This window comes from Barbus barbus (genome assembly GCF_936440315.1).
Source record: "Barbus barbus genome assembly, chromosome: 4".
NCBI lineage: Eukaryota > Metazoa > Chordata > Actinopteri > Cypriniformes > Cyprinidae > Barbus > Barbus barbus.
In genome coordinates this window covers 40,670,254-40,742,342 of record NC_136732.1, presented here as the reverse complement: position 1 = coordinate 40,742,342, position 72,089 = coordinate 40,670,254, and the positions used below count along the sequence as shown (strand labels likewise).

The 72,089-nt window shown below is 38.0% G+C and overlaps 1 protein-coding gene across 1 annotated transcript; it reads left to right on the top strand.

Annotated features, from left to right (window-relative positions):
• Positions 1-26,876: 26,876 nt before the first annotated feature.
• Positions 26,877-42,253, top strand: LOC306861382 (butyrophilin subfamily 1 member A1-like; the record flags this gene model as incomplete). The annotated part of the gene is made up of 6 exons (XM_079403608.1): positions 26,877-26,948; positions 27,445-27,795; positions 28,246-28,518; positions 28,747-28,854; positions 40,648-40,710; positions 41,730-42,253. The coding sequence occupies exons 1-6, from the start codon at positions 26,891-26,893 to the stop codon at positions 42,251-42,253; spliced, it is 1,377 nt and encodes a 458-aa protein (XP_079259734.1). The 5' UTR covers positions 26,877-26,890.
• Positions 42,254-72,089: the final 29,836 nt, after the last annotated feature.

The window sequence follows — 72,089 nt, the reverse complement described above, 5'->3', positions numbered from 1 at the left end:
ACATCGGCCGTGTTTTGACATTATTCTGGTGAAGTTTGAAGCAAATCGAGTAAAAATAAGATGCTGAATTCAAATCATTTTGAAAACGACACACTTCCTGCAGCCAGTTGGTGGCGCTATAACTTTCAGTCATAATAGTCACATCTATCCGATCGGCATCATACAACGAACAAACCACTGGAGTTTGATCTACATCATACAATGTATGTGGACGTTATTAGGCATTTCCTGGGTCTCATTTTTCGCCATAACTTCATCGCCTCGCCACGGGCAAACCGTTCGACATATCAAAAATATCTTCGCAATTTAGCGTCCCCAATGTCTTGAGATCATGTTCACCGAGTTTGGTGGTAATCGTATGGAAATCCTCAGAGGAGTATATCAAATTCCAGAGCATGCGCTTTTTAAACAGCCCTGAATAGCCGACTTCCTGTTGGGCGGACCCTAAGACATGCTGTGCGGAAGTTGTTCAGCTCAATGAGTTCTATATGTGTACCGAGTTTCATATGAATACGTGCAAGTATGTGTGAGCTATACATCAAGCTTTCTGACAATTTTCCAGGGGGCGCCGTAGAGCCCCTGTGCCACGCCCGGGTCCCAGCCTCAGCGGCGTCCTAATGGCCGCAGGTTCCAACGTGCGTGCCAATTTTCGAGAGTTTTCGGGCACGTTAAGGCCCCCAAAAGTGCCCGGATGATTGAAATAAAAAAAAAAAAAAAAAAAAAAAAAAAAAAATAATAATCCTTAGAAGAACAATAGGGCCCTGCGCCTTACTGGCTTGGGCCCTAAATATAGCTGCGAGCAGCGATGACGGGCCCAAGCCGTCAGCATACGCCACCCCGGTGGCATCGATAAAACGGTGCCCAGCGAGCACAAGCATCACAGTAACCCTCTGGCAGTTTGGTTTTAAGGGATACGGCAATTAAAGGGTTAATCCAAACCATCAACTCTGTGAAACACACACACACACAGAACATATAAAACTTTAAATTCTGTGAAAATTTATTTTTCATTGGTAGTTGATGTTAGTTAATGCATTTACTAATGCTAACAAATGAGAAATTATTATAGTTACCAAAGGTTTTAATGATTTATAAGCATTTTTTAATGATTTATTTTTCCATTAACTAACATGAATAATTTTTTCTAACACAAATGAATAAAGTAAAAAATATATTGTTAATATTTAATGTTATTTGTGAATTAACCAATGTTAAAAAACAACATTATTTAACTGTTGTTAATTTACATCATTAATAAATATATACCATTTAATGTTGATCAAAATCAATTCCAAAATGTGTTAATATATTATTACATTTTAAAGTTTTATCTTTTGAGCATGACTATTTTTCTAATATTAAAAATATTTTGTTCATTGTTAGCTCGTTGTAAGTTCATACTATCAATGAAGAATTAACATGCTGTAAAAAATATATTTTTCATTGTTAGTTCATGTTAATTAATGCATTCCCTACTGTTAACAAATGAGACTTAATTATAAAGTGTTATCAAAACCTTTAATGCTTTATAAGCATTTTTTAAGGATTTCATTGAGAAGTTTAAACAGACCCTCTCTCTCTCTCTCTTTCTCTCTCTCTCTTTCTCTCCCCCTCCACACTCACTGAACTCACAGTCAGTCACCCACCCAGTCACCCACCGCACACATTAGAAGCAGTGACAGGAGATCTCTGATAGTTTTAATTTTCTGCTCTCCATAGTGTATTGTAAATTCATGAAATTAATCACATATCCTCAGACTGTATTGTTCTGTGTATGTAATTTTTTATGGTGTTTGGAAGCTGCTCTTAAAAGATAAAAAAAAAAAGTTTTCTCTTTTCTGTAACTTTAATAAATTGCCATTAAATCATCGTTCAAGATATCCTAAATCCGTCCGCAATGTAGCATCTTCAGTATTTTGGCATCATAAGAAAAAATGTTTGGTGTGATTTACGTGTTTCTGTTTGGAGGAGTATGAATTTGTTTACAGCCCGTTTTAAAAACAAAACCCACATTAAAATAAATATAGCCGACTTCCTGTTGGTTGTAGCTAATGACTGTAAATTAGAAAGTTGTCCGGATTAATAAGAACAATTTATGTACCAAGTTTGGTGTCTGTAGCTATCATTGTATATACATAATCATTAATAATTATATACCATTTAATGTTGATCAATATTAATTCCAAAATGTGCTTATATATTATTACATTTTAAAGTTTATCTTTTGAACATGATTATTTTTCTAACATTAAAAAGATTAATAAATGCTTTAAAAAAATTGTTCTTTGTTAGTTCATACTATCATGGAAGAATTAACATGCTGTAAAAATATATTTTTCATTGTTAGTTCACGTTAATTAATGCATTTCCTAATGTTAAGAATTGAGACCTTATTATAAAGTGTTATCAAAATCTTTAATGATTTATAAGCATTTTTTAAAAATTTAAAAAAACAGACCCTCTCTCTCTCTCTCTCTCTCTCACCCAGCTCCTCAATCCACACAGTCACTCACACAGTCACTCACACCCCACCCCACCCCCACCCCTCACTCAGCTGCAGTATATCAACTCTCTGATAGTTTTTAAATTTTCTCCTAAGCATAGTGTATTGTAAATTCATGAAATTAATCACATATCCTCAGACTGTATTGTTCTGTGTATGTAATTTTTTATGAAGTGTTTGAAAGCTGCTCTTAAAAGATAAAAAAAAAAAAAAAATCTATTTTTTACTGTAACTTTAATAAATTGCCATTAAATCATCGTTCACGATATCCTAAATCCGTCCGCAATTTAGCATCTTCAGTATTTTGGCATCGTGAGAAAAAATATTTGGTGTGATTTCCGTGTTTCTGATTGGAGGAGTATGAATTTGTTTACAGCACGTTTAAAAAAAAAAAAAACCCACATTAAAATAAATATAGCCGACTTCCTGTTGGTCGTAGCTAATGACTGTAAATTAGAAAGTTGTCCGGATTAATAAGAACAATTTATGTACCGAGTTTGGTGTCTGTAGCTATCATTATATATATATATATATATAAAATCATTAATAATTATATACCATTTAATATTGATCAATATTAATTCCAAAATGTGTTAATATATTATTAAATTTTAAAGTTTATCTTTTGAACATGACTATTTTTCTAACATTAAAAAGATTAATAAATGCTTTAAAAAAAATTGTTCTTTGTTAGTTCATACTATCATGGAAGAATTAACATGCTGTAAAAATATATTTTTCATTGTTAGTTCAGTTAATTAATGCATTTCCTAATGTTAAGAAATGAGACCTTATTATAAAGTGTTATAAAAATCTTTAATGATTTATAAGCATTTTTTTAAGATTTTAAAAAACAGACCCTCTCTCTCTCTTTCTCTCTCTCACCCACTGCCTCAATCCACACAGTCACTGACAGCCCACCCCACCCCCACCCCTCAATCAGAGGCAGACTGGCAGGAGCTCTCACTCAGCAGTTTAATAACTCTCTGATAGTTTTTTAATTTTCTGCTCTCCATAGTGTATTGTAAATTCATGAAATTAATCACATATCCTCAGACTGTATTGTTATGTGCATGTAATTTTTTATGAAGTGTTTGGAAGCTGCTCTTAAAAGATAAAAAAAAAATCTATTTTTTACAGTAACTTTAATAAATTGCCATTAAATCATCGTTCAAGATATCCTAAATCCGTCCGCAATTTAGCATCTTCAGTATTTTGGCATCATGAGAAAAAATGTTTGGTGTGATTTACGTGTTTCTGTTTGGAGGAGTATGAATTTGTTTACAGCCTGTTTTTAAAAAAAACCCACTTTAAAATAAATATAGCCGACTTCCTGTTGGTCGTAGCTAATGACTGTAAATTAGAAAGTTGTCCGGATTAATAAGAACAATTTATGTACCGAGTTTGGTGTCTGTAGCTAAAACTAACCCCCCCATTTTTGACAAAAGGTGGCGCTATAGAGTGCCTCTTCCACGCCCGTTTATGAGCTTTTTCCAGTGTCTAACTATCATTAATACTGATATGTGTGTTGAGTTTCATGACATTCTAAACATGTTATCTGCCTCAAAATCACCAGAAACGAATTTTCAACTTTGACACGTTGCCATGGCAACATAATTTTAGATATCAATATTCCCTTCACAGTTTTACATCGGCCGTGTTTTGACATTATTCTGGTGAAGTTTGAAGCAAATCGAGTAAAAATAAGATGCTGAATTCAAAGCATTTTGAAAATGACACACTTCCTGCAGCCAGTTGGTGGCGCTATAACTTTCAGTCATAATAGTCACATCTATCCGATCGGCATCATACAACGAACAAACCACTGAAGTTTGATCTACATCATACAATGTATGTGGACGTTATTAGGCATTTCCTGGGTCTCATTTTTCGCCATAACTTCATCGCCTCGCCACGGGCAAACCGTTCGACATATCAAAAATATCTTCGCAATTTAGCGTCCCCAATGTCTTGAGATCATGTTCACCGAGTTTGGTGGCAATCGTATGGAAATCCTCAGAGGAGTATATCAAATTCCAGAGCATGCGCTTTTTAAACAGCCCTGAATAGCCGACTTCCTGTTGGGCGGAGCCTAAGACATGCAGCGTGAAAGTTGTTCGGCTCAATGAGTTCTATATGTGTACCGAGTTTCATATGAATACGTGCAAGTATGTGTGAGCTATACATCAAGCTTTCTGACAATCTTCCAGGGGGCGCCGTAGAGCCCCTGTGCCACGCCCGGGTCCCAGCGTCTGTGGCGTCCTAATGGCCGCAGGTTCCAATGTGCGTGCCAATTTTCAAGAGTTTTCGGGCACGTTAAGGCCCCCAAAAGTACCCGGATAGTCGAAATAAAAAATAATAAAAAAAAAAAAAAAAAATATAGCTGCGAGCAGCGATGACGGGCCCAAGCCGTCAGCATACGCCACCCCGGTGGCATCGATAAAACGGTGCCCAGCGAGCACAAGCATCACATTAACCCTCTGGCAGTTTGGTTTTAAGGGATACGGCAATTAAAGGGTTAATCCAAACCATCAACTCTGTGAAACACACACACACACAGAACATATAAAACTTTAAATTCTGTGAAAATTTATTTTTCATTGGTAGTTGATGTTAGTTAATGCATTTACTAATGCTAACAAATGAGAAATTATTATAGTTACCAAAGCTTTTAATGATTTATAAGCATTTTTTAATGATTTATTTTTCCATTAACTAACATGAATAATTTTTTCTAACACAAATTAATAAAGTAAAAAATATATTGTTAATATTTAATGTTATTTGTGAATTAACCAATGTTAAAAAACAACATTATTTAACTGTTGTTAATTTACATCATTAATAAATATATACCATTTAATGTTGATCAAAATCAATTCCAAAATGTGTTAATATATTATTAAATTTTAAAGTTTTATCTTTTGAACATGACTATTTTTCTAATATAAAAAATATTTTGTTCATTGTTAGCTCATTGTAAGTTCATACTATCAATGAAGAATTAACATGCTGTAAAAATATATTTTTCATTGTTAGTTCATGTTAATTAATGCATTCACTACTGTTAACAAATGAGACTTAATTATAAAGTGTTATCAAAACCTTTAATGCTTTATAAGCATTTTTTAAGGATTTTATTGAGATGTTTAAACAGACCCTCTCTCTCTCTCCCTCTCTCTCTCCCCCTCCACACTCACTGAACTCACACAGTCAGTCACCCACCCAGTCACCTACCGCAAACATTAGAAGCACAGAGACAGGAGAACTCTGATAGTTTTTAAATTTTCTCCTCCGCATAGTGTATTGTAAATTCATGAAATTAATCACATCCTCAGACTGTATTGTTCTGTGTATGTAATTTTTTATGAAGTGTTTGGAAGCTGCTCTTAAAAGAAAAAAAGAAAAGAAAAGTTTTCTCTTTTTTACTGTAACTTTAATAAATTGCCATTAAATCATCGTTCAAGATATCCTAAATCCGTCCGCAATTTAGCATCTTCAGTATTTTGGCATCATAAGAAAAAATGTTTGGTGTGATTTACGTGTTTCTGTTTGGAGGAGTATGAATTTGTTTACAGCCTGTTTAAAAACAAAACCCACATTAAAATAAATATAGCCGACTTCCTGTTGGTCGTAGCTAATGACTGTAAATTAGAAAGTTGTCCGGATTAATAAGAACAATTTATGTACCGAGTTTGGTGTCTGTAGCTATCATTATATATATATAAACATTAATAATTATATACCATTTAATGTTGATCAATATTAATTCCAAGATGTGTTAATATATTATTACATTTTAAAGTTTATCTTTTGAACATGACTATTTTTCTAACATTAAAAAGATTAATAAATGCTTTAAAAAAATTGTTCTTTGTTAGTTCATACTATCATGGAAGAATTAACATGCTGTAAAAATATATTTTTCATTGTTAGTTCACGTTAATTAATGCATTTCCTAATGTTAAGAATTGAGACCTTATTTAATGATTTATAAGCATTTTTTAAAGATTTTAAAAAACAGACCCTCTCTCTCTTTCTCTCTCTCACCCAGCTCCTCAATCCACACAGTCACTGACAGCCCACCCCTCACTCAGCTGCAGGCTGGCAGGGAGCTCTCACTCAGCAGTCTAAGAGCTCTCTGATAGTTTTTTAATTTTCTCCTCTGCATAGTGTATTGTAAATTCATGAAATTAATCACATATCCTCAGACTGTATTGTTCTGTGTATGTAATTTTTTATGAAGTGTTTGGAAGCTGCTCTTAAAAGATAAAAAAAAAAAAAATTATCTTTTTTACTGTAACTTTAATAAATTGCCATTAAATCATCGTTCAAGATATCCTAAATCCGTCCGCAATTTAGCATCTTCAGTATTTTGGCATCATGATAAAAAATGTTTGGTGTGATTTCCGTGTTTCTGCTTGGAGGAGTATTAATTTGTTTACAGCCCGTTTTTAAAAAAAACCCACATTAAAATAAATATAGCCGACTTCCTGTTGGTCGTAGCTAATGACTGTAAATTAGAAAGTTGTCCGGATTAATTAGAACAATTTATGTACCGAGTTTGGGGTCTGTAGCTAAAACTAACCCCCTCATTTTTGACAAAAGGTGGCGCTATAGAGTGCCTCTTCCACGCCCGTTTATGAGCTTTTTCCAGTGTCTAACTATCATTAATACTCATATGTGTGTTGAGTTTCATGACATTCTAAACATGTTATCTGCCTCAAAATCACCAGAAACGAATTTTCAACTTTGACACATTGCCATGGCAACATAATTTTAGATATCAATATTCCCTTCACAGTTTTACATCGGCCGTGTTTTGACATTATTCTGGTGAAGTTTGAAGCAAATAGAGTAAAAATAAGATGCTGAATTCAAAGCATTTTGAAAACGACACACTTCCTGCAGCCAGTTGGTGGCGCTATAACTTTCAGTCATAATAGTCACATCTATCCGATCGGCATCATACAACGAACAAATCACTGAAGTTTGATCTACATCATACAATGTATGTGGACGTTATTAGGCATTTCCTGGGTCTCATTTTTCGCCATAACTTCATCGCCTCGCCACGGGCAAACCGTTCGACATATCAAAAATATCTTCGCAATTTAGCGTCCCCAATGTCTTGAGATCATGTTCACCTAGTTTGGTGGCAATCGTATGGAAATCCTCAGAGGAGTATATCAAATTCCAGAGCATGCGCTTTTTAAACAGCCCTGAATAGCCGACTTCCTGTTGGGCGGAGCCTAAGACATGCAGCGTGAAAGTTGTTCAGCTCAATGAGTTCTATATGTGTACCGAGTTTCATATGAATACGTGCAAGTATGTGTGAGCTATACATCAAGTTTTCTGACAATTTTCCAGGGGGCGCCGTAGAGCCCCTGTGCCACGCCCGGGTCCCAGCCTCAGCGGCGTCCTAATGGCCGCAGGTTCCAATGTGCGTGCCGATTTTCGAGAGTTTTCGGGCACGTTAAGGCCCCCAAAAGTGCCCGGATGATTGAAATAAAAAAAAAAAAAAAAAAAAAAAAAAAATAATAATCCTTAGAAGAACAATAGGGCCCTGCGCCTTACTGGCTTGGGCCCTAATAATAGGGTGCACACAGGGTGAACCGCCTTCTTGATCATGGTGTCTCCCCTGCCAGGTAAGTATATCTATAGATGGTGACACCTTCAGGACGAGAGGTGAATATTCATATCCTCTTACGTGAAGCACGCGCATTAAGAATCGATTCGGGGATTTCCCGAATCGATATCGTTGCGTTAAACTGAAGATCGATTAAAATCGGAGAATCTATATTTTTTACCCAGCCCTAGTTTTTTCCTAAATGTGAGCAAGCAGAGTACAAATAATGTCTTCAATTAATGATTAAAAACAGCCAATTCTGAGGAAACAAGAAAAAAAAAACATTGGAAAAAACACAAGAAAACATAAATATGTACAGCTGAGCTGTACAGTAAATATTAATGGTTTCAAGAGTTTTCACAATTTCTCTGCAATGAACCATTTTTTATTTTAAGAAATCTCAATAATCATATTTTTGAGGGACATGGAAAAGTCTTCCATAAGTCTCCTTTTAATTTTTATTTTCCAAAGAAGCAAGAAAAAGAAATACTTGTTTGGGACAATATAAACAACCCTATCCCTTTAACCCTCTGGTACTGTCTGAGTTTGTGGCAAAACCATTTACGGTACTTGTATTATTTTATTCTAAGCTTGGTACTTTTTTTCCACAATAACTTGCATTTGGGAATGCGGACAAAACTTGTGCTGTTGAAATTATTTGTAGCAACTTAAAAACATAGCCAGTGTCGTGGCCCAAAGAGGTGGTCGCCGTCTGGATCTCAGTTGGTGCAATTAGAAAGGCTCAAAACAGCAGAGTTTCAAATGTGAAAGAAAAGACTTTATTATAACAAAATAACAAAGCCGAGAACGCAGCCGCCACATCAACTGCGTCTGAGTTCTCGAGTGTCAGTACAGCAACATATATACTCTTTTTATTGCCCAAATTTGGTAGTTCCTGTTTTTCTTATTGGTTATGTCTGTTTGATTTACCACAATTAATTACTAGTCCACCTGGTCCAATTTTTAATGGTGGCGTCTGTCCATATCCGCCATTTTTTAAAAAGTAAAAAGTTCTTTATTCCATCACTCCCATTGGTTGGCAGTGATCCCAGAAGACATACATCACAGTTGTTTACATGTATCTGTCATATTCATCATATTCTGGAAATCACCCAAAGTTCCTCGGGTTATTCCAAGTTTACTGGTAACACCTGCACTTTTGACCAGTGCATGGCCCTTAAAGACTTATAATCAGTATGGCCAGTAGATGGCACTCCAAGACCCATAATCAGTAGTTAGACATCCAGTATAATAGATATCACACTTTGCATAGACTAGTACATGGATTACATTTTTAAACATGTCTATCATTTTAAATAAGATAAGACTATAGTGAGTAAACAAAATTATACAATACCAGCAACACATGAGAATGCATCAATATATTTATAAATAAATGTTTAAGGTTTCAAAATAAAACTTTAAACTGTTGGCTGTAGTATTTCTATCATAAATATGTGGCCAAACATTACAGAGTAAATGCAATTAAACATTAGATAAACAATTTTTTTTTTTTTTTTTGCTCGTGATGTCAAGTTTAACAACAATCGTCAGGCCGCTGGCGCCGTCTTCTTATAATACATAAAATACGTAAGTTTATTGTTTATACATTTTGATACTTTATTTCAACCAATTATTATTGCCACTTTATTACATGTATTTAATTGGTACTAAACGCTATTGTTCACTTATCTTAATTACCAAAAATATATAAATAAAATCTTCAGCAGATGATTAACAAAATAATCATTACTGATAGCCCTAGTTAAAACAATTGAAAATGAACCTGCATTGTTTTGAAATTTGTGATTAGAATAGTATTTTTGTCATATATTTTGCCATTGTTGATTTCCTGAAAATAATAGGCTATTAAAATGACTTAATCTCCTGAAAAGAATATTGCATATAGTGGTGAGCTAATGTAGGCTATTCACACATTGTATAGTCAGTTGTGTTAATTAAAATTCTTACCACCATCAAAAGTAAAAACTCCGATTGACATATCCCAGAATATTGTTTATAGATTATAATTATTGTGTTTATATTTGAAGTTGTTGTAAATAGTTGTGAACATAACATAGAATTGCGACTTTGATCGTGTAATTTGTCATTAATCTCCAAGAGAATGCAAATGAAGTCTTTTTTATTATTATTATTATTATTATGTTTGTAAAAAGTACAGAGATGACATCAATGACATACAACTTTGTATGCAATACACAATTAGTATCAAGGATATAGTCAATGTCATCAGAACACAGGAAAGTAAAATAAAAAAGTTAATGTTTGATAAAGAAAGTAAGAAAACTTGGGAAAAAAACACATGAGGGTAAGATACTAATTTATTGTGGTGGCAAAGTACTCCTTCTCCGGCGTTGGTGTCACGCGTCTGTGTTGCGACGTACTCCTTCTCACACGTAAAAACTACACAACTGCCTACTTTGGTTGGTAATCCATGGCACGATGTGGGGTGTGTTTTATGCATTTACTTTGCAAACCAAGCAATCAACGTGTCGATCGTCGCATACCTTGCCGTGACCAATGACGTATGATATCGTACGCGTGGATAAACGCCTGGATAAACATCTGGATTAATACTTAGGCAATATTCTATTATCTTTACTATTGTACCTTTTTAATTTTGGATATGATCATAACACACACGTTTTCATGTTTTTGTGGGTTGGGCAACAGTGTAGGCACTATTAGTAATCAGTATAATAATAATTAGTCTAATTATATTTACGCAATATTTAATATAGTAGGACTGCAACAAGTGTTAGCTATATTACTTAAGGCTGCCAGTTAGAAAAAGGTAAATCAGTTAATTAAATCTTGCAGTTGGTATTTGACAGATTTTACTGTAGCCTACAGAAATTTTATAAAACTATAAATTTAGTAAACATGTCTAAATGAAATGCCTAGCTTAAAAAAGGTGTTAAAAATGATCCAGACGCGAACCCAGTGATGTGTTAATATTGCTATATGTTGTTGTGTTAGTATAGTTTTGACCAATAAATTTGTTTACACAAATATCAATCGTTGGATTATTTGGCTAAAATTTTGCATTAACCAGTATGTTATTGTTGTTATTATTATTATAGTCATGTTCAATTTAGAAATTTAGCTAAGTTCAGTGCACTTACAATATTTAGCCTACATTCAATTAGAACCATTTTTTTTTTCAAATGTATTGGTTGCAATTGTTTTAATTTACAAACCAAGCAATGAAGAAACAAGCTGAAGTCAAGTAAATGTAATTAGAAACTCTCATAAGCTGACAGTGTGTTGAGGGAACACCTCCAGGAACAAACAAACACATGACACGGCATAGGGAATGCCCAAAATGTAACGAGGCAAAAGAGCAGGTAGCAGTCTTTAATTGGGCTTGTTAGTGATGTAACAATATGTATTTATTTGTCAATTTATGTAACCTGGAAGGACCCTTTGAGATACTTGGCCTACAAAAGAAACAAGGCACTCACCCCCTACTGCTCCCCAACACAGTTACAAACATGGTTTAACAAGACATCAATGTCCTAAGATAAGGCTCACACAGGTCAATAAAGGCACTCGGCTGGAACAGAAAACACAATCTGCCGCAACCACATAGTCACCAGCTAGCACACAGTATCACAACAATCAAAGAGGCAGAGAGCTCCCTCCAGTGGAGTGCCAGGGAATTTATAGTCCCGGCCTCTTCTCCGGTCCAACCACCAGCAGACTCCCATTATGTCCAGGACCAATCCTAAAAAGGAACGAGACAACAGCAACAACAACAGAACCAGCATATCATGCATTTAGTCACTGACGTAACACCTTAATGGCCAATTCTACCTAAAATGAAGGATATTCAGTTGAGGATTATTAATAATGTGTATCCCGCTGCTGAAGTTTTACGCTAAAGATTCAGTTTTGAGGTAGATCCTTGTGTTTTTTGTTTAGAAGAGCCTGAAACCATTGATCATTTATTTTTTTCTTGTCCAGTAACATTGAAAATCTAGTACTTCGAATCTTTAAAACACGTATCCAAAGACAATCAATCCCTCTGAGAATTGTTTAAATCCATGTATGAGTCTCTTTCCTTTTAAGTTTGGTAAGATTTTACACCTGTATTTAGGCATTTTATTGCTCCCTATTTGGTTTTGTAAATTGTTATTGTTCATTAAAAAAATAAAAATACAATTAAATAAATAAATAAGAAATAAATAAAATAAAGTGAAAGGGAAAAAAAGGGGAATAGTTGAATGCCGACTGCCATTAAAACAACAAAGAAGAATTAGAAAAGGGGGAAGGTAGTTGGTCATTTTGATCCACTCTCCATACCAGTTGGTGGCGGAAATACACCATTTTCTTGTTTGTCAACCACCAATCAATTTCAAGAAGAAGAAAAAGAAAGTGAAAGGAAAAAAAAACCCAGCAGCTGCCATTTCCGTTTATTTTTTCTCACAAAGCTCTCGACAGATTTCATATAAAACGTGATCTATTAAGGTTTTGTGTTCTTTTTGTTTTTCAAGAAGTTTTATGTTGGATTTGTGACCTACACGGAGTTATATTCTTCTGCAGACTCCGGTAAGAGCTGTTGTTTTCAGAGTCAGGAAACCTTTGAATCGTAAACTGAAGGACTATATCCTTAAAAGAGTTCACTTTCTGTCTGATTTAACCCATTAGATTTGTTGGTGTAAATCAACATACGGCAGGTTGCTTCAGTGATATTAAATAATATATGTGACTTGAATATAACCAATTAATGTAGATGTTACATTATTTTCAGTGAAGGAATAGCATGGTAGGCCTACAATTCTGAACTTGAGGCCAAATACAATGATGCAGATTTCTCCAGGTTCCTCATTTTGGGCCAGTTTACAAGAGGAAGGTTTGAGCCTCTGTTACAGAAATACTTGACTCCTGTGTTTTGAAAAGATAAACAGTTAGTCCAGGCGATATGTGCTAAATTTGGGGTGACGTTCACTTTTTCATAAAAGCAAGGAACTTGGTTCAATTGTACAGGCCCTTGTCAAAAAATCCTATTGGGATTTCAGTTTATCCTTTAGGATCTTACTGGGTTCTTAGAATCCTGTGGACATTCTGATTGATTTTAATGGGATTTCACTTTGTCCTATTGGCTTTTATTTGATGCTTAGAATCTTATTGGACATTGTATTTTATTTAATGGGATTTTAATTTTCTTAACTTCTCTATCTTAATACATTTACAAATGAATAAATACCAAGTCAAAGATGTTGCAAATAAATATTTATTAAAAGTGGCAGAAAGACATTGCAAGACTTTTACTGGTAAAACTTAAAATGTCAGTCTTTCAACAGTTAAAATCTTATAAAAATAATCACAGAATAACTACACATACCTGTATATCACAAAAAATAAGCCGTATTCTGAGTAGAACATTAACTTTCTATAAAGATTCAAGTCAAACAACAGAATTTGTATAATTTTGGTTAAAAAAGGGTTAAAATAAAATGTTGCAGTCACCATTATACCACAAATTCTGTTGTTTGAGCTTATGTTCTATTAAATTTAGAATAAAACTGAAAAAGAAAGTTTAATAAATACATACTGAAAGTCCATCAACTTTCTGTGATGAGCACACAAATGAGGGTTGTCCCTTTTCTCTGAGACCTTTCCACTTGTTTTGCCTCTTTGTATCCGTCTTGTATCCAGTGAGTGTTGTGATTCCAACAAAACATCTGCACATAAAAACAAGCAGAAGCTTTAGAATAAAGTTCAGTATTGAATGAAACTAGCTCAATCAAATAAATGCAAAAATGCCACTTATACACTACAATCAGCATTTACCAGCTTAAACTAAATAAGCTGCCTTTTTCACAAATGAAATTACTCATGAAGTACAACATGTTACCTTTGAAATAATTCAAGTGTGCAAAAGATGCCTGCACCTGGGACGCCAGACTGCTGTAATAAGTTGTTATAAGACTGCAAATCTAGCCACAGAGTTGAGGTATGAATTCACAACCATGTGACCCTCGAATAGTCAAGAGCCACTGGGTCCACCTGAGATGAATAAATATAAGCAATAATGTAACTGTTACGAATCTGGTCCATGCTCTCCCGGTTAACCACCACCAGAGGTCACCCGCTCACCACATTGACTTTCACTCACAACACACTGGACTCCATTTCCCACAATGCATTGCACAGATCACAGCTGTCACCATTCACACATCACACACCTGATGCTCATTTCACAATCACCACCACACACCATATAATCCTGGGACTTGCTCTTGCTCAGGGCCGAGTATTGATCTGCGTTTAGCGCTCACCTAGCGCTAGCTGCTTTACTGTGCCATTCCGTGTTTCTGTTTTGTTTCTGTAATTGTTAGCGTTTATCACTTTTCTAGCGATAGCAACTTTACAGAGCCATAGTCATTGTCTTAGCCTTAGTCTTGCCTTGTTTTCCTGCCGTGTTTGACCCTGCTCTTGTTTCCTGGATTTACCCTTTGCCTCTGCCGTTTGGACTCTGTTCGCTCCCTGTTTGGATTATTGCTCTCGTCTCTGGATTATCTCTCTGCCTTGCCCCTTTGGATACTGTTCGCTGATCGTTGACCCTTGCTTGTTCCACTGATTGCTCTGTCTTGCCCTTGCCATACCTGTTTGCCGATGTCTGACCCTGCCTGTTTCTGACCATGTTTTATAATAAAGCCTTGCATATGGATCCGCACGTCTCACGTCTCGTCAGCCCCGTAACAGAATACTCGGCCACACAAGGATCCAGCGGCTTTTCCAGAGGACACTGGCCAGGTATGGACACTGCACGACTGTTGTTAACCCTCGAGCAGGGTTTGAGACCGCTCGAGGAATACATACAGGAGTACTTAGACCTCGCCTATTTTTCTGATCTGCCGGACTATGCACTTATAGATTTTTTTTGTGAGGGCATTAATCAGCCGCTCAAGTCTCAGTTAATCCGCGAGGGTCCCCGTTCATCTCTCAGTAAATTTATGGACTATGCTTTGCTGTGTGTGGGCTCTCCGTTCACTGTGGGTGTCGCGGAGGAACGCGGCACCGCACTCACTCACAAAATGGCGGCAGCAACAGCACCCCTTCACGTCATGCCTGCCAAGCCAGAGTCTGCTCACGTCGTCGCTGTCAAGCCAGAGTCTGCTCACGTCGTCGCTGTCAAGCCAGAGTCTGCTCACGTCGTCGCTGTCAAGCCAGAGTCTGCTCACGTCGTCGCTGTCAAGCCAGAGTCTGCTCACGTCGTCGCTGTCAAGCCAGAGTCTGCTCACGTCGTCGCTGTCAAGCCAGAGTCTGCTCACGTCGTCGCTGTCAAGCCAGAGTCTGCTCACGTCGTCGCTGTCAAGCCAGAGTCTGCTCACGTCGTCGCTGTCAAGCCAGAGTCTGCTCACGTCGTCGCTGTCAAGCCAGAGTCTGCTCACGTCGTCGCTGTCAAGCCAGAGTCTGCTCACGTCGTCGCTGTCAAGCCAGAGTCTGCTCACGTCGTCGCTGTCAAGCCAGAGTCTGCTCACGTCGTCGCTGTCAAGCCAGAGTCTGCTCACGTCGTCGCTGTCAAGCCAGAGTCTGCTCACGTCGTCGCTGTCAAGCCAGAGTCTGCTCACGTCGTCGCTGTCAAGCCAGAGTCTGCTCACGTCGTCGCTGTCAAGCCAGAGTCTGCTCACGTCGTCGCTGTCAAGCCAGAGTCTGCTCACGTCGTCGCTGTCAAGCCAGAGTCTGCTCACGTCGTCGCTGTCAAGCCAGAGTCTGCTCACGTCGTCGCTGTCAAGCCAGAGTCTGCTCACGTCGTCGCTGTCAAGCCAGAGTCTGCTCACGTCGTCGCTGTCAAGCCAGAGTCTGCTCACGTCGTCGCTGTCAAGCCAGAGTCTGCTCACGTCGTCGCTGTCAAGCCAGAGTCTGCTCACGTCGTCGCTGTCAAGCCAGAGTCTGCTCACGTCGTCGCTGTCAAGCCAGAGTCTGCTCACGTCGTCGCTGTCAAGCCAGAGTCTGCTCACGTCGTCGCTGTCAAGCCAGAGTCTGCTCACGTCGTCGCTGTCAAGCCAGAGTCTGCTCACGTCGTCGCTGTCAAGCCAGAGTCTGCTCACGTCGTCGCTGTCAAGCCAGAGTCTGCTCACGTCGTCGCTGTCAAGCCAGAGTCTGCTCACGTCGTCGCTGTCAAGCCAGAGTCTGCTCACGTCGTCGCTGTCAAGCCAGAGTCTGCTCACGTCGTCGCTGTCAAGCCAGAGTCTGCTCACGTCGTCGCTGTCAAGCCAGAGTCTGCTCACGTCGTCGCTGTCAAGCCAGAGTCTGCTCACGTCGTCGCTGTCAAGCCAGAGTCTGCTCACGTCGTCGCTGTCAAGCCAGAGTCTGCTCACGTCGTCGCTGTCAAGCCAGAGTCTGCTCACGTCGTCGCTGTCAAGCCAGAGTCTGCTCACGTCGTCGCTGTCAAGCCAGAGTCTGCTCACGTCGTCGCTGTCAAGCCAGAGTCTGCTCACGTCGTCGCTGTCAAGCCAGAGTCTGCTCACGTCGTCGCTGTCAAGCCAGAGTCTGCTCACGTCGTCGCTGTCAAGCCAGAGTCTGCTCACGTCGTCGCTGTCAAGCCAGAGTCTGCTCACGTCGTCGCTGTCAAGCCAGAGTCTGCTCACGTCGTCGCTGTCAAGCCAGAGTCTGCTCACGTCGTCGCTGTCAAGCCAGAGTCTGCTCACGTCGTCGCTGTCAAGCCAGAGTCTGCTCACGTCGTCGCTGTCAAGCCAGAGTCTGCTCACGTCGTCGCTGTCAAGCCAGAGTCTGCTCACGTCGTCGCTGTCAAGCCAGAGTCTGCTCACGTCGTCGCTGTCAAGCCAGAGTCTGCTCACGTCGTCGCTGTCAAGCCAGAGTCTGCTCACGTCGTCGCTGTCAAGCCAGAGTCACACCACGTCACAGTGCTCCAGCCAGAGTCTGTCACACCCAAGGATTTAAGGTCAGTCCTTCAAGTTCCCTGTCTGATATCCAGTGTGATGGACCCACCACTGATGTCAGTGCGAGTAGCTGGCATTCCCAGGGGCTCAACCCTGTCTGTTACAGAGACTGTTCCCCTGACCTCAGTACTTCCCGTTATGGCGGTTGCCATTTTGAGTGTGTGGGCTGCACACTGTGCTCCTGAGGCCTCTCCTGTCCACGAGTCTGCTCCAGTGCCTCCAGAGGTGGCGGCTTCCGCTGCAGAACCTCCCGAGGTGGTGGCGCCCACTCATGAACTCACTGTCTGCCCTGTCATGGTGACGGAGGCTGTTCCTGAACTCACTGTCTGCCCCGTCACGGCCACGGAGGCCGTCCCTGAACTCACTGTCTGCCCTGTTACGGCCACGGAGGCTGTTCCTGAACTCACGGTCTGCCTTGTCACGGCCACGGAGGCCGTTCCTGACCTCACGGTCTGCCCTGTCACGGCCATGGAGGCCGTTCCTGAACTCCCTGTTTACCCTGTCACGGCCATGGAGGCCGTTCCTGAACTCACTGTCTGCCCTGTCACGGCCATGGAGGCCGTTCCTGAGCTCACGCCCTGTCCTGTCACGGCTAAAGAGGCCGTCTGTGAGCTCTCGCCCTATCCTGTCACGGCTAAAGAGGCCGTCTGTCAGCTCTCGCCCTGTCCTGTCACGGCTAAAGAGGCCGTCTGTGAGCTCACGCCCTGTCCTGTCACAGCCAAGGAGGCCGTCTGTGAACTCACGCCCTGTCCTGTCACGGCCAAAGAGGCCGTCTGTGAGCTCACGCCCTGTCCTGTCACGGCCAAAGATGCCGTCTGTGAGCTCTCGCCCTGTCCTGTCACGGCCAAAGAGGCCGTCTGTGAGCTCTCACCCTGTCCTGTCACGGCAAAAAACGCCGTCTATGAACCCTCGTCCTGCCCTGCCGCGCCCCCTGAGATCATGAATGCTCTCCCTGTATTGTCTGTCTCTGCTCTCCCTGTGTTGTCTGTCTCCGTTTCCCCCAGATCTCAGACTCTGCTATGGTTTCCTGCCCAGTCTGCTTCCTGGCGAGGGTCTTCTGCTCAGGTCTGGTGGTCCTCTGCCCCGCCATGGTGGTCTTCTGCTCGGGTCTGGTGGTCGTCTGCTCCGCCGTGGTGGTCTTCTACTCTGGTCTGGTGGGCTCCTGGTCCGTCTACTCCGCCCTGGTGGGCTCTTGCTCGGGTCTGGTGGTCGTCTGCCCCGCCATGGTGGTCTTCTGCTCGGGTCTGGTGGTCGTCTGCTCCGCCGTGGGGGTCTTCTGCTCGGGTCTGGTGGTCGTCTGCTCCGCCGTGGTGGTCTTCTACTCCGGTCTGGTGGTCATCTACTCCGCCCTGGTGGGCTCCTGGTCCGTCTGCTCTGCCCTGGTGGGCTCTTGCTCTGTCCTGGTCTCCGGTTCCACCGGGGTGTCCTGCTCTGCCGGTTCTGCCTCAGTCCCCGGTCTTCCCACTTCCTCACGGACCTGGCCCTCCGTCCCTCCCCCTGTTCCGCCTCCACTCCACCGCCCTCCTGGAGTATTTAGGAGCGTCTGGAAGCCGCTCCTTGGGGGGGGGGCTATGTCACGAATCTGGTCCATGCTCTCCCGGTTAACCACCACCAGAGGTCACCCGTTCACCACATTGACTTTCACTCACAACACACTGGACTCCATTTCCCACAATGCATTGCACAGATCACAGCTGTCACCATTCACACATCACACACCTGATGCTCATTTCACAATCACCACCACACACCATATAATCCTGGGACTTGCTCTTGCTCAGGGCCGAGTATTGATCTGCGTTTAGCGCTCACCTAGCGCTAGCTGCTTTACCGTGCCATTCGGTGTTTCTGTAATTGTTAGCGTTTATCACTTTTCTAGCGATAGCAACTTTACAGAGCCATAGTCATTGTCTTAGCCTTAGTCTTGCCTTGTTTTCCTGCCGTGTTTGACCCTGCTCTTGTTTCCTGGATTTACCCTTTGCCTCTGCCGTTTGGACTCTGTTCGCTCCCTGTTTGGATTATTGCTCTCGTCTCTGGATTATCTCTCTGCCTTGCCCCTTTGGATACTGTTCGCTGATCGTTGACCCTTGCTTGTTCCACGGATTTCTCTGTCTTGCCCTTGCCATACCTGTTTGCCGATGTCTGACCCTGCCTGTTTTTGACCATGTTTTATAATAAAGCCTTGCATATGGATCCGCACGTCTCACGTCTCGTCAGCCCCGTAACAGTAACCTACAATACAGTATTTCAATATCAAATATAATCTAAAATACAAGTTTATCAAATGATCTACAACAGAATTAATACATTATATAATCAGCTTCAGAGAGTCTTGAAGCATCACACATTTCTCCACATCAGCTGCTATTCTTTGCACCTACTAGAAATAAAGAAAATGATCTTGTGATTTCTTTAAATACATTTACATAAATGAGAACAAAATGAACACCCGAAAAGTCACATATTTTAAAATAAACTAATTCTTACATTTGATTAATAAATTAATTTATAATAATACATTTTAGAACTGTACCACAAATCAAATAATTTATAATGAAAAATTACAACTGTGTTATGACATGAATATTTTACATCAATTTTTGAAATTACAAATAAATGTTGTAAAAATGCAAGATACTTTTTAAACGTGAAACTAAATCACCATTAGTTGGTAGCAAATAACTTAAAGAGTCAATTGAGTCATTAATTGTACCGATCCGTTCAAAATGCTGAATAATTCAGTAAAAACACAGCTGAGTTTTGCTTTTATATTTGTTTGGAGCGATTTTTGTTGGTGAAATAGAACAACAGTCAATATTGTGTCTAAAAAGTAAGTAATTTAATGTTAACTAATTATTTTGAACTATGTAACATTTGCAATCGTGATAATAAGAAAAACAGCTGGCTTATGCTACTTAATAATATCATATGTTATAAATAAACTCAACAGTTTGAACATTTACCTCGTGTTTCTTCCGTGAGTTTACGTGTGCCGTTAAGGTTATTTTTTTTATGTTGAATGTAATAAAATCAGAAATAGTCTTGCGTTTCAATGCTTCCCTAGTTATTTTATTTTATTTTTTTCACTCAAGTTTTAATCCAATCGAGCATGTAAAGATGTCTTTCATTAAAAAAATCCACGATCAGGACAAGCTTTAATGTCGAGTACAACTACAGTGGCAATAGACACAATTTATCATTTACATGTAGTTTCTAGTTATAGTAAGATGTCAAGTCAATATGGGATATTGACTTGACATCTTGACACAAAATTTGTGTCATTGACTTGACACAATATTTCTTCAACGAGCCCAAAAGAGCGCATGTTACACCTCTCTTCATCTCCTTGCACTGGCTACCAGTGGCAGCTCGCATCCAGTTTAAGACACTGATGCTTGCGTACAGAACTACCACAGGCTCTGCACCCTCCTACTTCCACTCACTATTACAAACCTACATCCCCTCCAGAAGTTTGAGATCTGCTAGTGAGCGACGCCTTGTGGTACCATCACAGAGAGGCTCAAAATCACTCTCCAGAACATTCTCGTTCACCATTCCTGGCTGGTGGAATAATCTTCCCATCCCTATCCGGAACGCCGGATCTCTGGCAACCTTCAAGCAACAACTGAAAACTCATCTCTTTCGGCAGTACTTGACTTCATCCTAAACTCAAAAAAAAAAAAAAAAAAAAAACTTTCTCTCCACCTACTAGCTTGTACTTATTTGAACAATGACTGAGACTTGGTGTTACGAGCACTTCCTCTGTCTGACTGCCTCTTCAAGATAAATCGCTTTTTGTATTCCCCAATTGTAAGTCGCTTTGGATAAAAGCGTCTGCCAAATGACTAAATGTAAATGTGGGACAGTTGAACACACAAACAAATGAAGTTTCACATATTTTGCTGTTCATCAGTTATTTGGACAGATAGTAGTTACTATGACAATCGTTCACACTGGGCATTACATTAAAAGTTGGGTAAAAACTACTTTAAACGCTCTCAATAAGAAAATCAAACTGCAAAAATGAGAAAAATGCAGCATTTAGCCTAACTGTGCTATGATAGCAATTTCCAGCTTACTGCACATTACCAAGGCTGCTGGTATAAATGTCATGATAGCAGGCTGTTGTGACGTGATATCGCTTATACATGAACTTAAATAGAGATAAAAGGATATATGTCTTAAGTAAAATTAAGTGAACTTACCAGGAATTATGAATAAAGCCTCTAATCTTCAATCGTTCTAGCGCTGCTCCAGTCGGCTGGATTTCTGATTTGAACGGTGTGCACGCAATCCCACAATGCATTGCAAATTACAGCTACATCTTGTAAAATGTTTAAACGGTAATATTATGTAAAAATTTGCTGTAGAAACCACAGCATTTTTTTACAGTGTTGGCCTAAATAATTTAATAATAATAATAGAAATTTTCTAAATAACTTGTTTATTAGTATATAATATAGATTTATGCTGTGACTGACACAAAACGTTTTGCTTTAATTACTGCCTCAATGCGGCGTGGCATGGAGGTGATCAGTCTGTGGCACTGCTCAGGTGTAATGGAAGCCCAGGTTGCTTTGATAGCAGCCTTCAGCTCATCTGCATTGTTGGGTCTGGTGTCTCTCATCTTCCTCTTGACAATATCCCATAGATTCTCTCTGGGGTTCAGGTCAGGCGAGTTTGCTGGCCAGTCAAGCACAGTAACACCATGGTCATTGAACCAGCTTTTGGTACCTTTGACAGTGTGGGCAGGTGCCAAGTCCTGCTAGAAAATGAAATCAGCATCTCCATAAAGCTTGTCAGCAGAAGGAAGCATGAAGTGCTCTAAAATGTCCTGGTAGATGGCTGCGTTGACTGTGGACTTCAGAAAACACAGTGGACCAACACCAGCAGATGACATGGCAGCCCAAATCATCACTGACTGTGGAAACTTCACGCTGGACTTCAAGCAACATGGATTCTGTGCCTCTCCACTCTTCCTCCAGACTCTGGGACCTTGATTTCCAAATGAAATGCAAAATTTACTTTCATCTGAAAAGAGGACTTTGGACCACTGAGCAACAGTCCAGTTCTTTTTCTCCACAGCCCAGGTAAGATGCTTCTGATGTTGTCTCTGGTTCAGAAGTGGCTTGGTAGCTCTTTTCCTGAAGACGTCTGAGCGTGATTACTCTTGATGCACTGACTCCAGCTTCAGTCCACTCCTTGTGAAGCTCTCACAAGTGTTTGAATCAGCTTTGCTTGACAGTATTCTCAAGCTTGCGGTCATCCCTGTTGCTTGTGCACCTTTTCCTACCCAAATTCTTCCTTCCAGTCAACTTTGCATTTAATATGCTTTGATACAGCACTCTGTAAACAGCCACAGCTTTCAGTAATAACCCTCTGTGACTTACCCTCTTTGTGGAGGGCGTCAATGTTCGTCTTCTGGATCATTGCCAAGTCAGCAGTCTTCTCCATTATTATGATTTCAAAGAACAAGAGATACCCAGAATTTATACTGTAAGGATGGTCATTAATTGAAACTCAAATGTAAATATTCTAATGTTTTGAGATACTGATTTTTGATTTTCATGATCTGTAAGCTCTAATAATCTAAATTAAAATAAAAAAAAAACATTAAAGTCCTGCAGTCAAAGCCAGAATAAGACACACTTCTGTAAACAGAGACTGATTGCAGCAGCTGGATTATGATCAGAGAGTGTTGTGGAGGCGTGTCTTCAGCTGGATCCTTTAGTTATAGATGAAAGCAAAACTGAGACAGGAATAATCTATTTTTGATCTGTACGTACTGTCGTATCAACTCTTAGTTAATACCCATATAATCATGGCAATAATTTATTCAGAGATTCTTGTGAACGCATCAATGTTCAGTCGAAGGTAAGTCGAGAAACACACTTAAGCCCGGCTCACACTGTGCGATTTTGGCCACGATTTGTTCGTCTGAGACAAATTTTGAAAATCCTAACATCCTAAAAGATTCCTATAATCCTAGGCTAAAATCGGTCGTCTAGATCGCTGGTTTGACATGTTCACCGACAGCCGATTAATGGCCGTTGCGATAAATTTTTTCCTCCGATTAAATTCTGGCAGTGTCAGAAGATTTCAGACACTTTCCTCAAGTTTCCTGCAGTGTGACATCTCCTACGACGACCGTCAAACCAAGAACCAATAGGAGCACTGAACTTGATGACGCAATTAGCGCGACAACTTCAAACCATTCATTATTTGTAAAAAACAATATATGTACAACGTAAAGTTTACTTAAAGTTTATTTATTAAGGGGCAGGATGTTTAAACTCGAATAACAAAATTACCTCAAGTTCGCTCTGTAGAACTGGAAGTCCATAAAGTCCTCTTTTGCCCAGCCATGACTTGCTCCACACACGTCGTATTTTTTGTTTTTTTTTTGTTTTTTTTTAACATCAAGGCATGTAATTAATAAAACTAACGCTACACGTTGCTGTTGTTTGCTAGCTACCATTATAGCGAGAGAACGCGGGTCACGTATTGATGATGTAAAACTCCGGACAAGTCTTCTTGAGTACGTCCGTTTTTGAAAAAAAAAAAAAAGTACGTCCGTTTTTGTCGCGTCTTGACTGTCGTACAGTCTGACATTAAGACAACTGAGATCCTACAGTCTGACATGGGGATCATGTTCGTACAGTGTGACAAGCAGCAATCGCAAAAGACTTTTAAAAATCGCACAGTGTGAGCCTGGCTTTACCTGAACAATTTGACCGTTCGCAAAACCCGCCCACGCTTAGTTACTGTTGCCATGACCGACAAACAATGCCGCTCTAACATTGCACATGTGTTCCTCACGCACGCTGTCATCTGAGCGGGCCGTAACTTAGCGATCTGCTTTATCCATAAAAAACTGTTTTTTTTTCTTCTACATTTTTTATATGTGTGTGAGTGTATTGTGTGGGGAATGTGGCCGTGTCTGCATGATTATAATATGTATGGACGCACATCAGCGTGTTTATTAGCGACTCTATGACGGCTATCATTGTGATTCATTGATCAGCTATTATTGATTATATGGCCCATCTGTTTTATTATCATCTGAATGAAGCACATCAGCGTGTGTTTACTGACTCTATGACCATGTCTGGCAATATCACTTCACGTCTGGCAGTGATATTTATCATTGTAATAACGAATAACGAAGAATACTTCAGTATACATACTATATACAAAGCATTTTTTTTCTATTTTTTTTTCCTTTTTTATTACTCAAATAATTATTTTTGTATTTTTTAGTGCTCAAATAAATCTGTCTATTATTTTATAATTGAAAAACTATGCAGGAACATGTATAATGACTAAAATAGCTTGTATAATTCTGCAATCCATTTGGTGGTTATTTTTCCTCAAACAGGGGGGTGGGGGGCACTATAAATAGTTTCAGAAAAAATATTGCAGGAATCTCATTTTTCATGGTATCTTCTTCAAATTTGAAATATGAACTCATGAGACATGTGGGTTTCAATCCATTACTTTTCTGGATTGCTCCAGGACTTATTTCATGTATTTGTATATGAAATAAAAAAAAATATTAAAAATATATAAAATATTTTAACTTGTGTCTATAACTTTTTATCTTTTTGAGCATTATCAACTCTGGATGATAGATAGTAAAGCCCAGAGTCTCTTCTTTCCAAAGATACCTAATTTGTTTGTGTAAGCACACTTTGTCACAAACTGTTACCATTTTAATTTAGGTAGGTTATTTTCACCTGCGAGGCCCTAAATGGGGGTGAAGGTTAACAGGATAAGCCTGTTTTACCAGTGTTGTGATAATTATTTTTAAGGCACCCTACGTTTTTTAAAATAAATATTGTAATTATAATAGTTCAAAGTATGAATAGTTTTTAGTCAGATAACATAAAAAAGACAAGACACTTCAACGTGCTTTAAACTTTTCTCAATTAAACAGCAAGAACGAAAGAGAACAAGCACCTTTGTTTTTATTGCTGTGTGTAGAACTACCTTAGCTGCATTTTTTATTTAATATTAATTTGAATAAAATGTAAATTCATCCCCCGCACTTTATTCAAGCTTGAGCAGGTGTTTTCACATAGAGGTTTCTAGATTTAAATCTAGATTTAAATTAAAAGAGACATGACCTGACGTTTTATTCGTATCCAAACGAGGAGATGTGAATATCAGGAGAGCTGAACACTCGTGCAGTGCATGTTTCATTCATACTCGAAGCCAGAGGAGGCTCTAGCGCAGAAACTTCTGATGTATGGACAAACTCACACGGCTATCGCTATAGCTGAGCTGAATAAAAACCAGAAACATTTTTACTGATGAAACGTGAAGACAATAAACATAGGATTGCGAAAATATATGGTTTATGTGTGTTTTTCAAGTTATCTTCAGGTAATAATAAACTATATGAAAAATGCAGTACTGATTGACATATCATTTAGTATAAAAACTATAATATATATTTCCTGAATTATTCTGTGATAAAAATGGGGAAAGGGTGTTCGTAATAGCCTTTATAACCAATCATAAGATGTCATTAGGAAAACACTGAACAAAAATCTTGTAGCCCCTTGCTGCAGCTAAGCTGGCTTCCACAGGCTACACACAGCAATATAAACAAGCTGTGCATGATCTCTTCACGCCGTTCTCGTAAAATAATAATAATTCAATTATATAAGTTTACAAGCACACCGCTGAGAACGCCACTTACCGGCAGCCGCGGACGTTATTGAAGGCATCCTAAAGTTGTCTGAACATGAGGGATAGTCCTGAATGAGATCGTCAGGTGAAAGGTCATCATGTGGATAATTTAATTTAAGGCTAAAATATTATTATTTAATTTTAGTAATACTTAGATTGGGCAGGCCTTCACAAAAGGGCGTTTAACTACAATTTTTAAATTTTTTTAAATTGCCTTGACAAAAGGGCACTTCGGGCATCAAGGGGAAAAGGGGCAGGTGCTCAAGCACCTGCCCCCCCCCCCCCCCCCCCTACCCCCCCCCCCCCCGCACATGCCTGCTATCATAGTTTAATGATTGGGAAGATGACATGAAGCGACGTGAGGAGAGCTGCATTAAAAACAGATGAGCGCACATGTGCATATGCTCCCGATCTGGCCAAATTCACGGGATTGTGTCATGAATGATAAGCGCCACGTTTTAACATATTATTTTATTATTTAACACTCAGTATTTAACATAAACGCTGCAAGCCTATCATACAGTGCCGGATATTAGAGGTTTTCTGGTACCAAAACAAGTACTTTAAAGGAATACCTTAACTTATTGCCGTTACCGTGGCAGCCAACAACAGCACAGCTTAACCCGCCGCACATTTTTATATTTAGTTATATTGACAAAGTTTCAATTCAGTCGATCTATTTTCTATTTTGGATCTATGGAGACAGGCCGTAGCTTTTGGGCAAGATGGCGGATAGTATCGGCGGTGCATAATCTCTGCGTTCTGATTGGTCAGATCGCCTGTCAATCAAGCTCTTTACGAACGGTCAATTGTGTGTTTATCATGAGTGTGACTTGAGATCAGATGTGTTTAACCGGTTAGGTAGGTCTTTAAGTGATACTGAACTATATAAACACTTAAAAAAAAGATAAAGTCAAGTTATACTACATGTAGATACACGTTGTGCATTTGGTCCTGCTTTGTTTGGATTAATTTAACTAACTGATTCTAGATCTGTGTGTAAATTATTGTATTCATCTCATAAGTATAAATGTGCAAGTATTCAGAGCCAACACATGCATGTTAACACGAGATGACTGTTTATTATACTTATTATTTCTTCTTTCATTTTAGCATCTGTGTCCTTCAGAGATGAGGCTCATTTGTTTGACTTTGCTGATTATTAGTGGAATCACAGATTCAAGAGCAGGTAATTATTCACACCCATATAAAGAGCTGAAGTGTGTGTTCATGTCTATTCATCGTCCAGCAGAACTATATTTATAGGCCTAATTATGGTTTAATTCATAGTTTATGTGATAATGACTGGCTCACTGTAATATTACATTAATGTCACATTATGCCATTTATTACATGGCTACTTATTTTATTAACCACAGAACAGAAACTGTAGGTTTCCTGGATGAATGGTCAGTTTTTTAACATTGTCATAGACAACTGTCATTGTTCAGAAGTACTGACTAATTAGAATAAACTTAGAATTCACAAAGAGAGCCATTTAATAATATTTAATAAAACAGAGAGAAATATGCACAAGCAGTGTTTAAAGGCAGACATGTTCAGGTCCAGAGTTGTGTGGAGAAGGACAGTTACTGCTTTACATGGGAACACTTGTCCTGCTGAAGGGTGACAGTTCAACTGACAGGAGGTTCACTTTTAATTAGACCTTTCTTTCTCTTTCACAGAGCAGTATGAAGTCGTGGGAGCTGCAGGTCCTGTGCTTGCTGTAGCTGGAGAAGATGTGATTCTGCCCTGTTCAGTCAAACCCAACATCAGTGTTGTGGACATGAGAGTGGAGTGGTTTAGACTTGATCTGAGAGACTCACTAGTGCATCTCTATGATGATCATGTAGACAGAAACACAGATCAGAGTCAGTCCTACAGAGGGAGAACAGGACTGAATCATCAAGAACTACAGAGAGGAGATGCATCACTCAAACTCTCATCAGTCCGAGTCTCTGATGAAGGACTTTATAAGTGTTTTATTCAGTCCAAATCCCGGTATGATGACACCACTGTTAATGTCAGTGTTGAAGGTGAGAAAACCATTCAAAACTAAAGACTGGAATACACTACACAACTTAATATCTGAATCAGATTTTAAAACACGTGGCATCATACACTTACCGACTTTGTAAATAGTGTAAAAAGCTGGCCATCATACACTGAATGACTGAGGATCACAACAAACTCACACAGAAACATGCACCTTGTGAGGAGACATGTCACAAATGAAAACAATATGTGCTCTAAAATCAGCTGAAGATATCAAACATATTGACTGGATGGAATCAAAGTCTGAATTTTGATTCTCTATGAAATCTGTCAACTCTAATCTGCAGACTGGCTCTGACTGTCAGGAACTAGCGTCAGTTTGTTCAGACTGTAAATCAGGACAGAAGTTGTGTGGTATATTCCAGCCTTAACATGCTCTAACTAACTTAATGTCAGAACAACAACATAATGTACTTCTTGTTTATCTGTAGCTGTAGGGCGTCCTCCGGTGATCACTGTAGATGGGTTTGATCATTCAGGAGGGCTTCATCTACAGTGTGAATCTGAAGGTTGGTATCCTGAACCTGATCTTGAGTGGCTGAACAATGAAGGAGTCAGTTTGAGGTCCGAAACTACAGAGAAACACAGAAACACAGACCGGTTCAGTGCAAAACACACCATAACTGTACATGAGAGAGACAGCAAGATTCACTGCAGATTCAAACTGAAGCATCACATGCTGGAGACACTGCTGATCACCACAAGTAACTACCGACACTTATCTTACTGTAATTGTGTGTCATGTTCTCATGGTATATTTGATGCAGTAAAAGGATTTAATGATTATCAGCTTAGTCTGTTAAGTAAAGCTAAAACATGTCTATGTACACATTCAGAACTGAACATTATATATTTGTAATCATCTTTTATAATAATTTGATTTACACAGTGTGATTAATTGCAATGTGATTAATTGCTGTTTTGTGTTACAGGTAATATGTTCAATTCTTGGAGGACATCAGTCATCATGATTTCAGTTTTTGTTGTGCTCGGTGTGATTGCTGGAATACTGATAGCTGTGTTTGCTCATAAATACAAAGGTAAAATGCTTGTTTTCTTTCTTTTTTTCTTTTTTTTTTGCAAATAAGGCAGTATGGGGTTAATTTTCAAGGCAAGGTAAGTTTATTTATATAGCACATGTCATACACAATGGTAATTCAAAGTGCTTTACATAAAAAAGGATTAAAATGATCATAGAAATAATCACAATAAAAGCAAAAAATTCAAAAGTGAAGTGAAAGTGACGTGCCATATGGCCAAATATGGAGACCCATGCTCGGAATTCGTGCTCTGAATTTAACCCATCCAAAGTGCACACACACAGCAGTGAACACACACACAGTGAACACACACCCGGAGCAGTGGGCATTTATGCTGCGGCGCCCGGGGAGCAGTTGGGTGCCTTGGTCATAGTATTGAGGTGGAGAGAGAGCTGTAGATTCACTCCCCCCACCTACAATTCCCTCCGGTCCTGAGATTCGAACCCGCAACCTTTGGGATATGAGTCCGACTCTCTAACCATTAGGCCAAGACTTCCCATTAAAAATTTAAAATGATAAAATTATTATTTAAAATGAAGTAAAACATCTGAGAATAATAATAAAAATATAAAAAATAAAATAAAGTGCAATTATTTGATTGTAGCACAGTGCTCATTCAGTAAATGCACAGCTAAACAGATGTGTTTTAAGTCTAGATTTAAATATGGCTAGTGTTTTAGCACATCTGATCTCCTCTGGAAGCTGGTTCCAACTGCGGGCGGCATACTAGCGAAAATCAGACTGCCGGGGGCACCCCGAGGACACCACACACTATAGGAGCAAAACAGTTTAATCTTGTTTTTTTTATTTTTTTTATCATGTTTGTGGTCTCTCACATTTTGAAGATCTTACAAGATTTAAAAAAAAAATAAAATCTTTAGTTTGTACCCAGCATAATGGTCTTCTTGGATCATTCTTGTTAATGGTCTTGTTATTACACTCATTTGGATTCTTGCAGATCTAAATAAACCGTTTTGATCTGGGAACGTTTCCAGCACTTCTCCAAGCATCCAAGAATCGCGAGGGGCCACAGTGTCACCTGGTTGAAAATGATGTCTTTCCTTTGTCCACTTTTGCCTTTCCTGATAAAGAAGCAAGTACTCTTTCATCCACCTCTTCCAAAAGAGGTCAGAGAGGTCCCTCCATCTTCTTCTTGCATACTGGTCCTTTTCATCAAACAGCCCAGGAGAGGCAGGACTGGTGTTTTTCTCATTGTAAGGAGATGGTTGGGAGTGAGTGGCTCCAAATCGTTTGGATCATCAGACACTTTAGTAAGGGGTCGATCATTTAAACTAGCCTCTATTTCACACAGAAAGGTGTGCAATCCCTCATCATTGTCACAAGAATGGGGCGGAAGCAAAGATGCAGGTGAGTATAATATTTAATGGTCAGATGACACAAATACAATACAGTCTCTCGGATGGGATGGTGGCGCAGGGACAAGATGGACAGCGTGCTGGTGATGAGTGGTGACGGTGAATCCAGTGCCGGTGAACATCCAGACAGACGAAAACCACGATGACTCCAGATAGACGAGGACCAGGAACACTGATGCAGACGGCACACGAAGAACGACACGGAGGACATCAAACAACGATCTGACAAGGAGAGGAAAGTGCAGTGAGACTTTAAAGGTGAGTAGATTGGCAGCAGCTGGTGCGGGAATTGAGATCAGCTGGCGCGCTGATGACTGGAGTGAGCGGTCACGCCCACTCACACACACACACACACACACACACACACACACAGAGAGAACAACAATACACGAGACATGAAGAAACCAGTGAATTCATGAACCGTGACAGTACCCTCTCTCCTAGGAACACCTCCTGGTGTTTCCAGACTCCCTTACCTGTCGATTGTAATCATCAATAAGGGAGTGATCCAGAATGTCTCTAGCAGGCACCCAACTTCTCTCCTCTGGACCGTAACCTTCCCAGTCCACCAAGTACTGAAATCCGCGTCCCCTCCGCCTTGAGTCCAGAATACGATTAACCGAATAAGCGGGTTCCCCTTCTACGAGTCGCGGCGGTGGGGGAACCGGGGCTGGCGGATTAATACGGGCATAAAAGACGGGTTTGATTTTGGATACATGGAACACGGGATGAATTCTCCTGTACACTGGAGGAAGATTGAGGCAGACTGCCACCGGGCTAATGATCTTGGTGACAGAGAACGGGCCAATGAACGAGCAAGTTTATTCGACACGGAGCGGAGAGGAATGTTCTTGGTAGAAAGCCACACGCGTCCCTGCCGCTGGCTCGTGGTGTAGACGTCTCCCCAGGAAGCCGAGCGGGTAACCTCCGCCGCTCGACGAGAGAGAGTCGGGAGTCTACACGCAACGCCAGATCGACAAGCCCATTGAGTGTGGGGGGTAGGTCCAGGGCATAGATCTCATTCAGGACGCGATCAGCCAGCCCATGCAGGAACATATCCCACTGCGCCTCCTCGTTCCACTGACACTCTGCTGCCAAGGTCCTGAACTCGATGGAGTAGTCAGAGACGGATCTCTCCCCCTGTTTGAGATCCGCCAGCATCCGCGCGGCTTCTCTCCCAGCGACCGCGCGGTCAAACACTCTCTTCATCTCGGCAGAGAGTGTCTGAAACGAGGCGCAGCATGGATCCTGGTTCTCCCACACCGCTGTTCCCCATAGTGCTGCTCTCCCAGTCAGCAGCGTGAGCACGAACGCCACCTTGGTCTGCTCGCTGGCAAAGGTCTTGGGCTGCAGGGAGAGATGCATAGCACAGCGAGTCAGAAAGGCACGGCAAAAGTTCGGCTCACCTCTGTATAGTTCCGGAGTTGGTAGGCGGGGCTCTGACTAGGAGACGCTCTCCGGTGGTACGAAGGGAGCTGGCGGTGTGGGTGGCGCAGCGGGATTTTGCAGATGTTGTATTTGCTGGGTGAGCTCAGACACCTGCGCCACAAGAGCACGAATCGCCTGTCCCGACTCCTTCATGCTCTTTTCCTGGGCCTCCAGCCGAGAGATGCTGGACCTTAGGAAGTCCTCCCGCGAAGAAGTAGTTCCACCTGCTGCTTCCATCTCTCTGGTCAGATCGTTCTGTCACAAGAACGGGGCGGAAGCAAAGATGCAGGTGAGTATAATATTTAATGGTCAGATGACACAAATACAATACAGTCTCTCGGATGGGATGGTGGCGCAGGGACAAGATGGACAGCGTGCTGGTGATGAGTGGAGACGGTGAATCCAGTGCCGGTGAACATCCAGACAGACGATAACCACGATGACTCCAGATAGACGAGGACCAGGAACACTGATGCAGACGGCACACGAAGAACGACACGGAGGACATCAAACAACGATCTGACAAGGAGAGGAAAGTGCAGTGAGACTTTATAGGTGAGTAGATTGGCAGCAGCTGGTGTGGGAATTGAGATCAGCTGGCGCGCTGATGACTGGAGTGAGCGGTCACGCCCACTCACACACACACACACACACACACACAGAGAACAACAATACACGAGACATGAAGAAACCAGTGAATTCATGAACCGTGACAATCATTCAGTGTTTGACAGAACTGAAGACAATACTTTTCTTACCATTTTTATGATGCATTCCCATGTACCTTCATCGTGTGAAACCACAGGTGGATTCAAGTCTGCAAGGGCTTTTCTCAATTTTCCTTCTGTGCCAAATACAATTTGTTCCATTGTCAGATCTTAAATGTGACACTTGTCCTCTTCTACAAATGAACCTGCGCAATAAGCAACCTCCAAATGGACTCCTCTACTGGCCATGCATGTAAAAAATTACACCATAACGTTTCACGAGAGAGTGGCCTCTTTTTACTTCAATCGGACCGAAGTAATCCACTCCTATATTGGTAAATGGAAGTAACCTTTCTTCAGGCAAGTCAGCAATCAGATGCTCACCTAATTTCGCTTTCTGTGTCCTGCAAAAGATGCAACTCGAAAGGATTCTCCTGGCAGCTGCATTGTCGTGGATGATCCAGTACTTTGCTTCCACCAAGACCAATCTGTTTATAGATGTGCTTAAGGATAAGCTTGGAAATATGCTGATCTTTGGAGAGAATTACAGGATGCTTTACGTCTTCTGGTATTGTGATCTTGCAAAGCCAACCACCAACTCTCAAGAGCGCTTTTAAGAGTAGGGTATATTATAAGCCTTCACTTTGAAATTACAGGCGGAATTTTTCCTCCCGCTCTTTCTCACACACACATTATATATGTATATATATTCTTTATTTACCATGTTGTCATACTTACCATGTTTTATAGGAAATTAACAGAGACATATAAGCCTAATAAGTGCTGTAACAGACCCAAATCATCACTGTTGCATAGTTGCATTTTTCCAGTTGTCAAATATGTTAATGTAGTGATTATGTCCATTTCTGGCGCTATGGCATTTCAGCACGGTGTCTGAGATGTTAGCATGTCTTTAATAAGATCATCACAAACATGATCCCTGCACGATCTAATGTGTGTCTTATTAACTCAATGTCATGCATTGTGTGCAACACATTTATTCTTCCAATTCATGTTTCGTCCATTTTCTCCGCTGCTAAAGAAACTCTTAAGCTCCTTAAAAGTCCTCGTCCGTACTCCTAACTATTTTGGACCTTAAGACCTCTTTTAAGGGTTAAGATGCTTTCTGAATTACTTTTTTCTTTACTAGGATCTTTTCTTTAATTTGAAGAGGAAACACCCACATTTCTAAGAATTTTCTTAGAATTTTGTTACTAGGAGCAACTCTTAGCACTAAAATTCTTCATGAATACGGGCCCAGGTGTTCAGTAGTTTGGCCAGGTGCTTAACATATTGTGAAAAGTGCAGGTTTGTGGTTGAATGGAGCAGGCTGTTTGGATCAGTAGAGGAATTGTGGACCATTGCTGCATTCTCCTGAGGATGTCCTTCTTCTCATGGTGTTTATTAAGAGCTCTAAAGAGCTCTTAAGAGCTTTATTATGTCACTGAGCTCTGTGTTAGTGGTCCAGTACAAACCCCCTGCCAGCAGTCTCCACAGGTCCAGTGCGGTCTGCAGGTGAGGCCAGCGCAGGCAGAGGTGGCATATACTGTATGTAGTTCCTACACAGAGGGCAAAAAATTAATTAATTTCTGCTTTCTGAAAAGTCTGATAGAGGCTCCACGTGGGACCAATAATATGAAAACAGCGAGGGCACAGGCAGTGTACCAGTGGTGTCTGCAACAAGTCAAATATTTAGTTTAATGTGTAAGAAAACAGAGTTTCTGCAGGTTTTATGAAGATTAAGACATTTTTAAGACCAAAGTACAGCAAATCTGAGGAACAAATGAGAAAAACACAAATATGTTCTGTAGAATATAAATGTCTGGAGTGAAACACAACGAGTTTTATTAACTTCAGAGTTTGACAGATATTCATCATTTAATTCATTTTACAAAACTGCACAGAAACTCTGCTCCAGACACGAGAACATGGAAATATCTTTTACTGCAGCTTCAGATCATGCTGCAAATAACGGATGTTCTTCCTCTGTGTTTCTGTCTTGTTTTCAAGTGCAAGATACATTTACTGGAGATACAAAATGACATAAAATACAGAGTCTTGTTTGAAGTGATTTTCTGAACTAATATCTGCCATTTGACATAAAAGTTACCTTAATTTAAAGGAAAGTTTTGATAGCTCATAGACTGATATTTGTTATTGTTTAAGAATAAACTCAATTTGTATTACATTTTTCAAGACTTCAATAACATTTGCATCTGAAATAAACATATCTTGATTGAAAGATGTTTGATATATGTATCGGAAAACAAGACAAAATACAGAGGAAGAGATTCATTAATGTTTTGCTTTGCATCCAATATTTAATGCCATCATGTTATGAATTTAAGACTTGTTTAATGCATTCATTTGTGTAAGGGTAAATGAAGACATGTTAAGACCTGCAGAAACCCTCTGAGCATGTATGGGATTAATATCCTGCCATGATTCAAAACTGAAAATAAAGTTCTGAAAGGTTGAAACTAAGTGTTCGAACACTCAAAATCTTACAAAAAAAAGTTTTGCAAGATCGAAAAATAAGTTTTGCAAGCTTGCAAAATGTAAAAAAAAATAAAAATATCTCTGCAAACATTGTTGTTTTTGAGATTTCCTTCTTCAGAACTGCAAAAAAACTTTACGATGTTGCGCAAAAATTTTTTCAGTTTCAAATTTGTCAGTGTTCTCCCACTGTATTAGTTTGTTTTCCAGGTTTGAAACCTTGTAAATGGTGATCTGAAAACTGGTGTGCGAATAGGTGAAAAAAAGTTGTGAAACTCTGAAAACAGAGGTTTGCAGGGTTGCAAAGAGATAAATAAAATAAAATCTCTGCAAACATAATTTTGTTTTTGAGTTTTCCTTCTTCAGAAGTACAACACTCTTTTTTACGGTGTTGTGCAATATTTTTTCAGAGTTTCGAATTTGTCAGTGTTCTCCCAGTGAATAGTTTGTTTTCCAGATTTGAAACCTTGTAAATGGTGATCTGAAAACTGGTGTAAAAAAGTTTTGAAACTCTGAAAACTGAGGTTCGAAAGGGCGAAACTTATTACATTACATTACATTTGCACTCCTATTGCAGACTATTTTTTCAGAGCTGAGTTTACAACACCTACTTTGCGGAGATACGCCCACACAGTTGCGAGCTTGCGACTCACGTGATTTGTGGCAGCGTTGTCACGCAGCTCTGCTCTGAAACTCTGAAACTCAGACTGAGCGAAAATGAAGCTTCGCAACCTTGCAACTTAAACAAAAAAAGCCTGGAGGGAGGGCCTTCTGCTCTTGGCCAATGCTTTGCTGTCTGCTGACGTACAGTCCAATCACAAGTCATATTTACTGGAAAGGTGGGATTGACCGACTGCTCCGCCAATGACGAAAGCGCAGAGGATACGCAAACAGGATGCACGGCTGTCTGGCCACATGGCGGTCCCGTCTAGAGCTGCAAGAACCACGTCCATGGCTGGGAGTGGGACTGGGAGAGAGGTGAAAAACTTTGTTAACAGTACCATGTTACTTATTAGCATGCTTGGGATCATCTCTGTAGTCACTAGCTAACTGAGGCTGTGTTCAGTTCGAATCTGAAACCGAGCAGATTCATCACTCCTCCTGACCATGCCTAACGTTAACCCTCAACATGCCATAGTGAAATGTTCATTTTCATTCATTTGGGTTTCGTGGGGTGAAATAATAGCCTACATTTGCTGCCGATGTAATTCCAAGTTAGCTTTTGCTAACCGTGAAAACTTATTTGGGAAGAAACGTTGCATTGCATGTAGTAATCTAATGTTATACATGAGACCAATATAATGAGTCCGCTTATGGCAAGCCGTTTTAACATTTAATCATTTCAACCGACTAGTATCTATTTTCATGCTACTAGTACTTATTTTTTAGATACTAGTATCTATTCCATTAAGTACTAGTACTTATTCATTAGCTACTAGTGCTTTTTCTTTAGGTACTAGTGCCTATTCTTTAGATACTAGTGCTTATTCTTTAGGTACTAGTACTTATTCATTAGCTACTAGTGCTTTTTCTTTAGGTACTAGTGCCTATTCTTTAGATACTAGTGCTTATTCTTTAGGTACTAGTACTTATTCATTAGCTACTAGTGCTTTTTCTTTAGGTACTAGTGCCTATTCTTTAGATACTAGTGCTTATTCTTTAGGTACTAGTACTTATTCATTAGCTACTAGTGCTTTTTCTTTAGGTACTAGTGCCTATTCTTTAGATACTAGTGCTTATTCTTTAGGTACTAGTACTTATTCATTAGCTACTAGTGCTTTTTCTTTAGGTACTAGTGCCTATTCTTTAGATACTAGTGCTTATTCTTTAGGTACTAGTACTTATTCATTAGCTACTAGTGCTTTTTCTTTAGGTACTAGTGCCTATTCTTTAGATACTAGTGCTTATTCTTTAGGTACTAGTACTTATTCATTAGCTACTAGTGCTTTTTCTTTAGGTACTAGTGCCTATTCTTTAGATACTAGTGCTTATTCTTTAGGTACTAGTACTTATTCATTAGCTACTAGTGCTTTTTCTTTAGGTACTAGTGCCTATTCTTTAGATACTAGTGCTTATTCTTTAGGTACTAGTACTTATTCATTAGCTACTAGTGCTTTTTCTTTAGGTACTAGTGCCTATTCTTTAGATACTAGTGCTTATTCTTTAGGTACTAGTACTTATTCAATAGATACTAGTGCTTATTCATTAGATACTAGTACTTATTCAATAGATACTAGTACTTATTCATTAGATACTAGTACTTATTCATTAGATACTAGTACTTATTCATTAGATACTAGTACTTATTCAATAGATACTAGTACTTATTCATTAGATACTAGTACTTATTCAATAGATACTAGTACTTATTCATTAGATACTAGTACTTATTCAATAGATACTAGTACTTATTCATTAGATACTAGTACTTATTCATTAGATACTAGTACTTATTCATTAGATACTAGTACTTATTCAATAGATACTAGTACTTATTCAATAGATACTAGTATTTATTCATTAGATACTAGTACTTATTCATTAGATACTAGTACCTATTAATTAGATACTAGTACTTATAAATTAGCTACTAGTACTTATTCAATAGATACTAGTACCTATTTATTAGATACTAGTATTTATTCCGAATGTTACTAGTAAGATTTTTTATTTTACTAGTCACAACTGCTTTTTTACTCGTCTTATGTTATGACTAGTCAGAACGGCCACTGGAGAGTTCAATTAAAAATCTTACTAGTAAAATAAAAAATCTTACTAGTAACATTAGGAATAAATACTAGTATCTATTACTATATTACTAAATACTATATTCACCCCACGAAACCCAAATGAATGAAAATGAACATTTCACTATGGCATGTTGAGGGTTAACGTTAGGCATGGTCAGGAGGAGTGATGAATCTGCTCGGTTTCAGATTCGAACTGAACACAGCCTCAGTTAGCTAGTGACTACAGAGATGATCACAAGCATGCTAATAAGTAACATGGTACTGTTAACAAAGTTTTTCACCTCTCTCCCAGTCCCACTCCCAGCCATGGACGTGGTTCTTGCAGCTCTAGACGGGACCGCCATGTGGCCAGACAGCCGTGCATCCTGTTTGCGTATCCTCTGCGCTTTCGTCATTGGCGGAGCAGTCGGTCAATCCCACCTTTCCAGTAAATATGACTTGTGATTGGACTGTACGTCAGCAGACAGCAAAGCATTGGCCAAGAGCAGAAGGCCCTCCCTCCAGGCTTTTTTTTGTTTAAGTTGCAAGGTTGCGAAGCTTCATTTTCGCTCAGTCTGAGTTTCAGAGTTTCAGAGCAGAGCTGCGTGACAACGCTGCCACAAATCACGTGAGTCGCAAGCTCGCAACTGTGTGGGCGTATCTCCGCAAAGTAGGTGTTGTAAACTCAGCTCTGAAAAAATAGTCTGCAATAGGAGTGCAAATGTAATGTAATGTAATAAGTTTCGCCCTTTCGAACCTCAGTTTTCAGAGTTTCAAAACTTTTTTACACCAGTTTTCAGATCACCATTTACAAGGTTTCAAATCTGGAAAACAAACTATTCACTGGGAGAACACTGACAAATTCGAAACTCTGAAAAAATATTGCACAACACCGTAAAAAAGAGTGTTGTACTTCTGAAGAAGGAAAACTCAAAAACAAAATTATGTTTGCAGAGATTTTATTTTATTTATCTCTTTGCAACCCTGCAAACCTCTGTTTTCAGAGTTTCACAACTTTTTTTCACCTATTCGCACACCAGTTTTCAGATCACCATTTACAAGGTTTCAAACCTGGAAAACAAACTAATACAGTGGGAGAACACTGACAAATTTGAAACTCTGAAAAATTGTTTGCGCAACATCGTAAAGTTTTTTTGCAGTTCTGAAGAAGGAAATCTCAAAAACAACAATGTTTGCAGAGATATTTAAATTTTTTTTTACATTTTGCAAGCTTGCAAAACTTATTTTTCGATCTTGCAAAACTTTTTTTTGTAAGATTTTGAGTGTTCGAACACTTAGTTTCAACCTTTCAGAACTTTATTTTCAGTTTTGAATCATGGCAGGATATTAATCCCATAAGCATGATGTAGCTGATGTGTCAAATATTGACCCGTCTCTGAGGATCTGCAGGGTACCAGGAAAAGATGACCACAACACCACAAGCAGAGTAGAAACAGTGCTCTCTACAAGAACAACACAATAGAGATATTACAAAAAACAATGATTCTATTACAGACACAAATAAAGACACACGCACACACACACTCACACACACACACACACACACACACACTATAATACTGTAGTAGTTGTGCTGTTCTTGGCAGATATATGGCTGTTCTGCAGATATAATGTCTGATTTTGAGCTGTTGAATACATGTGATCTCATTATAACAATGAAATTAATGGTTATGTCCATTCATAATTTAGCTTGTAATCAACAAATAACTTGTTAATGATGACAAATAATACACAGAAACATTACAGCCATGTTCATTCATAATTTGGTGTGCAAACAAATCCTGATGAACTATAGTAAATAAATAAAGTTTGGAAACAAAGAAAGTGCACTAAAGTGATTTCAGCATTAAAGGTAAACTGATGATAAAGTATCTTCTCTTTGATAAATGAAAGTATGTTTGTACTTTCTGTACTGGAAGCTTATAACACCAAGACAAATTCCTTGTGTGTGCAAACACACTTGGCAATAAAGCTCTTTCTGATTCTGATTCTGATTCTTCTGATAAATCCGCTGAGAACACGTTGAATTAAACCACCGAAGAAGAAGATCGCGGCTGTTTTCTTCTTCTGCGAATTCAAATTTCCCGCGGTGCCGAAACACGGAAGAGCGCCACGAGCACGCTAGCGGCCGAAAGAATATTGCACCCGCAGCGGTTTATGCTCCCTCTAGTGGCGTGACAGAACATTACAATCGAAAATGGCTCCTACACAATCTTTTCAATTATTAGAAGAAAAGCAAAAAGATGTGATATTGGTGTATAGTTGCTCAGTATGTTGTTCTCCAGATTGCTCTTAAAAACTGCAGTTTCCAGGGGATTTATAAAAGACTCAGTGAGAAGTGAGGTGTTAACTACTTCTAAGAGATCTGCTTTAAACAGTTAAACACTGATTCATTCAGTTATGAAACAAGCACATCTTGAGTGAGGCATTCAAGCATTCATTCACAAAGTGCATGTGATTTTGCTTAGTTGTTTTATGAATTTTTCTTCACAATTGTAAAAAAAATAAAAAAACACAACCTGCACCAAAAAATAAATAAAGAAAGAAAATAAAGAAATCCGAATGGTGCAGCTGTATTTTGCTCTTAATCAGTTCCAGTTTTTATGTATCCTGCTGATTTCTGTTCATTCAGCTGCAATTAAATACTTTCCAAAAAGAGACACAGAATAATGTTTTATATCTAAATGTGTAACTTCACTGGAATTAAAAACGTGAATCAATAAGAATTATAATTGATTAACTTTAAATGATACCAGACCCTAGTTAATAGTTAGTTAATAGTTAATAGTTAGTCAATAGTTAATAGTGAGGTAATAGTGAGAATTGGTCCCCACACTAAAGTGTGACCAATAATATAATTCAGTATTAATATCAAGTGTGTTTTCATCCACAAAATATTTAATTAACAGACATTGTATCATATATTTCTGTGTATCTTAGATCCTATAATTTATTATTCCTCGATCACAATTATATTTGTGTTTGTTGTCTGAATGTTGTCTGTTTTCTCTTGTCTTTATTGCGAATCTTCTGCAGAACAAATTCAACTAAACAATAAATACAATAAACTACAGAAGGAGAAGAGGAGAATACAAGAAGGTGAATCTGTCTTCATTATGTTATTAATTCATTATTGATTTAAGTCTGTTTTCAGCAGTAAACACTGTTTTAACTGTGCATTCATTTATTCTGTGTATATCTTCTGGTAAATGGTCAGCAGTTGTTTATAAAATGATGCTGTTATGGCTGGTTTAATAAAGACAATCTAGAGCTGATCTTAGCAGAAGCAGTATTGTTTAAAGACAGTAATCTCAGTCTAAACCGGTTCATGATCAGGTTCATGGTGTTTGATGAACACTTCTGTGATGTTAACTCAACTCAATGATCACAACTCGTTTGTCAGAGTCATACTAATTATACCATTTTAATCTTCTTTTCTCATCTTTTTCTGAATTTTCTTTAGAACGTGATCAAATTTTACAAAGTCTGAAGACAATTTTACCTAAAGGTGAGTATTTCATATGATCTTATTATAATATAAATCCATTACTTTTACATTATTTAGCAAAACAAAGAATGAATACACTGTGCATTCATATATGTATACAGATAATTATGTTTAATTATAAGCTATAATCTCTGTAAGATGTTCTTGTATTTTGTTGGTCTTCAAGCAGTGATTGAAATTATTGATCTAAAGATGAATTCTGTTATGAAGACTTTATAACTTCATACTTTCTGTTTTCAGCTCTCATGTATTTAAGAGCACACAAGTAAAGAAGCATTGTTATTAATTAAAGGCTTGTTTCATGGCATAATTGATAAAAAATACATTATTTATTATAATTATTTATTTTACATACATAACTAAAAACAAGCAAGACTAAAAATAAAAATAAAAAATAAATCATCACAAGTGGATCCAGAAATGAACAACAAAGTGAATAAACAATAATATAATATAATGTACAGATTAAACATTACATTTATTGACATCTAATTGAGTCTTTATTTTAGTTTGTATTGTAAAGTTCTCATGATTCCTATAAAAATGAATAATAGTCATAATCTTTATGATATACTCCTCTGTAAAGCAGAATGTTTAATATTTTCTGCAGTGAATGTGATTCTGGATGCTGATACGGCTTATTCTCGTCTCATCGTGTCTGATGATGGGAAACAAGTGAAGCTTGGAAACACACAAACAGAAGGAGAGGATCGAGGAAAAAACAGATTTGATTATGATCTTGCTGTTGTTGGGATGGAGGGATTCTCCTCGAGGTGTTTCTACTTTGAGGTGCAGGTGACGGGACAAACTGTGTGGTATTTAGGAGTGACCAGAGAATCAGCTGAGAGGAAGAGAGTGATGTCTCTGACTCCTGAGAGAGGATACTGGATCCTGGGACTGAGATATGGGAGATATCTAGCTCGTGATTCTCCTGATTTCTCTCTTTCTCCGAGAGTGGATCCTGAGAGGATCGGTGTGTTTGTGGATTATAAGAAGGGTCTCATCTTCTTTTATGATGTTGAGTCCAGCTCTCATATCTACACTTACACTAATCAGTCTTTTAAAGACAAACTCTATCCATTTGTTAGTTTGGGGTCTGACAGTAACCCCACTCCTCTGATCATCTGTGATTAATAATGAGATCAGTGGATTATATGATCAACTGAAGGAAAAGAAAACACAATAAAAAGTTTAACAGCAATAACTAGATTTAAAGTTGGCTCGAGAAACAAAGACAGAAAGTTTTAAATGTTTAATTTTTACAAGTTGTAAAAGTTTGATGGTTTTCAGTTGGAAATAGTTAAAAAAAATTAAAATCGGAATATTTTGAAGACTGTTGAAGAATGTTTTAACTTTCTGTTAAAAAATAGATAGATGCAGTTTATAGGGTACTCGGGTTTATTGCTAAGATGTTGCTATGCAGTTGCTAGGGTTCTCAGGGTGGTTGCTAGGTTGGTTTGGATGGTTGCTTGAGTGTTGCTATGAAGTTGCTGGTATCATAGACACTCTACAGATAGATAGATAGATAGATAGATAGCTAGATAGATAGATAGATAGATAGATAGATAGATAGATAGATAGATAGATAGATAGATAGATAGATAGATAGATAGATGGATTAGAAATAATATATAGATGAGTTTGAATGAGTTTGAATGGGTTATAATAGTGCACAGAAGAGAAGCTTGATCAAAGTCTCTTTAAGACAAGTCATGTCACTCGGGGGGCGCGCAAGATGGCGCCATGTTAACACGCTCATGCCTGTAGCTCGTGAGTTAGTGAGCAAAGCTCAGTTTTACTTTATAGTTATGTGAAGTATTATATATAGTTTTTCATGGCTTATTGATGTTTTTGCTTTTTTGAGTTGTTGGACTTATTATGGGCAAACGTTCAGCAAAAAACAAGAACAGAAGTTTCTCGAATTTACCAGCGGTAAATCAGGGAACGTTAACGTTAGAAACCATGGCGTACTCTTCTCAGTCTAATGTGATGGACACTCATGATTATGCCATATCTATGGACTTAAGTTCTGATGCTGAAATAATTCCTCTGCCTGAAACACCAGAAAAACTTCCTGTGGCCAAGAAATCGCGTGTAGCACTGAATGACGATGTACCAAACTCTGTTCTTTTGACTGCGATTGAAAAAATAGGCAAACTTCAAGAGGAATCATTGGCAAGGCTGCAGTCTGTGGAACTGTCGGTTCAGGAGAACACTGCTTGTATTCGTTCCCTCTCTTCTGCTATGGAGTTCTTTGGCAAGGAAATTGAAGACGTTAATAAAAAAGTTGCATCTCTGGAGAAAGTGGTTTCTTCCCTGTCGAAAGAAAATGAATCTCTTCGGCAGTCATGCTTGGAACTGGATGAATACAAACGGAGATGGAATCTGCGTGTTGCAGGTGTCCCTGAATCTAACAATGAGAATGTAAAAAATGTAATCCTGGAAATCTTTGGAAATGTTTCACCGGAATCTGCCGCATCTCTTGCTAATTCAGTGGACATTGTACACAGGCTTGGTCCCAAATCTGCTACAGATCGATCTCGTCGCATCATTGTCCAGTTTGCCTCGCGCAGTGTAAGAGACAAAATCTGGAAAGATGCAAAATCTTCTGACTACCTGCGACGGAACAACTACAGGGTTTTGGAGGACTTGTCATTGAACATGAAAGAGGAACGCAACAAACTGTGGCCTCTAGTGAAACAAGCAAGAGATGAAGGGAAAAGGGCAGGTTTTAGAGGTGCTTTCGCATATGTAGAAGGTAAAAAAATATCGAGGTAAATGCCCTAACTGTACTTCAGTTCGCTTTAACATACTTGTGTTAATAGAGTGAAATTTGTTCATTTTGCTTTTTCTTATAAAAATAAGCCATGATTGCCTTTGTATTCTGAGCAAGCTCAAACTTGTTAGTCTCTTTTTTATTTTTCTTCTTATCCTTTGTCTGTTTCTAACTTTATAGGCCAAGTTTATTTAGTTTACATCGTTCACTTATGTTAAATATTTCCTGTTTTTCACTTAATGTTCGGGGGATACGTGATTTAATTAAGAGAAAATCAGTTTTTTTGTTTTGTAAATCTTTTAACTGAGATGTTTTTTTCATGCAAGAAACTCATTCATGTCAGGAGGATGAGAAATTTTGGCAAAATCAATGGGGTAATAAGATTTTTTTTTGTCATGGGACCCGTCGTGCAGGAGGTGTCGCTGTTTTACTTGGTAAAAATTTCAATGGATCAGTTATTGAATTTTTGTCTTCACCAGAAGGAAGATGGTTAATGGTTGTGATACAAATGGATGACTCTTATTTTATTTTAGTTAATGTATATGGTTTTAATAGATCTGATATGAATGCCACTCTTATGTCAAAGATCTCTTTGCTTGTTCTTGAAAAACAGCGCAAGTTCCCCTCTGCTTTCTTGATTATTGGAGGAGATTTTAATGAAGCCCCTAATTATTCTGAAGACCGATATCCTCCAAGACGATATCAAAATCCTCTTAATCCGGTAATTTCAGATTTTTGTCATTCTCTAGATTTGATTGATGCATTCAGATTTCTGTATCCTTGTTCCACCTCCTTTACTTGGTTTAAACCAGATCAAACTCAAAAATCTCGCATTGATTTATGGCTAATCTCTGTTTCTTTGATTTCATCTTTGACTTCTGTCTCTTGTAGTCCTTCACCACTAACTGATCATTGTGGTATTGATTTAATATTGAAGCCAAAAAATTCTAGAACCTTTAACCCTGGCTACTGGAAATTAAACTGTTCCCTGCTTATTAATGATTCTTACTGCTCAGATATAAAAAAATTAATCAACAATATCAAAACAAGGGCAGATATATCTCCTATTGCCAAATGGGAGCTCCTTAAATTTGAGTGCAGAAAATTTTCAATTTATTTTAGTAAAAAACTTTCCTCTGAAAAGAAAAATAAATATGCAGTTTTACTTAAAAATATTTCTGATCTCTTAAATAAACAGCTCTCAGAAGAAGATCAATATAGGCTATCTTCTTTACAAGAGGAATTGAATTCCTTGTATCTTGAAAAAGCAAAAGGAGCTTTTGTAAGATCTAGAGCCAAATGGCTTGAATTTGGCGAAAAAAATTCATCTTACTTCTTTAATCTGGAAAAACAACATGGAAGAAAAAGGTCAATTCACTCCCTTCAAATTGATGGCTCTATTTCCTCTTGTAAAACTCAGATATCTCAATTTGTTTTTAAATTTTATAAAAAATTATATTCTTCTGCTTTTAATAATCTTGCGGCTGATTCTTTTTTTGATAATGTAACTCCTTTTATTCCTCAAATTTCGGAACATAATTAGTTTGTGATAAGCCACTTACAATGAAAGAATTGGATGATGTAATATCAAAGTCCCCTGTAAATAAATCTCCTGGCCCAGATGGCCTACCTTTTGAATTTTATAAAGTTTTCTGGGATCACATTAAGGATTTGCTTTTTGAGGCTTGAAAAGAATGCATAGATCAAGGAGAACTAACCACCACTATGAAACAAGGTTTAATTGTTTTAATTCAAAAGCCAAATAAAGACGTTTCTAATTTAGATAACTGGAGACCTATATCTCTCCTTAATATAGATTATAAGGTTCTGGCAGCTGTGTATGCAAATCGTCTTAAACAATGTCTAGAAGAAGTAATTTCAGAAACACAGTCTGGTTTTATGAAAAATCGACATATTTCCAATAACATTCGCCTCATTCTAGATTTACTAGATTATTCTAATTTGGTTAGTAATGATGCCCTTATTCTTTTTTTGGATTTTTTTAAAGCATTTGACACCGTTGAACATAATTTCATTTTTAAAGCTTTAGTTAATTTTGGTTTTGGTAATAATTTTATTTGTGTTATTAAAACTTTATACAATGATATCAATAGTTGTGTTTCTCTTTCCAATGGCACTTCTCCAAGATTTTATGTTAACAGAGGTATTAGACAGGGATGTCCCATCTCTCCCTTTTTGTTTTTACTCGCTGCAGAATTATTGAATCTATATGTAGTTAACTGCACTGGTATCAAAGGAATTCAAATTGGAGAGGAAGAATTACTCATAAGTCAATTGGCCGATGATACGTGCATTTTTTTAAAGAATCAATGTCAAGTAAATTTGATAATTCAAAGTCTAAATAATTTTTCCAAAGCCTCCGGATTGGTAGTTAATACTAAAAAAAGTGAAATAATGTTTATCCATGATTCTGATGTGACCTCTGTTGATGGAATTTTAGTAAAGAATGTTGTTAAATATCTTGGCATTTATATCTGTAAATCAGCCCAAGAAAGAATCTCTTTGAATTTTCATCCTAAATTAGATTCTGCCAAACGTATATTCAGCTTGTGGTTACAAAGAGATCTTACAATTTATGGCAGAATTTTGTTATCTAAGGCTGAAAGTATTTCACGCTTTATTTACCCTTCTATACCCCTTTATATTGATTCTAACACTTGTAAATCTATTGACGCTCTTAATTTTAAATTTATATGGAAAAATAAGGTGGAACACATCAGTAGAAAATCCCTAACACAGCCATATTCAAAGGGAGGGTTGAATGTCTTAGATTTTTTTACCCTAAACCAAATTTTTAAAATAAACTGGCTAAAAGAATGTTTGAAGGGTAATTCAATTTGGTTTTGGATTCCTAATATGATTTTCAAGAGATGTGGAAATTTACAGTTTTTGCTTTCTTGTGATTTTAAGTCCACAAGGCTCCCTATGAAGCTTTCCAATTTCCATAAGCAAGCTTTAGACTCATGGAAGCTAATCTTTAAACACAATTTTTCCCCTCATATTATTTGGAATAATCAGTATGTTTTATCAGCTCGGAAATCTGTTTTCTTCCCTGATTGGTTCTCCAAGGGCATTGTGTTTATATCAGATTTGATAAGCAACAGTGGTGATTTTTATGCTTATGTTGATTTTCTTAATAAATATGGGATAAATGCTTCAAAACGGGACTATACTCTGCTTACAAATTCCATTCCTCCTAAGTTGCTATTTTTAATTAAGACTTATAAAATGTATTGCAGTCTTTGTTTAATTATCCCTCGATTATGTATTCAAGGGGTTAATATTATGGATAATAAGTGTACAAACAAATTTTTGAGAAACTTTATTACTGCTAATAATGCTTCATCTTTTAAAGCTTATAGAAAGTGGTTGGCACTTTATCCAAATGTTAATTTTCAGAAAGTATGGACAGTGCCAAACAAATTTTTGTTTAACAATAAAATAAAAGAAGTTCATTTTAAAATTATCCATCATTATTACCCCTGCAACAAATATTTAAGTAAATTTATACAAAATCTTTCTCCACTCTGCTCTTTTTGCCAAGAAGAGGAAGAATCTCTTTCACATTTATTCTATTTCTGTCCCTATACTAAACAATTTTGGCTTCAAATTTCAGCATCGTTATTTTTTGTATTCTTTCGACTGTGTAACATTTGTGCGGTTAAGGTTCTCTTTCATTCGGTGGTTTCTGACAGTAGGGAGCTAGAGGATGCCCTGGATTTTATTTGTATGATGGGAAAATTCCACATTCACAAAGCGCGATGCCTTAACTTTAAACCTAATTGTACAATTTTCTCTTCTGATCTACTTTTGGTTTACTCATCTCTTCAAAGAATCTCCTCTAATAAAAAAGCCTTAAAAACATCCAATATTATAAAAAAATTGATAAATAAGTTGTAATTTTTATGGTTGTAAAATGTTTGTATAACTGTGTATGACTGAATATTTATGATTTTTTTATTTTTAGTTTATTTATTTTTTCATTGTATCCCCCATATGTTCACATGTATTTATATTCTCATGTTCATGTTCTAATGTTTATCTGTTTATCTCTGATAGTGTCATAATAAAAAAAAAAAAAAAAAAAAAAAAAAAAAAGTCATGTCACTCGGTGGCCATCTTTGAAACGCCTCTCGGGCATCCAAGTGCAGCTTCTATCTCTTTGTATGGGGAAACATCAAATTCTCCAAAACTGTTCACTAAGCTCACGATTAAATTTCATATTTGAAATCACCAATGAAATCAGGCAACAACTGTGTCATAAATGTTGTTTCTTTTGCTCAAATAGCGTTATAAAAAGCTAATTTCTCAGGCTAGATCAACCAGCGCGCATGCGCAGTTCTGAACGCGCGTCTCAGAGCGCTGACTGTTTCTATAGCAACCGGGACTTCTAACGGCAGCGACAGTGACGCGCACACTTTACCGATTAGCGATTCATTCAGAAGGCGGGGCTTCCTGAGATTGAGAGTTGCATTTTTCAAAACAATACGAGTGACATGTCTTGGGTTTTTTTTTTAAATTTTGTCAGTTGGAGTTTGAATATTCTCGGCTCAACTGAACATTCCGTCAATGTAAGTCTATGGGATTTTTATGATTTTTAATCTTCATTTTTATGAAAACCGTAAGTCCGATCAGCTGGAAAAGATAAAGTAACTAAGTTCAGATCCGTCTGAAGATCTGGGCTGAGTTTGGTGTTTGTAGAGTTAAAGCTGTAGGACAGGGCTCCTCAGATCTGTGTCCTGGAGGGCTGCTGTCCTGCTCAGTTTAGCTCCAGCTCTGATCAAACACACACACAATCAAATCAAGGGCTGCGTCTCAAACAGATCCTGAGCAACTAACTTCAGATCCGTCTGAAGATCTGGGCTGAGTTGTAGAGTTAGAGTCGAGGAAAGCCAACTTACTAAAATACTATTTAAAGGTGTTATTATTCTTCTGTTGACTGAAGGGTTCCTCAAATCCTGCCCTGGCTTTCTCAAGCAAGCTTAAATATTAAATATTATTTACACTCCCAGTCAAACATTTGGACACACATTTTATGTGACTGTGATTTTAAAATATTTTGATTTAAAGACTTCTGCTTAAATGACTGAACTGACTTTATAAAATAACATAAATAATGCTTGTATTAATTTCTTCACAAGATTGATGCTTTAACATGAATAATGTTTTGATCTGGAGCAGATAAAGAATTAAGAGCTTCATGTAAAAATATCTCCTAAAAATAACTAAAATAACTTTTACATATACCAGGTCTTATGTACCTTGTTTTTTATTATTTTTTTTTTTTTTTATTAGGACTTTTACTTACATTCTGCCCTGTTTTGTTCCTGTCTCTTGTTCTGTTTGTAGTTTATCTTGTTGATTAGTCTCCTGATTGTTTCCAGGTGTGTCGTGTTGTTAGTCTGTTAGCTCTTGATCTGGGGTGCGTTGGTCTTGTTTATTGTTGGATGTGTTGTTAGTGTCCTCAGTTCTTGAGTTTCTTGGTTTTTGCTCTTGGATTATTATTTGTGTAATAAATCCTGTATTATGATTTTACTCTCGTTTGCCTCTGTGACATCTTTCATTCAGAGTCTTCATATAGAAATATTGTTCAATATGTGAGTCTTTACTGTGTTTTGTTTGTGAAAGGTTTAATTCTTGGAGGACATGAGTTCAGTTGCTGTTGTGCTCAGTGTGATTGCTAGAATAATGATAGCTGTGTCATAACAACAGAAGTCTGTTTTCTCAAACTTTAGAGTAAATATAAAGTATAAAATTGATTGTGTTTATTATATAAAATCCAAAGACTCAAGGAGGCTGTCACGGTGCACACACGAGGGAGGAACCAGGAACACGCAGACGAGGATATAAACTCAAATAACACACTTTACTGGACATCAAGGCAGGGCAAGACAAGGCAAGGCAGGGTAAGACACAGACATCACACACCGGGGATAACGAGTTGACCAGACCAAGTTTAACTGAACAGAAAGGACTAATATACACAGGTAAATCATAGATAACGAGACAAACACAGCTGAACAGAACGAACTACTAATGACATGACAGGAAACAAACCAAATATGGGCACAAGAGGCAGGAACACATGACACACACACAACAGTTCCCTTACAGAGGCTAACGGTGAAGTTTTGAATATGTTGGCTTGAGTTAGAATAATTTTTAAAATTTTCCAAAGAAAAAAAATAATAAAAATCAGTATCAGGATACCAGGAATTGTATTTAGAGCCTGTGCTTTATTTCATATTTTAAATTATAGTATTTTTCAGTCTGAGTCAGTAAACAGCAGCTGCCTATGTGACAACTTACCCCATATAGTGTGTTTCTGTGTTTTTTCCTGAGTAATAACAGTGAAATATCAAAATAATCCACACTGTTTAGTCATATAAAGGATAATGAGATAATTACAGTGCAAGTGTCTAAAAAGGTAAGTAACAGTGCAGTTACTGCCAATAAAATATTACAGATCTGAAAGCAGGAGATTTAAATTAGCTCTGTTTAATTTCCCACATTGAGCTCATTTATGATCATTTTAGAGTTTATGTTTTTAAAGCCTAGAATACAAACTGCATAAAATCCCAAACCATCAAAATCATTATTATTTTTTTCTTAATGTACATTTGTAGTTTTTTACTCATGCTCTATAAATACACAATAAAACATTACTATTGCAATTTTCATATGATGAGGTTCAAAAGTGAAAATGTCACATTTTGAGTTATCTTCAACAATTTGAGTCAAAAACTCACTTATTTGAGTAATCAATTTGGTTAAGTCACAAAAAAATAAATACTAACGTAATGATAGCTTTACAATCTTCTTATGAATTCTCATATCAGCAGAAACGTTTTTGTTTTCTTTATGTTGAGCACTTCTACCAGTTTGACAAGTTTTCCTACAACAGAAAATGATTGTAGTGTGTATGAAATGTATTTGGTGAAAGTAAATGTAAGTATTCTGAGGCGAAACACATGAATGTTAACTCATCATTTTGTGAGATTCTGATGATAATGTTTTCTCTTTTCATCTTCTTCTTGTCATCTCGTCTTTTAGAGAAGATGTGTTTAAAGCTGCTGATTATTAGTGAAATTACAGATATTAGATTAGATGATTTATTCATTTTGAAGAGCTGTGTTTTATGTGTTAGTATTGTGATAGTTTATGTGTAAAAGAAAGAGGGATGATTTGATAATAATGCAAAGAATAATGTACAGTAAATAATTTGTACATGTATTTTGAACTGACAGGTTCATTGTACATTATCCCACTTATAACATGTTTACTCACCAAATAAACAAACAAACCATCATGATATTGATATAGAAAACTATAATCTTTCAACAAAAGAGCGGTCTGTTATATAATGTTCTCATGGATAAAGAGATATATTAGATATGTGAAGAACTAAGGAGAAACACTTATTGACAAGCCATTTATCTACAGAGATTTGAATGACTGAACGTCAACAGCTTCACAGAATCGATGCTTTAATGACTTTCAGCTGATAAGAGACACAAGACAGTTCAGATCAAGTCTATAAGAGTCAGCTTCATTAATAAAACAGACAGATTCAGATGAATGAGAATAAGCTGAGAAGCTCAGAGTGAAGCAACAATGAGTTTGAGTTAATGACTGTGGTGATGAAGATGATGCTGACGATGAAGATCATCCTCTGGACACAGAACCGTTGATCTGCTCAGATTCAGATTGATTCAGTGAATCAGATTGATCTGATCTGAGCTTCATCTGGACTCCAGATTCAGGATCCCTGAGAGAAACACATTCAGATTCAGGAGATTCAGATTCAGAAAGTCTCAAATTAAATTTCAATGAATAAACTACTAATTTCATCACTAAATATGCCTTTATGACACAAAATTAAAGACTCGTTACTCACCTGAAGATCCTTTTCCGCAGCAAGAAACAGATCAAAACCAGAAGAACAATGAAGATCAGGACAGAAATCCACCACGACCGATCTACACGAGCAACAGCAGAATAAAATCATCTGCTGGACTGAATTAATGAACTATACAGGTCCTTCTAAAAAAATTAGCATATTGTGATAAAGTTCATTATTTTCTGTAATGTACTGATAAACATTAGACTTTCATATATTTTAGATTCATTACAACACAACTGAAGTAGTTCAAGCCTTTTATTGTTTTAATATTGATGATTTTGGCATACAGCTCATGAAAACCCAAAATTCCTATCTCAAAAAATTAGCATATTTCATCCGACCAATAAAAGAAAAGTGTTTTTAATACAAAAAAAGGTCAACCTTCAAATAATTATGTTCAGTTATGCACTCAATACTTGGTCGGGAATCCTTTTGCAGAAATGACTGCTTCAATGCGGCGTGGCATGGAGGCAATCAGCCTGTGGCACTGCTGAGGTGTTATGGAGGCCCAGGATGCTTCGATAGCGGCCTTAAGCTCATCCAGAGTGTTGGGTCTTGCGTCTCTCAACTTTCTCTTCACAATATCCCACAGATTCTCTATGGGGTTCAGGTCAGGAGAGTTGGCAGGCCAATTGAGCACAGTAATACCATGGTCAGTAAACCATTTACCAGTGGTTTTGGCACTGTGGGCAGGTGCCAGGTCGTGCTGAAAAATGAAATCTTCATCTCCATAAAGCTTTTCAGCAGATGGAAGCATGAAGTGCTCCAAAATCTCCTGATAGCTAGCTGCATTGACCCTGCCCTTGATAAAACACAGTGGACCAACACCAGCATCACTGACTGTGGGTACTTGACACTGGACTTCAGGCATTTTGGCATTTCCCTCTCCCCAGTCTTCCTCCAGACTCTGGCACCTTGATTTCCGAAAGACATGCAAAATTTGCTTTCATCCGAAAAAAGTACTTTGGACCACTGAGCAACAGTCCAGTGCTGCTTCTCTGTAGCCCAGGTCAGGCGCTTCTGCCGCTGTTTCTGGTTCAAAAGTGGCTTGACCTGGGGAATGCGGCACCTGTAGCCCATTTCCTGCACACGCCTGTACACGGTGGCTCTGGATGTTTCTACTCCAGACTCAGTCCACTGCTTCCGCAGGTCCCCCAAGGTCTGGAATCGGTCCTGCCACACTTTTTCCTTCCCACTGAGGTGCCATGATACAGCACTCTGGGAACAGCCTATTCGTTCAGAAATGTCTTTCTGTGTCTTACCCTCTTGCTTGAGGGTGTCAATGATGGCCTTCTGGACAGCAGTCAGGTCGGCAGTCTTACCCATGATTGCGGTTTTGAGTAATGAACCAGGCTGGGAGTTTTTAAAAGCCTCAGGAATCTTTTGCAGGTGTTTAGAGTTAATTAGTTGATTCAGATGATTAGGTTAATAGCTCGTACCTCTAAACACTGCGCAGTTCCGAAGATTAAAAAAGAGAAAAGATGAGATCAAATACGCAGCGAATAAAAAGATTAGCGTCATAAGAAAAAAGCGACTGATTAATCAGAGAGGCGGTTTTCTCGTACCCGTTAAGCGTGGCCATACCATTTATCACAAGTTTAATAACGTCCAGACAACATTAGGAATGGAATATGCTGAAAAGCATTACGTGATTCCTCAGAACCAGTTGGATAAATTAAGGTCCGGGAATATTCGCGAGACGATCCAACAAGTTGTGGAGAACAATTTGGACGAGGCTATAAGAAAAATATTACAAAGGACCGATTTAGATCCACACGGGAAAGCTACACTTTATGCCAATGTTCTGCAGAGGTATTTAACTATAGTAAAACAGGGCGATTTGGAGAGCGGTAGTTTAACTCTTACGCTCCCGAAACAGGACACCGTACGTCCCGACGCACCTGCTGACGCACCTGTCACACCGAGTACTAACGCACCTGCCCCGGCGTCTAATAACGGTGATGGAGAGGATCAAATCGTCGACGAGATCTTAAACAACGTACCACGAAGGAGTTTAAAAAACATCAAATTCATTTTGAATAAAATGTCTAATGCTAAGCAGTTGTCTTCATGGACAGAATCTGGAGAGTTTGTGTTTAAAGGACGTGTAATCTCCGGATCGCACATATTGGACTTGGTTAATGCCTGAGGTGGGAAAATATGATTTTTTTTTTTGGAGGTTTCATATGTGCCTAATGATGTGGGTATTCAGAATTTGAATCACATGTAGTTGAAATAAATGTATATTTCAAGTTGAAATGTTACCGAATCCCAGGAATGATGCACTTATTGATTATTTCAAAGGGTTACTTATGACACATCATTTGGCTATTTTAATGTCTGGGAATAATTTGGTATTAAATGGGTTAATGATAAATGTCGAGAGCGCAGTAATGTTATGCGATAGAGCATCCATGGAACAATGCTGTTTCGTGCATTCAGAGATATTTAAACTGTTAAAGAGTTGGATTCTCATGCTAAGCATGGCCAAAGTTAGAAGCATAGTGTCTTGTATGTAAGATATTTGATAATATTCTATATTATTCTATTTGAATATATTTTAAAATGTAATTTATTCCTGTGATTTCAAGCTGAATTTTTAGCATCATTACTCCAGTCACATGATCCTTCAGAAATCATTCTAATACTCTTATTTGCTGCTCAAAAAACATTTATTATTAGTATTATGTTGAAAACAGCTGATTTTCAAAATGTTACTGTTTTTGCTGTGCCTTGGATCAAATAAATGCTGGCTTGGTAAGCAGAAGAGCCTTCTTTAAAAAAACATTAACAATCTTCAAAAACTTTTGACTAGTGTATATTTGTAACAACTGGATAATTTGTTAACAAGCACCCACCCCCTTAGTGCCCCTTTTTTTGGTTTGGGCCACTGTGCCTCAAAATGTCTGTGAATCAATGGAGTATTATAGATGATAAAAAAATATTTTAAAAATAAAAATCCGTCTTTGATGCAGGGTTCGTAACTTCGTACACATTTTCTAATAGGAGCACACACTTTTTCCTTTTTTTTATTTCTTGTTTCTTTTTTTTCTTTTTTTAATGGCGGCTGGCTTGACCACAGTGGAAAACTTGTAGTTTGGTGACGCTCTGTTAAGAAGACATGTTTACTTTCTCTGGGATTGATCATATGAGTATGTGTTTACTGTACTGCCTAGACTTCCTGGTCACGTGACTCGACGCAATCGGGAGGACCATTTGAAATCGAAAGTAAGGAATAAATTGATCTGCGGACATTTCAGGAACATGAGCTTGCTTCGGCGAAACATCGATGTTTGTGGTAATCTATAGCTAAAGGACACGATCGTTTGGGTTTAATTTATCTTTTGAAGATGCCCCGAATGAACGGTGTTTTGATGTCAGTTCTGCTGATGATCGCTGATGGTACGTAGACTATTATATTATTAATAAATACTCTCTCTCTCTCTCTCTCTCTCCAACAAAACTATTTTTAATATTCAATTCCTTCTTTATTTTCATTTCTAAACTTTATTTGGGCTTTATAAGGCCGCTGATTCCTCGTCTTTGTAAGATCTAGTATGAAGCGTCAAAATGGCTTCTTACAGTCTCTGAGGAAATGGCTGACTGGAAATATTGCAAAAGATAAATGAACAAATTCGGATCAGAACCTCTAGACAAATTAAGAAAAATATATCTTCATAATGCAATATATTTGAAAAGAGTGAAAAATTAAAGATTGTAAAGAAAATAGTCTTCTGTACAGGGGCGCAGCCATCATATATATATATGTGTGTGTGTGTGTGTGTGTGTGTGTGTGTGGTTTCAATGTTTTTTGAGCAGCTAATCAGTATATTAGAATGATTTTTGAAGGATCATGTGACACTGAAGACTGGAGTAATGATGCTGAAAATACAGCTTTGATCACAGGAATAAATAACATTTTTATATATATTCAAATAGAAAACAGTTATTTTAAATAGTAAAACAATATTTCACAATATTACTGCTTTTGCTGTATTTAAGATCAAATAAATGCAGGCTTGGTGAGCAGAAGAGACCTCTTTAAAAAACATTAAAAATCTTACTGTTTAAAAACTTTTGACTGGTAGTGTTTTTCAAGATTCAAGAGTTTTATTCGTCACATACACAATTATACAGGGTATAACCAGCAGTGAAATGTAGGTCAGGTCCGCTCCAAGGACAGTGCAATTATATAGAATACAAATATTAAGAGAAGAAAAGTAGAAAAAAAAAAAATAAATAAAAAAAAAAAATAGAAAGAATAAAATAAAAAGATAGATAAAATATATAAATATAAATGTGCAGGTCAGTATGTTGTTGACTTAAATAGTACTAAGAGGAATGTGCAAAAAATAATGTGCAAAAAAGTTGTACAGGGTATATAATAGCAGCAATATGAGGTAGAGAAAAATTATGAATAGCTTATTGATATGGTGATATTTACATGGAGTCAAGTGATGTTATGACACAGAGTTAGAGTTTAGGAGCCTGATGGCCTGGGGGAAGAAGCTCCTCCTAAGTCTCTCAGTTTTTGCCATCAGGCTACGGAAGCGCTTACCAGATGGAAGCAAAGTGAATAGCTGGTTACCAGGGTGATTAGAGTCCTTGAAGATTTTAACAGCTCTGTTTTTGCAGCGTTTGAGGTAGATGTCCTGCAGAGAGGGGAGAGCAGACCCTGAGATGCGCTCAGCTAAGCGCACAACTCTCTGTAGTGCTTTGCAGTCCTGATTGGAGCTGTTTCCATACCAGGAAAGTGTGTAGGCACTTTAATGTGTAGTGTGTAGGCAACTTTAATTTTTCTCTTAATTGGCTGAGAAATCAAATACACTGCTGGACAATAACCGATAGGCTAATTTGTTTACATAATTACTTTTTTTTTCTTTTTTTCCCAAATGTTTCTGCTTTTTATTCAGTTCATACAGCGATAGCTGGACGCTTTGTCCATATTAGGGATTTCCTGGTATGTCGTAAGTTATTACGTTGGACTTTCTACAAATCACCCACCGGCTTCAAGTATGAATGCACTGCATGAGAGTGTTTAGTGCTCAGTGCATATCGCCTCATTCTGGGTATGAATAAAACATCAGGTCATGCACAGACTATCCTGTCTCTTTGAATTTAAATCTATATTTATTCACACCGGCCTTTGAAAACCTCTATGTGACACACTTGCCCAAAAAATGTGGGGGGACGAATCTATGTGATATTAAAAGTGGGGGCCAAGTCCCCCGCTTGATCTACACCCTTGCTTCCATATATGTAAGTGTACAAAAAAGTTTTGATTGGCACAGATCAGCTTCTACAACCAAATCTCTTCCCTAACGCTATTTTAATTTAGAGAGAAATTTTTGAAAATTGGTTTAAAAATAGTATTATTTTTGTGTCTCAACTTTTCAATCAAAATGGTTCAATCTGTAATTACTCTGAGTTTTTATCTAAGCATGAATTCCTGTTAGTCCAAAAGAGTCTTTCTTTTCCAATCTCATGTCACTCAGTGTATCCTTGTGAAACATTTGTTGGAAAACAGTGCCTTTCGTCATCCAAGTCAAAAAACAATCAGAAAATTAGAGTTGTGTTTCAGATGAAATCTATTTCTGTGCCTTATGTAATCTCTTATTGGAATGGTTTAGTAAGTGATATTCCCTGGAAGAAAGTTTGGTCATTACCTCACAAATATTTAATTACTAACAAAATGAGAGAAATTGCATTTAAGTTGATTCATAGAGTTTACCCGGATAAATGCTCTCTTAAAAGACTTGAGAATGATATTAATACCAGCTGTTCTTTCTGTTTAGAAAACAATGAAACATCTTAACATTTATTCTGGAATTGCTCTCACACAACATCATTTTGGTGTGACATACTTGACTTTATCAAATGTTATGTGAATCCTAATTTTGAGTTTACTTATAGAAATGTCAATTTTGGCTTTCATGAATGTGAAAAAACAAATGATTCTTATTTTATAAACATTATTTTCCTGTTAGCTAAATATCATATTCATAAATGTAAATTTTCTAAATGTAAAACTTTTTTTTACGATTCAAACATGAAATGAAAATTTATTTTGATTCTATTGAGTTCTCTACGAACTTGAAAGCCATAAGAACAATGACTTTGTGGAAGGACTTGGGACTTCCTTTGTACTGAAAGACTGAATGTCCCCGATTGGTTGTTGGATTGTTGTGTTTTGACAATGACAGTTGTTATTGTTTTGTTGTTGTTGTTGTTGTTTTCAAGCATTAAAAAAAAAACAAAAAAACCCGCAGACGTCAGCCAATCAGATCGCCTTTTGCAAATACCCTAGCGCAGACTCTAGCCAATCCCGTTCATGCAGCACCAGAAAAGTATGTGATTGGCTGTTATCACTATGACGGCACGTCAGCACCAAGCTTCAGACACACCCAGCGTTGATGCTGGCGCCCCGTTGAAGCAGCGCTGCGCAGAATGATCACCGTATAACATCAAAGTACCGCAAGAGCAATTCGAATGCATAGGATCCGGCTTTCTCATCGCTCTCGTGGAACTTTGATGTCATATGTTGATCATTCTGCGAACTGATTATTGACTCCGTTTAGGTCTGCCGCCTTGTTACACGTCACGTGAGTGACAGCGGAACGTGGCCAATGAGGGAGAGGAGAAAAGTGATCGAGATTTATGATTGATTGGTGAATTAATAGTGTTTTTTTATTGTGTGAGTGTGACCAATAACGCGTGAATGCAGCATGATCTGAATGCGGGTAAATACACGGAAGTGAATCGACGTCATTTAGAAATGAGATCGCATTTATGTATGAATCGAGATCGTGATTTTTTTCCCGATTAATCGTGCAGCCCTACATGTAACGATGCAAATAAATGTAGCCAGGCCTATACATCTATATGGTAACAACACTATACAATAAGATTTAATTAATGTTAGCTAATGTTTTAACAAACATGAACATACAATGATCAATACATTTATTACAGTAGGCCTATTTATTAATCTTTGTTAATGTTAGTTAATGAAAATACAGTCGTTCATTGGTAGTTCATGTTAGTTCAGTCCATTTACTGTTAACAAACACAACTTTTGATTTTACAGTTTTTCTCTGTCACTTTGGTGCGTTTCTGTAATCATCCTTAATATTTGCAAAATATGTGCATTTCTCAAAACAATTTGTACAAACAGCACCACACAATGGATTACCTGCAAAAGCCTGAAAATTATTCAAAATCTTCAGTTCATCTCTCAAAAGTATTTATGTCAATGAACATATCAGTGCCATCAGAATGAAAAGTCCTTGTGTCGTTGTTCACAAACAAGATAGTCAAAATGCTTAGTCATGTTGTCAATATAACAGGGCACTCTTGTTTGTGTTACCTGATGTAAACTATGGCAACAGTTTGGATGACAGTCGCTGTACTGAAATACAGAAGGCTGCACTTCTTATGTATGCCATATATCCATTATAAAAGTACAAATTGACACATTACTGTATGTGGGATGTTGATTGAAAGAGACCGGAAAGGATTCACAGTGATCTGACAAAACAAAACAAAAAATTACAACGTCATTATGATATCCAAAAGAGAAAGAAATATGGGCACAAAGGCGAAAATACTAAATTAGAAAGGAACCACAGGCAGAGCTTTGAATTAGCATGCAGCACTGTATGAGGAATTTCAGAGAACTGATTCGTCATTCCTCAGCAGAGACTCGAACCCAGGACCTTCAGGTTACCAGTCCAACTCTCTAAGATGGCGCCAGTGTACCCGGCTTGCCGTCTCTCTGTCTCTCGTCTGTCTCAGTTTGGTGTACCTGTGGTACCTGTTCGTCTGTCATCTGTGCTGTTCGTTTATTGCATTATTGTGCACTGGTTCTATGCAGTTTCAGTGCTCACCTACGATCGCCAAGCTTTACTGAATATCAAAAGTGGTATGGGACTTTATTGTGGATGGTGCCCGTTTCTGCACTCTCATTCTCAATCCTCGTTCAACCAACCCGCGCTGGAATGCGTTCGCAGGTTACCGTGCTGTGTTCCTAGGAAACGACGCAGGAAGAGAGGAAATCGTGGTGGTGTTCGTGTGAGAATCAGAAGGGCAATTGCTTCCTCTTCCATACAGCCTTCGATTGAATTTCCTCTGGATAGTAAGTGCTTGGAGGGTCTGCAATTATCGCGACGTTCATGGGATTACAGATATGTTTTTCATCTCCCGGTTTTTCCGGATTGTCACTCATCTATTTTTTCTGCTCCTCCGCGTTTACGGATTCGTCAAAGAGGAGTGAACTGTTCAAATCTTCACCAACTGGACTTTGATCAACATCTGGATTTGGACTTGTCATCACAGCCTCCTTTGAATATGGCCTTAGTGAACGCTAGGTCTGTATGCAACAAAACTTTCATTCTACATGACTTTTGCACCCGTTTGGATCTGGACATTTTGTTTTTGACTGAGACTTGGGCCGGTGCTGGTGAGTTGTCAGTTTTTGAAGAACTTTGTCCATCGAACTGTCGTTTTATAAGTACCCCAAGATCTGCTGGTAGGGGTGGTGGGGTTGCAATGGTTTTTAAGCAATCACTTAAAATTCAATCAGTTTCTGCTCGGACTTTTTCATCTTTTGAAGCACAGTGTGTGGCATTGCAGTCTACTTCATCCGCGCTGTTTTGTGCTCTCATCTATAGGCCTCCTAATTTTGATAGAAGTTTTATAAGTGAGTTTTCAGAATTTTTAACTTCTGTTGCTCCGTTGTATGATCGTATGTTGCTACTGGGTGATTTTAACATACATCTTTGCTGCCCGGGGCGTCCTTTGGTTGCTGAGTTTAGTAATATATTGGACTCGTTTGGTTTTTCTCAGCATATAAATCAAGCAACTCATATCCTTGGTCACACACTTGACCTTATTATGTCATATGGTTCCTCTGTAGTTGATGTTTTTATTGATGATGCTTCCTTCTCCGATCATAAACCCATTGTTTTTAAGGTTCCTGTTGTGAGCTCTGCTACTGTGAATAAGCCTGTTGGTTCTTATTCTCGTTTTATAAACTCACTGACTGTTTCTCAGTTCAGTGAACATTATCTAGCCAATGCTGTTGAAGAATCTATCTTGCATTCTGCAATGACATCCTATGGGCCTAACGATTTGATTTCTCTCTTTTACACAGATTGTACTAATATTTTAGATTCGATTGCTCCTTTTAAATTGAAACAACCTAAGATAAAATCGTATTACTGGTTGGATGACAACGCTCGCTCTCTTAGACAGGCGTGCCGTAAAGCAGAGAGGAGATGGAAGCATGATCGGCTGACTGTGTCTCTTGAGATTTTTAAAGAGTGTCTGGTTAAGTTTCAGAGCGCTGCTAAATCAGCCAGATCAAAATATTTTTCGGAGCTGATTTCGGCACACTGTCATAGACCTAAGATTTTATTCTCCACGATAAATTCAGTTATTAATCCAAATTCCCAGTATTCTAGGGAACTGTCAGCAGGGCTCTGTGAGAAATTTCTGACATTTTTTGTTGATAAAGTGAGTAACATTCGCTTATCTTTTATTTCACAGCTCTCAGACCTGTCTTTAAATTTGCCTGCTAGTCCATTTTTATTTTGTAATTTTCAACATGTCTCTTTAACTGAACTCTCTGATCTCGTTAACAAAATGAAGACTACTAACTCTTCACTAGATGTTGTTCCTCCTGAGATCATAAAAGCAGCCTTTCCAGTAATTGGACCCAGTATCCAAGCGTTGGTTAACTCATCTTTGGATACTGGTGTGGTTCCTAATTGTTTTAAGCATGCGGTTGTTCAGCCGTTGCTTAAGAGGCAAGGTTTGGATGAAGGTTGTTTTAATAATTTTCGGCCTGTTTCGAAATTATCCTTTTTGTCAAAACTTTTAGAAAAAGTTGTCCAATCACAGTTGATCACATTCTTAAATACTGCTAATTTATTTGAACCTTTTCAATCTGGTTTCACTGCTTATCACAGTACAGAGTCTGCTTTGCTTAAAGTGTTCAATGATATTTTGGTTGCAGTTGATGCTGGTAAAAATGCAGTACTGATTCTACTCGATCTTACAGCTGCCTTTGATACCGTGGATCATAATGTTCTTATTGGGCGGTTAGAACATCTGATCGGTATCAGGGGTACAGCTTTACAATGGTTCAACTCTTATCTTAAAGACAGGTCTTTTTCTGTAGAGCTAGGCAAATTCTCCTCATCATCTGCCCCAATTATTACTGGAGTACCCCAGGGCTCTATTTTGGGACCACTTCTTTTTAACCTATATATGCGCCCTCTGGGGGATATTATCAGAAAGCACAATGTTTCTTTTCATCTGTATGCTGATGATACACAGTTGTACCTCCCACTAAAAGTTGGTGAGTCCATTCAACCACTGCTGGAATGTATCTCAGATATTAAATTATGGTTGTCAAATAACTTTCTCCAACTAAATGAGAATAAAACAGAAATTATTGTTTTTGGTCCCCAAAAAACGAGAATGAGTATCATTGAGGAGCTGGGCAACCATTTCCCCTCCATTTCCTCACAAGTTAGAAACCTGGGTGTTATTATAGACTCAGAATTATGTTTATCCAAACAAATTAATTCGGTCGTTAGGAGCAGTTTTTATCAATTACGGGTCATTTCCAAACTTAAATCATTTTTGTCTTTTCAAGATTTGGAGAAGGTTATTCATGCTTTTATTACCTCACGTCTAGATTACTGTAATTCTCTGTACTCAGGTCTTCCTCAGTCATCGCTTTCACGCCTCCAGTTGGTACAAAATGCAGCTGCAAGGCTGCTGACTGGGGCAAAGAAATATGACCACATCACTCCAATTTTGGCTTCACTACACTGGCTTCCTGTCCATTTTAGAGTTCAGTTTAAGATTCTGCTGTTTGTTTTTAAAGCTCTTAACAATCAAGCTCCGTCTTATCTTAAAGTTCTTCTTATCCCTTTGTCAACTACCAGACGTTTAAGATCCACTGACAGGGCTCTTTTATCTGTCCCTCGCTCCCGTTTGAAAACCAAGGGTGACAGAGCCTTTTCAGTTAATGCCCCTCGTCTATGGAACCAGTTACCTCTAGAATGCCGCCTTGCACCTTCCATTACCAGTTTTAAATCAAGATTGAAAACATATCTTTTTTCCTTAGCATTTTAATTGCAATTTTATTGATGTTTTATTGGTTGTCTTGTTTGCTCCTTTTTTGTTTTCTTTTTTCATTTTAATTTCTGTTACATTGTTAAGCACTTTGGATAGCTTTGCTATGTTTAAATGTGCTATATAAATAAAATTTACTTACTTACTTACTTACTATTGGTTGATCTACATTCTCTTCATTAGTGAAAGTCAAGATTCACCTGCACAATCCATGGCAAATTTACAAAAAGACTAACAGAAATGTGTAGAAAATATGCCGGACAGTTTATGACAACTAGATCAACCATTTTGCATTTAATGACTTATACGATGAACTAATGACAATAAATGTTTTGAGGGATAAGACTATTGCATAGAGAACTATATAATACATCTTGAGCAACATGACATTAGCAACAGATAATGTAGGAATCCGCAGACAAATGTACATAATCAGTTGCATGAATGTACCAAAGCAATTGCAACTTGATCAAAAGAATGAGAAGCTGCTTTTATCATGTGACTAAATGATGTGGAGGTTAAACAAGTAGTTTTGAGAATTTCATTTCTGATTCGAGAAATGCACCAAAGCGACTGAGAAAATCTGTAATGCATTAGTAAGTGTTGAAATTAACATTAATAAATGCTGCAGAAATATTGTTTATTCTTAGTTCATTTTAACTACACTAGTAAACTAATGTTAACAAATGAACCTTATTGTGAAGTGTTACCAATTTATTTTGCCCTATGTCATAATGTAAAGTAAATCCGGCCCTGCTATAATCAATGAAGCTGTCTATACACTGTATAATAAATGAATGTCTTACTTACGTAATGCATACATTTGCACTTTGTTGCTTATGATGAGAAAATTTGCGAATTTCATTAAGAATTATTATTTATTTATTTATTTATTTAGTCATTTAGCAGATGCTTTTATCCAAAGCGACTTACAAATAAGGACATAAGAAGCAATCAAAACCAACAAAAGAGCAACAACGTGCAAGTGCTATTACAAGTCTTGGTTAGCCTAATGCAGTACAGATTATTATTATTATTGTTATTTTTTAATAAAAAGATATAGATAAAATAGAATTAGAATAGAGAGTGCTAGAGTTAGAGGGTCAAGTAAAGATGGAACAGATGAGTTTTTAGCCGTTTCTTGAAGATGGATAAGGATTCGGCTGCTCGGATCGAGTTGGGCAGGTCATTCCACCAGATGGGAACAGTTAATGAAAAAGTCCTTGAAAGTGTTTTTCTGTGTCTTTGGGATGGTACAATAATTCGTTGTTCACTTGAAGAACGCAAGCTTCTAGAGGGCACATAAGTCTGAAGTAAAGAATTTAGGTAAAGGGGAATTATAGTTATTATAATTATTGTATTATAGCACACGCATAGCCTGAACCAAAGGTGTTTTAGCGATGACTAATCTGAACGCATCTGATTGGCTATTGTGTTCATAAACACTACAGAATTGTGTTTGATTGGTTATAATGCACAGTGTATTTAATGTGGAAAAAGAAGTGTTACATAAGCAGGTCTAAATATATTACAGCAATCTATTTTCATTAGTTTAATGTATGAAGTATTATAGTTTTTTGAAAACCAGGGGACCCCCAAGTTCATTTTTTGAGCTTTATGGTGGTCCCTTAATGCCTATGGGAATCTGAATCCATCTTTATGTGCATATAAAAGAACAATGTTTGAGGTAGTGGATGAGATAAACACAAAGAAAATGAGTTTCTTTCCTCTCCTCTATCATCACAGTATGATTATTGTAAAACAAACAGTCAAATACTGAGGCTTGAGTCTAAAAACCTTTTGATTTGCATGTTACTCAGATTAAATATTGTGATGCTATAAGTGCGCAGTAAATGTAAACACCAAAATCATGAGGCTGTCACTGACCCTGTGTGAGTAAACAGCCTAAATATCTAGAAACCAAAAACAACATTTGAGGTCGTGCCCTAGCAACATCCCTCAATGCACCTACTGTACAGAAACACTTGTTCGTGTCAGTAATGATTCTCTGTGTTAGTATGTATCTATGTATGCTTGGAGAAACTACTAAACAAGCTTTATTTGATTTCTCTGTCTCAGGTTTGATTGTAAAAGGTCCCTCTGGTCCTCTGGTTGCTCCTCTGGGATCTTCAGTGGTGTTGCCCTGTTCTGTTGATGAACTTTTATCAGTGGAGGGTCTGGAGGTGGAGTGGAAGAGAACAGACCCAGAGACTTTAGTTCATCTGTATCAAGATGGTGAGAGTCGACCAGAAGCCCAGCACACAGATTATCAGGATAGAGCTCATTTCTTTACTGAAGAGATTCAACGTGGAAACTTCTCCCTCCGTCTGGACGACCTGAGATCTGAAGATGAGGGACGATACACATGTACAGTCTACATTCAGCAAGAGTCTGGTGAGACTGTGGTTCACATAAAAGTTGATGATGTTGGTGAGTATTGACCACATGAGTTCCTTAATCTTCAACATAATTTTACAGAAACTAATTACTGATTAATTACTAATTGCTTTATATTTTATGGTGTCATTATATAACTGTTTGTCTTTCAGAGCGTTTGAGAGTATCAGGATCGAGTCACTCCATATCTGCGTTTGTGGGTGAAGATGTCACTCTGAACTGCTCTGTAGACTCCCACATCACACTTGACGACATTGAAGAGGTTTCATGGAAGAAAACAGATGAAGATGAAGATATTGTGGTTCTGCTCTTCCAAGATAACAAGACTTTACCTGATTCAACACATGAGCGATACACAGACAGAGTTGAGTTCTTTAGTGCTGAAATCCCCAAATTAAACTTCTCTCTCAGACTGAAGAGCATCAGAACTGAGGATAAAGGAGTTTACATGTGTCACATGTTTGCTGGAGGACTTTCAGCCAATACAACTGTAGAATTGGAGCGACTGGGTGAGTAACAGATAAATCATGCACGTATCATACTTTGTAAAATGAAACCTTTAATGGCTGCAGGGTCGTGCAGTGTCAAATCAACTAAATTTGGCAAAAAAGGCGACATCATTATTTTATTTCTACATAGTGTGGCGGGGTGGAAGGAACACACAACAAGGAGAGCTCAAATAAATACCCCGGAGGGTGGATTTATTCAGAAATAAGTGCTGGGGAAGTGCAAGGTAGAGTGGTGGTGGTTGGCGTGCTCTCCGGTGTGAGTCCGTGGCGAGATGGACCGGCTCTGTGCTCTGTGCAGGCTGGGTCGATCAGTCGCTCGTGTCTGTGGGAGAAACGGAGAGTACAGCGTGTTAGTTCTTGTGTGCTTCGGAGATGAGACTCTCCGACTGTGAGGCTCATGCGGCTTATCTGGCCGCGGCCAAATTAGGGACAGGTGTGGAAGCCGTACGGTTCCAGCCGTAATGGGCGAGCGCAGGTGTTCCTTGTGCATTTCCAGGGCAACGCTGATAGATCGCCGGGACGCTCGTCACAATAGAGATTGGTTGGTCTGTTGCCTTTAGTAAAATCTGTTGCCTTTAGCAATCTTTGCATTATATGCCAATAGTGAAAAATAAGGAAAAGTAACTTTCAATTTTTTTTCCCACCAAAGTTTGCATGCCCGTAACTTAAGAAGTATTAAATATATCCTATTATCTTTTTAGATGTTGGTTCTTAAACTCTTCTTTTGGTATCTTTATTTTTAAATGGTGTGGAAGAGAGTGCTGTTCTTTTACTCCCTTATCTATTTTATTTATTTTGAAATAGTAAAAAATATAATAAAACAAATAATAAAATATACAAATGAATAACAAAATAAACATTACAAAATTTACAGAGACAATTTTTTTTTGACATCATACTCAACCTATTTCGGAAAGGGATAGGTAGAAACCCTAGCCTTATCAGTTCCTACCCCCTGTATTTACCAATACCAAAACACACTCAGATAAGATAAATCAGGCATACCATTTTGAATAATACAAAAATACTACTTATTTTATATCTTATCTATCTATAAAGATAATGAAGAACAAACAAAAACAAATATTAAGCAGCATTAACAACAATGTTGAATTATGCCCCCCCCCCCCACTTCTGCACTTATCAAAAATAAATCTTTTATACTTTTTTTTTTTCAATTGCAACATATTTACACTTGTTTTGATCTAATTGTTTAAACTATACCACAGAACCACCCCACGAATCGAAACACAGCGTTTTGTGGTCTCATATTTAAAGCCCCTCTGAAGTTATAACCCCCTCTCTACCTGTGAACAATTGTTGTATATTTCCAGGCAGCTGTTTATTTTTTGCTTTATAGATTATTTGAGCAGTTTTAAATTCTATCAGATCATTAAACTTTTGTGTGTAATTTTAAAAACAATAAATTGGTATGCTCATAATATCCTACTTTATTTACTATCCTATTTGCTCTTTTTTTGTATTGTACTTAATGTTTGTAAGGTGGTTTTGTAGGTGTTGCCCGATACTTCAACACAGTAATTTAAATATGGCAATACAAGTGAACTAAACAAAATATAAAGTGCTTTCTCAATCAATACATGCCTTGCTTTCCCTATTACTCCAATACTCTGTGCAACTTTTGCTCTCACATATTTAATGTGGGGTTTCCAGCAGATTTTGTAATTAAGAATCACCCCCAGACATTTATTTTCATATACTCTTTCTATTTCAAGATTATTAATCATTACTTTTACTTGTATATCAGTTTTGCGGTTTTCAAACAGCATAAATTTAATTTGATCTAAATATATCAGTAATTAAATAACCACATATTTAATTTATTGATTTCTGCTGTGACCACCTCCAAAAGCTGCTTCAATTTTTCCCTAGAGCAGAAAATATTAGTGTCATCAGTAAAAATAACAAATTTTAAGAGGTTTGTCACCCTCTGTCAGGATTATGGACCCGTTTTGCCCCTCTTTCTGTTTAGTGTTCCCTTATTTCGTCATGTTCCTGTCCTCGTCTAGTCTAATTTGTTCATTCCCTGCACCTGTGTTTAATTAATTATCCTGTGTATTTAAGTTCCCGTCTGTGTGTTTCTCCCCGGTCGGGTCTACTTGTTGGATGTCGTGTGTTTCCCGTGTTCTTGTTGTGGATTTTCCCTGTGATTCAAGTATTAAAGACTGTTCAACGTTTCTCGGCATCTCCATCGTTCCTCCCACAGTGAATCGTGACACCCTACATATCATTTATAGGCAATATAAATCATTTGGGACCCAGAGTCGACCCCTGTGGGACTCCACAATTAATATCCATTCACTCTGATCTATATTCCCCTATTTGTACAAATTAAAGTCTGTGAGCGAATGTGAGCATTTGCCCACTCAAGTCGGTTACGACGACAAACTGCAGTCAGGTTGAGACCCCGATGAGGACGACGAGCATGCAGATGCAGGGGCGTAGATTACGTGGGGGATGTGGGGGATGTGTCCCCTCCACTTTTAATATCACATAAATTCGTCCCCCGCACTTTTTCGGGCAAGTGTGCTGGCATAGAGGTTTTCAAGAGCCGGTGTGAATAAATATAGATTTCAATTCAAAGAGACAGGATAGTCTGCTGCATGACCTGATGTTTTATTCGGACCCAGAATAAGGCGAGATGAACATCACGGCACGCTAAACGTGCATTACATGCAGTGTGTGTTCATTCATACTCGAAGCCGGAGGAAGCTCTCACGCAGAAAGTTGTACCATGAAATTCCTAATACATGAAATGGATGAAAACAGAAATAAACGACGAGTTTGGATTTGCGATTGCGACGATATATGGTTTATTTGTGTTTTTCAAGTCAGCATTCATTACAGTGTAGAAACTATTCTGCCTCAAGGGAGAAAAAAAGTGTTTGTATTATATAAACAAATCATTATTATTGGTTATTGTCCAGCAGTGTATCAGATTTCTAAGCCAATTAAAAGCTAGAAATAAGAGAAAAAATTAAAGTTGCCCAGTCAAAAGTTTTTGAACATTAAGATTTTAAATGTTTTTTAAAGAAGTCTCTTCTGCTCAGAAAGCCTGGATTTATTTGATCCAAAGTAGGCCTACAGCAAAACAGTACACTTTTGAAATATTTTTATTATTTAAAATAACTGTTTTCTATTTGAATATATTTTAAAATGTAAATTACTCCAGTCACACGATCTTTCTGAAATCATTCTAATATTCAGATTTGCTGCTGAAAACAGCTGAGACTTTAATTATTATGGTTTGAACATTTGACAAAACATTACAAAATAAGTAGAAATTGTATTTCAAGGACAATATATTGGGAAGGTTACTCAATACTGTCTGTGTCTGTGTTTTTCAGGTTTCTCAGTTTTACACATAATGGTGTTGAGTCTCTGCATTTCTGCATGTGGATCTGCACTTCTGCTCTGCTGCCTGATCTACTGCAGATCACTGCAAAAAGGTTTGTGTAAAACTGGAAAATATTATTATCAGCTGTAATTCAGGGAATCTCAACTGGAGGATTATGATTTAATAATAATAATTAAATGTATTATTAATAATTAAACAACGTATTTGAAATTTATTGTGAACAGCAAAATAAATAGGACAGTTTAAAAGTTGATAAGCCTGTTTGTCCAATCAAATTCTACGGCATTCTGGCATAAATCTTTTACTCTGTCATATGGCTTATAAAACAGTTCAGTGTTTTAGGCTGGTAAATGACACCTGCTGGTAAAAAAATGTGTTTGTGAAGTCTGAGGTGTGAGGGAGCAATATATTGAAAGGGACCAAATATGGAAAATGTTGAGATGCCTAGGCTGCAGTAGATTAGGATTGGGATAAAAGTGTAACTTTGTCAGTTGTGTTTAAGATTTGAAATTGTGATTGCTGTGTTATATGAACTGTAGAACATGTTGTGGGTGTGAGTACAATGTCCATCATATAGCAGTGGTTTGTATAAAGAGTATCTCTGTAGAACAGTGTTGTGATCCTTAATTTATGCACCATGTAGTACTAATTTGAATGGGTGAGCAGCCTTTTAATCTGAAGTTGTCACATGATCTTTGAGATCATTTATTTTAATTTATCTAAATACACCTGTGCTTTACATGTTCTTGTGGAGGGACGGGGTGATTTGAGATTGTATTGTGTCGATTTATTTAGTAAAAAGGCTCGCTTCCTTTGGTGTATATTTGTATACTTTTATCTATCAATCTCAGCATGGGTTAATTTTGTCGCTAAACATTTGCCTCACTAAAGTTAAATTATGCTAAGTCTTTCTTTGGCCTTCGCTCTGGAGGTGATCTGTTGATTCTGCTAAACTTTCATTAAAACAAACTAAAACTGAAACTAAACTATATAAAAACTAAATAAAAATGCGTTCACAAAATAAAAACTAAATTAAAACTAACAAAAATATTAGTGAAACTAATAAAAACTAAACTGAATTTTATAGCAAATTTGAAAACGATATTAAAATAAAACTAATTAAAAAATTCTAAACTATAATAACCTTGATAATAACAGTTTATATATTACATTTTATCTCAATATGTTTTTATTTATGGGAGAAAAAAAACTGGCGCCAATTAAGCCAATCTTTGGATAACTCTGTCTGTTTTTTAGACAATAATGAGTGAAAATAGTTAGGTTAGATACATTTGAGTAGGCCTGTTTTGTTAAAAATCGTTAACTGTAATGCTTCGGTGCAGAAGGAAGCCCATGAGCCACAAAGGTAAATTTGCGAGCAGATTTCCGCCTATTAGACAGCATCGTTTTCTGTATTGCATCACTTGTAGCTCTTAAACCTTTAAATTAGAGTTTAGGAAGCTGTGTGTAACCACAGTCGTTAGCTTTGGTTAACTATTGAAGCCTTTTCTCTTGTCAAAAGGCTCAACGCGACCGCAGACTTTATAATAATAATAATAATGCGTTACATTTATATAGCGCTTTTCTAGGCACTCAAAGTGCTTTACATAGTAAGGGTGGTGTCTCCTCGTCCACCACCAGTGTGCAGCATCCACCTGGATGATGCGACGGCAGCCATAGTGCGCCAGAACGCCCACCACACACCAGCTTACTGGTGGAGAGGAGACAGTGATGAAGCCAATCAGTGTAAGGGGATGATTAGGAGGCCATGGTGGTCAGAGGCCAATGGGCAAATTTGGCCAGGATGCTGGGGTTAAAACAAAATATTAAACAAAAATAGATAAAAACACTTGAATAGATCAGGATAAAATGATATCCCTAGGCCTGTGCAGACTCCTCAGCTACAGTATATACATAACAACAGTAAAGAAAAAAACAGAGAATGGGCATTTATTTTAAAATACTACTAAACATTTACAAGAGCATTAAAAGGCATGCGTGGTTATAATTAAGCCGTGCCAGTACTTTTCCCTATGTGAAAAAACTGTAACTTAAAGGGATAGTTATTACTAAAGGTTAAGAAATGTAATTATGTGCTATGAACTATTTTTTGTTGTAAAATAGCTGACATGATAATGCAACAGTTTGATTTCAAAAGAGTGTATAACTGTAAAATGTTCGTCAAATTAAAAGTTGCTGGCAACAATTATCCAGTAGTTGCTGTATTTCATACCACTGTAAAATTTCTGTAAAACTAAGTACAGTAGTTTTAAGCACACTATAAAATGAAGTACAGATTTATACTTGTCACGGTGCACACACGAGGGAGGAACCAGGAACACGCAGACGAGGATATAAACTGAAATAACATACTTTACTGGGGACATCAAGGCAGGGCAAGACAAGGCAGAGCAAGACACAGACATCAAACACCGGGGATAACGAGTAGACCAGACGAAGTTTAACTGAACAGACAGGACTAATATACACAGGTAAATCATAGATAACGAGACGAACACGGCTAGACAAGAATTAAACTAATGATATGACAGGAAACAAACCAAATATGGACACAAGGGGCAGGAACACATGACACACACACGACAGTTCCCTGACATAACTCCCCCCTCCCGAAAGGCTCGTCCCGAGCCTTAACAGTTCCATCGGGGAGGGGGGGTGGGCGCTCTGGAGGCCTCTCAGGACAGACACGGACCACAGGACGGGGACCTCCAGAGCGGAACAGACAGACAGTACCCATGGCAGAGCAGGGAGCTCAGGAGGCCATGGCAGGTGGTAACTGTGGCCATGGCATCCTTCTTCGGCCCACCCACTCCACCCAG